The 72,089-nt window shown below is 37.1% G+C and overlaps 1 protein-coding gene and 1 pseudogene across 1 annotated transcript; both read right to left on the bottom strand.

The window, feature by feature from the left end:
* Positions 1 to 30,007: 30,007 nt before the first annotated feature.
* Positions 30,008 to 53,841, bottom strand: LOC101595990 (annotated as a pseudogene).
* A 934-nt stretch (positions 53,842 to 54,775) lies between these two features.
* LOC101596277 (palmitoyltransferase ZDHHC3-like) lies at positions 54,776 to 55,633 on the bottom strand. Its single transcript, XM_045161273.1, is given in 2 exon segments — positions 54,776 to 55,443; positions 55,446 to 55,633. Coding segments are annotated over 2 exon segments (735 nt in total). The 5' UTR covers positions 55,513 to 55,633.
* Between the last annotated feature and the right edge of the window lie 16,456 nt (positions 55,634 to 72,089).

Raw genomic sequence — 72,089 nt, 5'->3', positions numbered from 1 at the left:
GAGAATACAGTCAATTTGGTACCATTGTTAGGCTCATCCATGTCCTACACCCTCCCCTGGTCCCTCCCTGTTGAGGTATATGGGTCATGTATTTTGGAGTTAGCCCACAGCTGTGGGTTGAGGAAATGTTTCTGCATATCATGATCCAACATGTAACTCTGACTTTCTTTCCACCCTCTCTTCTGCAAAATTTCCCTGAGCCATGTTGGGTTCATTTTTGGTCTGCTTCGGTGATGAGGTGTTGGGGACCTCTGGGACTCTGACACTCTGAAATGGTAGGAGTTGATTTTTCTCTGTGTTGATCTCCTTCCCCCTTGCGCTGGTACCCGGTTCACCAGATAAGGGAGCACCCTTGCTTGTTTTGCCAATTTTTCTTAGTTTCATCCGGGGCCCTTTTGAGGTGTGATTGGGTGGCTCTCACCCTTAGGATATACACCTATCTGAAAAAGAGAAGCAGATTATCCAAAGGAGAGTAAGTTAGCACCAGACAAATGAGATAACCTTTACTTTTCTATAGAGAATTTAATAGGTGTAGGCCCTCTTGTAGCCCACGATTGGTGGTAGGTTGATAATTCAGAGCAGGCTCATGTTTGGATATGGTTGTGACTTATTTCCCAGCTCCAGCTATGGGTCCTGTACCACTGAGGGGATCAGTTAGCCAAATCAAGAGCAGTTGGTCTTTCATCATGGCTGTGTGCCATTATTGCACTTGTGTGAGCATCACAACAGGTTATTTGCTGCTACGTAGGTTAGACCATGAGTTGCTTGGACAGATATTGCTCATTTTCCCCCTGTCACCCATAAAGTACCTTATGGCACTAGACGCACTGACTGTCTGGGAACTGACTGACTATCTTCTAGCTTCCAGCCATCACATTCCATTTTACGTGTCAACCACATAAGGTGTCTTCAGCAGCAGGGTCTTACCACTAACCTTTGGTAGGTCATCAAGTACTCTGACAGAAATCTATCTTTATTTTAGGAAACCTTGTAGGTCTCTCTGATCAAAATCTCATTGTGGATGATAGCCACATGCTGGTACTGGGAACCACAGGTCAGTTCCCACTAAGAAAAGGAAGAAAAGATAAATAATATAAAAGAGTTAGAGAGGAGAGAGAGAAAGAGGAAGACAGAGGGAGAGAGAACAGCTGTAGAAGATTAAGGGCAGTTGTCAACATAAACTTTGCAGTGTCTTGTCACTCAGGTGTTCCCTGTAAGGGCCTGGTGAAGGTTCAGCCATTTGGTCTGCCTTTTAGGATGTAGAATTTTATGGTACCATTGCCATTTGGGTCTAGATTTGTGTTTCTCACCCCCTCAATTTCCTTCCCCTCCCTTCACACCCATCCTATTGTCTAGTCCATGAGATGCTTGCTGGGTATGTAAGGCATCTTGGGTAGATTCAGGTTAGGTGCTGTAGATGAATGAGACTATGTGACATTTTTTTTTTTTTTTCTGTAATTGGGTAAGTTCACTGAGAATGATCTGTTCCAGGTTCAACCATTTTTCCTCAAATTTCATTGTGTCACTTTTTCTTACAGCTGTATAGAATGACATTGTGTAGATATACCACATCTTCGTTATTCATTCTTCTAGTGATGGACATCTGGGTTGATTCCAGCTCTTAGCTATTATGGATTGAGCCACTACAAACATGGTTAAGCAAATCTCTCAAGTCTGTGGTTTGAAGGTTTTAGGGTACATGCCCAGAAGAGAATAACTGGTCCTGTTGGTATTTCTGTAGTCATATTTTTCAGGAGTCTCCATATTGCTTTCCAAAGTGGTTGTACCATACCAATTTCCTCTAGCTCAGGCTGACCTGGGATTCACTATGCTGTCTCAGAGTGGCCTCAAACTCACAATGATCCTCCTACTTCTGCCTCCCGAGAGCTGGGATTAAAGGAGTGCACCACCACACCCTGCTTTATTTCTTTTTCTTTCTTTTTTTAAATTTTGAACTATCGTTTTAATTTTATTTATTTATTTATTTACTTTATTATTATTATTATTTTATTTTTTCACAATTTTTAAAAATATTTTCCATGATTATAAAAATATCCCATGGTAATACCCTCCATTTCCCCCATTTTCCCCTTTGAAATTCCATTCTCCATCATATACCCTCCCCATCTCAGTCAGTCTCTCTTTTAATTTGATGTCATCATCTTTTCCTCCTCTTATGATGGTATTGTGTAGGTGGTGCCAGGCACTATGAGGTCAGGCCATTTTATGTCTGAAAGGAGCACATTGTAAGGAGTCCTTCCTTTCCTTTGGCTGTTACATTCTTTCCGCCAACTCTTCCTCAATATAACCTGAGCCTTGGAAGGTGTGAGCGAGATGTTACTTGGTACTCTAGTCACTTCTTTCCAGCACCATGATACCTTCTGAGTCATCCCAAGGACCCTGCCATCTGAAAAGAGAAGATTCTCTACCCAAAGTAAGAGTTGCATTAATATAAGGGTATGAATATTAAGGGAAGTACTTACTGGGCAGTTTGATAAGCATAGTATATACACTTATCCATACATCAGCAGATGTTACACCCCCAGGGCTCATGACTACCCCTGTATTTAAGTTTTCAGTTTCAGGGATATAGTCCCTCCCATGGAGCTTTCTGATAGCTGATCTACATGGAGGAGTGTACAGCTCAGATCCAGCAGGATTTCTCAGTGGCCATGCAGCTCAAGTATGTGGAGTCTTCAGCAATAGGGCCTAACTAAAGATGATTGGGCTTCTGTAGGAGAAGGGAAAAAAACAAAACAAAACTCAATAGCAGAGTCCAGTAGCAATATACATGGTTGAACACGTACCTCTAATGAAATGAGATGAGTCCCTAGGATATATGCCTAAGAGTGCAATAGCTGGGTCATATGGTAGATCAATCTTTAGCTGTTTTAGGAACCTCCACACTGATTTCCACAATGGCTGCACCAGATTGCATTTCCACCAGCAGTGTAGAAGTCTTCCTCTTTTTCCACATCATTGCCAGCATTTATGATCATGTGCTTTCATGGTGGTATCCAAACTGACAGGAGTGAGATGGAATCTCAATGTAGTTTTAATCTGCATTTCCATGATGACTAGGGATGTAGAACACTTTTGAGATGCTTATACACCATCCCTATTCCTTCTTTTGAGAACTCTCTATTTAACTCTATAGCCCATTTTTAATTGGCTTGTTCAATTTCTTATTATCTGATTTTTGAGTTCTTTGTATATCCTAGACATTAATCCTCTCTCAGATGTATAGCTGGTGAATATTTTTTTTTTCCATTCTGTAGATTGCCTCTTTTCTTTATTCACAGTGTCATTTGCAATACAAAATCTTTGTAATTTCATGAGGTCCAAGTGGTTAATCTGTGGTTTTGTTTCCTTAGCAATTGGGGTTGGATTGAGAAAGTCTTTGCCAAGACCAATATGTTGAAGGATTTTCCCTACGTTTTCCTCTAGCACTTTCAGAGTTTCTGGTCTGAAGTTAAGGTATTTAACCTATGTGGACATAATTTTTTGTGCATAGAGAGAGAAATCTATTTTCATCCTTCTAAAGATACATATGCAGTTTTCCCATAACACCATTTGCTGAAGAGGCTGTCTTTTCTCCAATGAGTATTTTTGGCATTTTTATCAAATATCAGGTGGCTATAGCTAACTGGACTTATATCTGGGTCCTCTATTCTGTTCCATTGATCTACATGTCTTATTTTGTGCCAGTACCATGCTGTTTTTGCTACTATGGCTCTGTAGTATAGGTTAAAATCAGGTATGGTGATACCATTAGCCTTATTTTGTTGCTCAGTATTGTTTTAGATGTTCAAGGTTTTTTCTATTTCCATGAAGAATGCCTTTGGAATTTTGAGGGGATTGCATTAAATGTGTAGATTGCTTTTGGTAAGTTTGTCATTTTCACAATATTGCTGTATCTATCCAGGAGGCAATTGATCTAAATTGTAATATTTATAAACTCCTGAATATAGTAGGGATCATCCATTTACACTAACACATTCTGCCCCTGGCCCTGAATAAATTCATAACCACCTACATTGTAAGTTGGGTTCAGTCCAACTTCAAAAGTTCCATACTCTTACCTGAGATTTAAGATAGTTTCTTACCTGTGAGTCCTATAAAATCAAAACAAGTTATATGTTTTCAAGACGTAATGCCATAGTGTAAACCTTTTACAACTCTTATAAGGCATAGCAATATAAACTTAATAACCACAAAGCACAGATTAAAGTTCTGCAGTTCAAGTCTGATATCATAGCCAGTGATTTACAGTCTCTAGATTTTCCAATTCCATCCCTCAACCTTGGCTGAGTAGCTAGGAATAACTTCCATTCCTAGCCAACAGCCAACATAGTAGACCTTGCACATTCCTGGTATATCTAAACATCCTGCGGTCTCCATTGCAAACCAAGGTTCATGTGGTAGTTTGAATAGATGGCTCCCAATAAATTCAGTGTTTTATTAGGTTGTAGTTTGCATCTGCAGCCACCTGGCTGGAAGCAGTGTCACTAGGCAGATCTTAAGGTGTGGTGGTGGGTTTAAGATTTCTATCTGAAGAGTACTGAGCTGGAGTTCCTGAAGTGTGCTATGTGGTATGGCTTGTTGTCTTGTGCTTCTCTCTCTCTGCCTGATCCTGAATTAGCAGGCCAGTTGGCCAGTTTCTTCTGCCATTATGGAACATCCCCTGGATCTGTAAGCTTCAATAAATATCCCTTCCTCCGTAACTGTGCCTGGTATGGAAGTTCATCTCAGTGAACCAGAAGCTATATGCTATAGTCCATCTTAAAATGACTTCACTGGCCTATTAGAGTAATCATGCCATGCCTCAGTTGCTGTGTCTTGTCAGTGGTTTCTGGTACCATGTTCACTTTATGACCCACTCCATGTATGTTTTGTGCTTCCAAAACTAATACCAGGGGATCATGATGCACCCATATTCTTAATTCAGGGAAGAAACAAATCGTGACCTTGAAGAGCAGGTTTCTTCTCCATTCAACTATTTTTTCCAAAAGAGTTTTAATGTCTATCACAGTCTTTCCTCGGACATCCTTTCCATTGTTTTGATGTAAAAGCAGTTTGGATCTCTTCCTTAAGATTGACCATATGTTTGACAATAGCAGCTTCAGTAACCTAAAACCAGTGTTGCTGAAAATTTTAAACTAGCTTGAAATTTTCAAACTTAAAATCTTAAATGTCTCAGTATAATATTGTTATTCAAGCAAATCCTTATAAATTCATTATCAATTGGACCTTCATTGAATTCTCTGTGTCTGAGCAGCAGAACACAGCCAGCCCTTATGCCAGTATCCCAGTTCCAACAAAGTCCTCTGCAGCCTTTCCTTCTCCTTACAACATTCATAAGCCATACCTTTAAATACAATTCTTTCTGCACTTAGCAGTTTCAAGCTCTCATCAGCATAGTCCATAATATTTAGTATATTGCTCCAAAGGACATCTTCATTTGCAAGTCCAAAATCCATGCCCATGTCTCCAAAACAAAAGTTCCAAAGGACCAAATTCCACATGGTCAGGTGCATCTCATCCATACCCCTCATTCTGGCACCAATTCTGTGGCAGTCAGCCTCAAGTAACTGGGATGAACCTCCAGATCAGGCACAGTTATGGAGGAAGACATTTCTTGAAGATAGATAAGTAGTTCCACAATGCAGAACAAGCTGGCCCATGACCACAGGCCAAATCAGAGAGAAAAATCAACACCATCACCAGCACACACAAGCACACTTCAGGAACTCAAAGCAGAATTAAAGCACTCTAGATATAATTAAACTGGAATTCAGATCCACCTTTGGACTGATCCCTAAGATCTACCCACAGTAATACCACTTCCAGCCAGCAAGAAAGTCTAAAATACAATCTTTAATAAACTCCTGAATATATTGAAGGACATTGATTCAAACTACCACAAGATCTATATTCATTCTTCTGTGAGAGGATGTTCAGTTTTGCCAGTATTATTTATTGAATAGGTTGTCATTTTTTTCCAGTGTATGTTTTTGCTGCCTTTGTAAAACAAATAAACAAATAAATGAATAAATAGGTGTCCATAGTTGAGTGTTTTTTTTTTGTTTTTTTTTTTTTTTTTTATAGGTGAACTAGTGCATCTCATCAGTCTATGTGTCTGTTTTGAGCCTTTACAATGCTGTCTTTGTCACTATAGCTTTATAATGTAATTTTAGGTCAGACATTGTGAAAATATATGCTGGGTTCTTTCTCCTTAGTATTGCATTGGCTATGTGCAGCCATTAGTGTTTCCACTTCAATTATTGAATTATTTCTTCTGGATATAAAGAGAGTGCCATTGGGACCCTAGTAAGAAAAAAAAAAACCTAAAATTTACTTTTTAAAAAAATTTTTTTTGTTTATTCTTATTTATTTGAGAGAGACAGACAGAGAGAGAAACAGGCAGAGAGAAAGAGAGAATGGACGCGCCGGGGCTTCCAGCCACTGCAAACGAACTCCAGATGTGTGCGCCCCCTTGTGCATCTGGCTAATGTGGGATCTGGGGAATCGAGCCTCGAACCAGGGTCCTTAAGCTTCACAGGCAAGCGCTTAACCGCTAAGCCATCTCTCCAGCCCTAAAATTTGCTTTTGATAATATAGCCATAATGTTAATTTTGCTAATCCAAGATCATAGAAGTTTCTCATCAGTCTATCTTCTGATATCTTATTTCCTTTTTGTCAGTGTCTTGCAGTTTTCTTTGTCAAGGTTTTTCAAAACCTTGGTGAAATTTATTCCTAGTTACTTTGTCTTTGAAGAGCTACTACTAATGAGATATTGATCCTAATTTTATTGTCTGGAAGTTCCTTGTTGGCATTTTGAAAGCTACTACTTATTGTATGCTGATATTTTTTATTCTACAGTTTTTCTGAAGATATCTAAGAGCTTTTTTGTTTGGTTCAGTGATGGGATCATTTACATATAGAATCATGTCATCCTCAAATAATGGCAATTTTATTTCTTTTTTTCCCTACATTTATCTCTGTTATATTTTTCTCTTTCTTATTGTTCTAGCTAAGATTTCAACTACTATACTGACTAACAATGCAGATATTGGACACACTTGGCGGATTAAGAATTTTAGAGTAAATATTGTCAGCTTTACCTATTTACTATGATGTTCAATTGCCTTTATTTTTTAAAATTTTTATTTATTTGAGAGAGAAAGAGGCAGAGATAGAGAATGGGTATATCAAGACCTATGGCTCTTGAAAATGAACACTAGATGCATGTACTATCTTGTACATCTGGCTGATATGAGTCCTGGGGAAATGAACCTGGATCTTTTGGCTTTTCAGGCAAGTGCCTTGACTGCTAAACAATATATCCAGCAATGCCTTTATTATTGGAAGTATGTTATATCTATTAAGTTGTGTTCATTTTTTAAAATTTTTATTTTTTTTCTTTTTTTATTAATTAGTTTTGTATTCAGCAAATACAGTCAGTTTGGTACCATGATTAAGTTCTTCCGTGACCTACCCCCTCCCCATTGGTCCCTCCTTGTTGAGGTATATGGCTCATGCATTATGGAGTTAGCCCACAGTTATGGGTAAGATAAATGTCTCTGCATATCATGACCCAACATGTGGCTCTGACATTCTTTCTGCCCCCTCTTCCGCAAAATTTCCCTGAGCCATGTTGGGTTCATTTTTGGTCTGCTTCAGTGATGAGGTGTTGGAGGCATCTGAAGCTCTGGCTCTCTGATTTGGTAGGAGTTGATTTTTTTCTCTGTGTTGGTCTCCTTCCCCATTTTTCTGGTATCTGGTTCATCAGGAAAACAGCACCCTTGCTTGCTTCACCAACTTTTCTTAGTTTCAGCCAGGGCCCTTTTAAGGTATGATGGGGTGGCTCTCTCCTTAGGGTATGCATCTATCTGAAAAAGAGAAGCAGATTCTCCAACAGAGACAAAGTTACAGAGAAAGAAATAAGGGACATAGTCCCATTTTCAATAGCAACAACAACAACAACAAATACCATGGAATAACGTTAACCAAGGAAGTGAAAGATTTATACAACAAAAGGTTGTGTTCATATTAATAATTTTTTTTAGGTTTTTCATCATAAAGACACACTGATCTTTGTCAAATACCTTTTCTGTGTCTATAGAGATGATCCCATAATTTTTGATTTTCAGTTTACTTATATAATTTTCATGTGCTATAATAATCTTAAATCCCTGAGATAAAGCCAACTTGATTATTGTTAGGTCAGGACAAAAATGGAGTCACAGCAGGAGGGACACAGAGACATAAGGAAGTGGATCATCCACATTCTTCAAGGAACCACCCAGCCATTATCCCTTCCTTGCCCAGCAGTACCCCCAGGTCTAGGTTTCCTGCCCCCTTATCTCTCAGGTCACCTGGTTACTGTTCTGTTGTCATACTCTGGCTATGTTAGATCTCCCCTAAAGAAACCTTTTTTTTTTTTTTTTTTTTTAACTTTCCCTTTCCTTACCTTTGGCCAACTAAAGAGCTTTATATAGCCCACTATCTGTAATCCCAAATTGCCTGCTCCATTTTGAGAGTCAGTCCTGGCAACTCATGCAGTTCCTGAATAAAAGTGTCTATCTTTGCCTCATAGTGGTCTCCGTAGTCTTGGTCACTCCTAAACCATACATCTGGTGTCCTGACTCAGATAGGGAGGCTTCTGACTACCCTCTGGGGTTGCTGGGTTTGCTTGGGTTTCCCCTGATGAGAATACCAAGCTGCTATTTGACCTTCTAAAGGCCTCAGACCATCTCTGTCTGATACAGGCTTTCACAGCCACCATGATTTGGCCTCACTCTTCTTCCCTTGTCCATCTCCTTCCTCCTTCTCAGTAAGTGTCACACTCTCTGTGGTTGGCTTTCTCTCAGGTTTCATTCCTCCTCATGGAAGCCATGCCAGCATGCCAGGCTATACCTCTCATCCCCAACCCCAGGTCTCCAGAAAGACATACTCTCAACAACTCGGGTCTTGCTCTCTGTTCTACTGTACCCTAAGGTTCATCTTTTGGATCAATTGCACCATTTGGGGGCATACCCTCTCACTCCCTCCTCTCCCTCTCCTTCCTGAGCTCTCATCTTCCACTGCCAGCCACTTTCATCTTCCACAGTCAGCAGCTTTCACCATTTCACCATTTCACCATTTCACCACCCTCACCCACTAACAGGCTAAAAAGCCAACAGCTGTGACCTGTAAGGCCTCTGACCATTGGGAGATGCAGGCCCTGTTCACGTTATCAGGCAAGGGGGTCATATTGGTGTTCTGTGTAAACCAAGTTTAAGCTCTGGTTTATTTTTCTCTCACCCTTGTTTTGTTATTTCCCTGTCTCCTTAAAAACTTAAAGCCTCTGTGACTCTTGGACAACATCTTATATTTCTCTGAAACTCTGCTTGACCCTGTCCATAAGCTGGACAATGTGGCCAAAAGGCCTGAGAATGATACTTTTGATTTCCAAACAAATTCTCACTGATTTAAAAAAAGAGAGAGAAAGAGAAAGAAACTTCTGACTATGTGCAGGCAAATGGCCTGAATGAAATACCCTATTTTTCACTCTGTATGCATGGTTTTCTCTCTGTTCTACCTGCTTTTCTCACCAGGTCCTTTTAGCCATCTTGCCCCAACCTCTCCAACTCCTCTAGGTCCTCCAGCTCTTTCAGCCTCTCCTGACATCCTGCCTGGTAACAAGATTTGATTTTAGTCTCCAGAGTTGTAAATAGAAAATAAATTTAAAATGGGAATGCATAAGTTCTGAATGAATGAATGAATGAATGAATGGATGGGAAATGGTTGTCTAGAGTTTATATGAAAAGTGCACTTGAAATGAATGTGTATGAATATGTACATGGCTCCCAGCCCTATGGGTATAGAATTATTTCTGTTCAGAGCAGTGCCATTTCATTGTTTGGATGTTTTCCACCAAGCCCACTGTACTACACAGCATAACCTTTTTTGCTGTTGAGTATCCTCCAGAAGGAACACTAAAAATAATTAATATCACAGAAAAATGCAACATTCTCCTACTCTTAAAGAGTTGTAAAATGGCAGGATCAAAAAGCTGCCTTATAGCCCTGAAAGAAGATCAAAACTCTACCTGGAATTTAGGGTTAAAAAATGGCTGTTCTTAGCTTCTCTGCCTTGCAGAGCCAGGGGGCTGAAAGCACAGGGAATCTCAGGATCCTGGCCCCATGATGATGATAGGAAAATGCCAAGTCACTGTAAACAGATGGATACTTCTTATAAGAAATCTACAACTCTTTTAGGTTTACTTTATCTATGTTTCTATGAAACCACTAACAGACAATAACCTCAAGATTTATATTTAAATTTAGAAGTACTCAATACTAAATTTTAAAAACAATTTTCTAAAATTTCTAATAATGTTTAAATCTGCTTTCATAATTTAAAATATATGTTTCAGGAAAGTTATAGGAAAAAAAGTTCCGAAATCTATATGTTTATTCTGGGTAAATAGTATAAGTCAAATCTGGTCTACTCTTTCAAAAAAGTTATTTCAAATGGACTACTGAAGAAAATAATGGTCATATTAAAAGTGTTTTGGTAAGGAAAGTAGAAGTTTCTGTTGGTAGTTATGAGATGAACTGACTGAAAAAGATAAACTGGAGAGAAAACTTTACATATTGTATGTTAAATGTTTGATTGTTACAGAGTGGTTTCATGTATTGTAAAGTAAAATTATGTAGATGCAGGTATGAGTAAAGAATGTAGAAGAAGAAATGAGTAAGCTTTAATCAAAGATTAAAGACAGAGTATTTAATCAGATTACAGACTTCTTGAGATATGAAATGACTGTTAGCCTAGGGCTTACATCAGACTAACAAAGTATGGTCCTGGCTGGTAGCAGGTTGGGATGGTATTCAGGTTGTAAAGTTAACTTTATCTCATTGATATTAATCTGGTCATAATAATGGTCATGAAAAACTGATTTAGAGAACCCAACCAAGTTATCTAGGTTCCTTTATTTGTCTACCTTTTAAATAAATCTTAAGGTTACAATTGACTCATTAATATTTAATTCTCTCCTAAACTTATTATATCTAAAACCCTGCCTCAAAAACAAAAACAAAAAAATCTCACAAAGGAATTATTTACTCAATTTCCTCTATCTTATAAGGTTAATATACCTCATTTGAAACATTAAACAGCATTTATCGCTCACTCAATTGAAAACTCTTTACTTCTTGGTGAACAGTAAAAGAAAATTCTAAACAAAGTTATGTTGTGATTTAAGATGTAATTCCTCAATTCCTCCAACAGTCAGTGTTAATACTTTAGATTCAACTTATGTCATTACAGAATAAGTTTACCAAAGCATGACAGACAGAATTATAGAGTTGATTAAGGCTCAAAAGTTAAAACTGTGTCATAAAATTTTTGTTCAGAGATTAAAAATATTTATTTTTGGCTCAGCAGTTAAAGGTGCTTATTTGCAAAGCCAGATGCATGTAATGGAGCATACATTTGGAAATTGTTTGCATTGGCAAGTGACGCTGGCATGCGCATGCCCTTACTTTTCCATCAGACCTGTCTCCTTCTTTCATTAATTCATGTCAGTTTAATCCAGTTCCTCTATTCTTTGTGCATATCAAATATAGCTAAATTTATTTCAGAAATTAACCTACAGATCGATGGACAACTTATTTAGCTTTTCAAAGTGCTAAAGCTCCTCATAAAATGTATATGTATCTATTATATAAAGGTTTCCCACTTCTGCTGAACTTTAAAAATTATATAATTTTTCATATATTCATACTTAAGCCAAAAATGCTACTACATAGTATAGACATTTTGTTTATTTTCAATTCTGTTAGCAGATCTTTTGTTCATTGTTTACTCTCTGTAGCCCCATGTGCCTTAAATATGTAAACTCTGCTTTTTGTTAATAACTTTTCCAGATAACATCACATTATAATTTGATTTGTACAAAGGCCACTTGAATGTCAATAAGCATGCATCACCATGCCTGGCTAAAACTTTGTAATTTTAAAATAGTTTTTGTCTTTTCGTGCTGGTTTTACTAGATGATTATCACTGAGATTATAATCTAAGTCTTAAAAAAGTGACTTATTGTGATTTTGTTCTTAAAAAAAACTAAAAAAGCTCCACATGTCTTAGAAAAATCCACTGTATGTAAACAAGGTTAACATAGTTTGTCTAAGCTTCGTGTAACAGTAATAAATATTTCTTTAGTTAAGCCTTAAAATGGTAAAAGGTACTTATTTAAGAAAATTACATTGCGTCTGTCATATTGTTTCTAATGGATGTTAAAATTGGGATTGCTTAATTCAACAATGACCAAATTTTATTTTATTCTTGAGTTATGTATAATCAGTCTCAGTCAAATTTTTAGTTAATTCTCTCATTTCTGGTTTCTTAAGTTAATTGCTTATGAGATATCAATACTTAATTTTCTTTTTTCTTTTTGGTTTTCAAGGTAGGGTCTCACTTTAGTTCAAGCTGACCTGGAATTCACTATGCAATCTGAGGATGGACTTTAATTCACAGTGATCCTCCTACCTCTGCATCCCAAGTGCTGGAATTAAAGGCATGAGCCACCATACCCAGCTTATGAGATATCAATACTTAAAACATGTTTCGTGCCCTAGAAAAATAACCTTAACTTGCTATCCTACTTCCAGTTTGGGGGAAAATTGGTACTTGCATTGATATACAGACTAGCCAATGATGTTTTACAACCTATTTGCCAAATTTTTATACTATCTTTTCTTTTCCCTAGCACACAATTTCTACATTAATTCAACTGCCTTAAAGATAAAATCTTGTTCTCAGGGCAACTAAAATGGTCCGACTATACTTATAACTGATAGATACTTAAAAGATAGAATGTGTATGCTTTCTATGTCCCAGATATACATTACACTGTCACCTAACAACTAAACTTAAATATGAATCAGAATGATTTTAAACTATTGTGTCATTCTCTAATCAGATCTACTTTGCTAACCAGATATGCTCTGTACCCTTTTTAACTAATCTGTTTTGAAAATCAGATATGTACAGTCTGAGTTATTAGTAACCATACGTAGAAGCCAAAATCAATTGGAAACATTGGAGTTAAAAGGATAACCAATAATTTGGTTCCTGTTCCAGGGTCAAAAGTCCACAGGATATGATGAGACACTTGAACTTCTAGCCTTTGTTAAGTTACCTGTCTTCTTTATCAGAGAGGATGTGGAAACCCAGAAATTAACTCCAATTCAGTGTATCCACAACAGGAGAGTCACACTGGCGGAAAATCTGTCCTCTAGGCTTCCCAAAGGATGGAGGGCCATTTGGTCAGCATGGCCTTGGCTTATCCTAGCAGATGACAATTCTGAGTCATAGAACTCCTCACAGGTCCCTGAAGGCCCTTCTACATCACCATTATTGACCTCCCAAAATATACAATTAATTCTGTCAGCCTATGTCATGAGCATGTAAGGACAGGCTCGCCTGTCCAGAGTGGATAAGTTAGAAATTAAGAGTGACGATTTGCAGAGACGTAATGATAGATAAACAGACATGTGTGCATTAAGATTGATAAGTCTTAAAGTGTATAAAAAGAGACCGAAGAACTGAAAGCGTCTCTCTCTCTCGCCACAATGACTGACTGAGACACGCAGCTCATTAGTCCAAGACTGAGAACAACATCAGTGAGCCAAATCTGGAATGCTCACCAACGCAAACTCCAGATCGTCCGTCCGTAAGTCAATCCAAAGACTTACGCCGGTGGATCAAGACCGCAGCTGATCCGGTCACCGGAGGCATCGCTACTGTGAAATCGAAAGTGAACGTTGCAGCTTGAACCTCGCTCGGAATCAGGTCGTATGATATTAGACCTAATCAAGATATTGTTATGTTAGGATGAGTATTTGGATTTATGTGTTTTTGGCTTTAGTTGCCTTTTGCATGATATGGTCTTGCTTGTGTGTTATAACAACATCAGTAAACTCTCTTGCAAACTTACCAGTGCCTCTTGGGCTTTCATCTGCGGAATCCTCTCTGTGCAGTGATAATCTAGAGAGTGCTCGCAACAGCCTGCGTGGTCTTAATCACCCAATGAGAAAGTTAACTACAAAATATAACAATATAAACAATGATTCAGAATAATAGATTGCCCTGTCTGATGCTAATTTACAACATTAGATTAACTTTAACTCAAATCTTCATTGTTTATATCACTACTGTATGATAATATTTTCAAAAGCAATAAAAAAAATTAGTGGAAGAGTATTGTAGTCAGTTCCGTTGCTGGGATAAACTTCCAAACAGACAAATTTATGGGAGGAAGGATTTATTTAAACTTACAGATCTAAGTGAAGTTCTATCATTGTTGGGAGAAGCTGGCTCCTATTCATAAATACAAATAGAGAGAGACACCACCACCAAAGCAGCCAGCACCTTAAGAAGCACACAACAGAGAGCAAAGCAGCAGAGGTCTTGAGAACACAGACTTCTCTGCAAACCCTTGGGCTAGAAATCCAGTGTGTCCTCACTTGCACTTCTTCCAGTTGGCTGGAAATACAAGTTCTAATAAAACAGTTGAGTCTACTGGGTGACATACATTCAAACTACTACAGGGAGGCATACAATGGAGAGAGAACTATGACTGTGTATATTTAATCATTTTCCTGTAGATCAGGTTGTATTGAAAAGGAACAGAAAACCACCATTAAGCTAGGTTTTATTTTTAATTTTCTTCTTTACATATCCATATATTTTTTTCAAGTAGTAATTATTTAAAACAATGGTTGTCCACTAAGTATAAGTTACTAAAGTATATATTGTATTCAAAATATATAATTGATGGAAAATTAATTTTGAGTTTTAATTTTCCTTTTATTTTTTATATATGTGCACCATGTTTTGTTTAACTTTGTAAAAGTATCAGCTATAAAGTATAGCACATACATAATAGTATTTTGATTGAACATTAGCAATTTGCCCTTGATTAGGTTAATGGAATTGTGCCTATGAGCTCACATGATGTCTTTGGTTTTCCATAATGATTGAAGCTACTCTGCAGCAAGATGATAGGAACGGTCTCTTTCCTTTGACTAGAGGAAAGGAAAATTTGTGTAATGTCAGACAGGAAATTAGCTATATTTTCTAACTCTTATTTAATAGAGCAACTGTTCGCAGCAAAATAGGGACATCTGTGTCCCTCTGTAGACTGTCTATTCCCAGAACATTGAACGAAACAGTGTGAATCCATGAATCCATACAAGTTCCCACTGGAGGTGATCAGTGAATGCATATACAAATTATAAAATATATAATATATCAGCAAAATCAACTGGAAAAAAGTAACTAGAATTATTCAGACAATATACAATAAAAGTGGTCTTGGATAAATTTCATGGAGGTGAAAATACTGGCAAATTATTATTTAGTTATTCAATGTATATCAGAACTAGAAAAACTATGCAAAGCTAAAAGACTCAGTTTTGATTCCCCATTAAAACACAAGTAATCCTGATGCTAAAGGTGGTACATACATCTAGAGTTCATTTGCAGTAGTTGGAAGTCTCTACTTCTTTTTATTATTATTATTATTTTATAACTTATTTATTTATTTTGCAAGCAAGTACTTTTTATTTTTAATATATTTTATTTTTTCCTAACTAGTTTTGTACTCAGTGAATACAGTCAAGTTGGTACCATTGTAAGGCTCATCCATTTACTACCCCCTCCCCTTGGCCCCTCCTTGTTGAAGTATTTGGGTCATGCATTGTGGAGGTAGCCCACAGTTATGGTAGAAGAAATGTCGCTGTTATTGACAACTTCCATGATTGTAAACAATATCCCATGGTAACTCCCTCCCTCCCCCTACTTTCCCTTTTGAAACTATACTCCCCTTCATATCCCCTCCCCTTCTCAATTGGTTGCTCTTTTATTTTGTCATCGTCTTTTCCTCCAATAATAATGTTCTTGTATAGGTAGTATCAGGGACTGTGAGGTCTTTGATGTCCAGGCCAATTTGTTTCTGGAGGACTACTTTGTAAGGAGTCCTACCCTCCTTTTGGCTCTTACATTCATTCTACCACCTCTTCCTCAATGGACCCTAGTCTTGGAAGATGTGATAGAGATATTTCAGTGCCGAGCACTCCTCTGCAACTTCTTCTCAGCACCATGCTCCCTTCAGAGTCATCCCAAGGTCACTGTCATGTAAAAAGAGAAGGTTCTCTAACCAAAATTGAGAGAAGCATAATATATGGATATGAACATTAAGAGAAGTGCTTATTGAGCATTTTGGTGAGCATAATATATATATTTAGCCAGACAGCAAAAGACATAACACCCCTAGGTCTCATGACTACACCTGTTGTAGGTTTTCAGTATCAGTTTCAGTATTCTCTCCCATGAAGCAGGCCTCCAACTGTCTTCTAATTTGACTGGAGGCCCTCTCTGCTTCTTTGCTGCTCTCATAAATAAATAAATAAAAATAAAATATTTAGAAAAAATATTTTCACAGGGAAATATTAACTGAAATAATCTTTCTCACTACTATGCTTCTACTATTCTCATTAATACTTGCCTCAAATTATCTTTGTTTTTAAAATGAGAAAATAATAATCAATGAGTGTACATTATTCATGATTAAAATTCAATATATTTATCATAATAAACTTTAATTATAAGTTTAACAACCTTTATAAATTTTTATTAAGTAGAGTTTCAAGAGCTGCATCAGTGAAGTAGCTATCTATAATACAGTATAATTAAATCAAAAGTCAATTAAGATTCATAAGTCTTCTCACTTCACAACTATGAATAATGTAAGTTTAAGTTATATATTCTGAAAAGAGCTTCTGTTCTGAATAACCTGCAAGTGTGAATTTTATTTAAAGAAACAAAGAGCTAACAGTTTTATATAGAAATAACAGCTGAGAAATATTACTGTCTGTGAATTGTGCATTCTTTGGTTAAAGTTTCTGCTCATTAACTGGAAAGTGCTCTTAGACTCTGATTCTAAAAAAATATGACAGGTAGAAATTCCAAACTCCTTCATTTATGCCACAATTTGAGATGCTAAAATGAAAAATAGCACTTAGAACAAGTTTTGTGTCATAACCCTTTTATGAGTACTTGTTAGGAGCCTATGAACATATGTGTGGATAATTCAGCTAGCTAAACCTATGCCTTCATAAATAAGCCTTACTAAGAAAATGAGGTAATACAAGAAAAATTTGCTGTATTGTAATCCTTATCTAGTTTTGTATCTATCTAGTTCTGCCTCAAAGGAACATTGAACAAGAAAAAAGGTCAAATGATGCAAAATCAAATTCAAAACAAGCAATATATCACAAATGTTTTCTCACAAATTGTTATCTGTCTATATCTATCTATCTGTCTATCTATGTATCTATCTATCATTATATGCCTATCTATTTGCAGTAGAAGTTGTTGAAGACATAAGGTTATGAACAAATAAGTATGTCTGAATGAGCAAAACAAAGTAAAAATTTTGGAAACTTTTTTTAATATTAAAAGAATTTATGAATATATGATTTCCTTTGTACTAAAAGCAAATGGGAAGTAAGAGATGTATGTTATACCATAAAAGAATAACTCAGGGTGGAGAGATGGCTTACTCATTAAGACGCTTGCCTGCAAAGCCTAAGTACTCATGTTCAACTCTTCAGATATCGGGTAAGTTAGACGTACAAGGCGACACAAGCATGCAATGTCTCACATGTGCACAAGGTGGAACACATGTCTGGAGTTCAATTGCAGGGGCTGGAGGCACAGGCCTGCCAACTCTCTCTCTCTCTCTCTCTCATTAAAAATACATAAAAAGAATAACTAAACTTTTATTGTGAAATAAATTTAGTTTCATTAGTTTTAAAAACTATGAAACTGTGATGATGTCATTGTACATGTTCCAGGTATTTTATGTAGTATGTAAACATTTAGTTTCACATGTGAGAACAGAGAATTGATGTGTTTTCTGGAGTCCTTCTTGCTAAGCAAGGCTGGACACTCTTGACATGATGCTTGGCTCAAAAACTTTTAATATCATCACATTTAGACAGAAGTGAGAGACCCATTGTTAAAATCTATATTAATGTTGATTTGTCCTTATTGTAACTAATCCTTTGTGATGCTTATTTTTCCGAAAATAAACAAAAAGTGGTAGGACATGAGAAATTTGACTCAATATGTAATGTGTGAAACTCTCCTCTAGTTCTTATCTTCTTTGTACAAAGGAAGGACTGTCAAGCAGCAGATTTTACTATCTGTATGTCCCTTATGCTTGCACTGACATAACATAAGTTTGAACACTCCATTAATACCTTGAGGAAACTATATGGTGAGAGTAGCTACTTGCTCCAGATTCTGAAGGTGAAGTCCAAACCAGACACTGTCAAAGAATTTTTGACAAAAGTTTGGGCCTTTTGCAATCCCAAACCTTGGTCAAGTCCACATGACTCTCAAACCATTTTGGCCCAGGCCGGAAGGGGAGAACTTCCCATTGGTAGCCTAACAAAGGAGTTACTCTGATAAATTTAAAGGGACAAGGCCATGATTGGAACACATGCAGATCTTCATTGACAAGGTCTGCTTCAGTGGGTAGAAACACTCCTACTATGCCTAATAGTTTTCTTGACCAGCCAGGAGACAACTTTGAGCATTTGCCTCCCTGAACTGCAACATAAGAGCCATTGAAACTGTTTTTCTCTGCAGCTAAAGAGATGGCTTAGCTGTTAAGGGGCTTGTCTGCAAAGCCAAAGTGATCTAGGTTTGATTCCCCAGGACCCATGTAAATGAGATGTACAAAGTGATACATATGTCTGGTGTTCATTTGCAGTGGCTGGATGTCCTGACACACCCATTCTCTCCCTCTTTTTGCCTCTTTTACTTTCTCTCCAATAAGTAAGTAAGTAAATAAATAAATAAATAAATAAATAAATAAGTTGTTTTATTTTAGAAAAAAAAAAGTCATTCTCCAGTGGTCATTTCTTGTCAACTTTTAGTAGGTCATGCAGAGGCAGTAACAGGAAAGAGGTAGTGGCCATGGAAGCAATATGCCAAGGAGAAGACAGTATAGCACCACAAGGCTGAATTGCAGAGGTGAAGACACAGCCAGATGCTTGGCAGATGAAGAGACCCAACCATAGAGAACCACCAAACGGCAAGGAGCAAGGGCATCATGCAGATGGCTGGGCCTAGGCAGGAGCCTCCCCAAGGGCCATGACTTTGACATCAGGAAAGTCTGAGCCCCCAGAATGAAAGAAGAAAAAAAGTTATGACAGCCCCAAGTTTCATCAGAAAGGAAGCAGTTGAACCTGAGAAATAGCCTTAAGGAAAAAGGGTCTTATGCACCTAGGCTAGGAGCTAAAGTGCGGATTGTGAAGGCTGAGCCATTCTTACTCCTGGGAATATGCAGAAGCTTCAATACTTTGTCAACATAGGCTGAGTTTCTGTTGAGAAGGCCAACACCAAACGGTTCCACTGCTACTAAATGTCAATAAATGAAAAGTCCCACTAAAGACTAGCATTGGAAGAGCTCTTCACCTCTCTAGACACTCTATTCCAATAGATCAAATGTGCCCATGCCAGCTGATTCATCACAAATTTACTGTTGGTAAACATCAAAAAAGAAAATGTGGTTTCTTGGCAAATCTTGACTTGAGAGAGTAGAGTTCCTCTTGAGGAAGACTATAAGACTGGTAGGTTGAGCTGAAGTTTCATTCCAAACTGTCAGCTGATCCCTACATGGCCATTCTAACTAGGTGTAGTTGAAAATACTAAGGAGGCAAGATTTCACTGAGGCTCTGGAAGAACAAGGATGGCCTTACCATATGGATGGTGATAACATAGAAAGCAGTTAACAGTCAGAATAGCAACAGCGCACCAAGGACAAATTGGGTGGCTCACTAAAAAGTAATGAGCTCAAGTAACAAAACTGTGTTGACATGTGCACTTTTGTGATGTTCCTGCATGATGTCAAAGCCATGTGAGGGGATTTTCCACCCACAGTGGAGCTCTTCGCAAACTGAATAAATGTGAAGGGACAATGAACAACAGAGGAACACAACACAAAGTAGAGGATAACATGCACCAGCGAGAGAATTAGAGCCACCATCGACAGCCTCCCCTCCCATACTGCCAGTGCCCAGCTCCAGCGAACACAGCAGCAGTCCAATGATCCAGCCAACCTACTTGAGCCCACAGTGCACCAAAGAGGGACCCAAGCAGGAGCACAGCATAACTGAGACCATTACAAAAGGTAATTGGGATTACACCAGGTCAGTACCTGCCTAATAGACCTGGTATATAGCCCTGAGCTAGAAGTGCTAATTGCACCTTCCATATCAGGATAAATTATATGTTAAATCTGATGGATGGCCAGATTTGCCATTCTTAAATAAGCTATATTTTGGGCTTGTTATTTTTTGCTTCTCTAATTAAAGTGGCTTTCTTTCTTCTTCTGTAATACATTAGGGAAGGGTTTTACTTGGTCACAAGCTGACTTGGAACCCTCGACAGACCAGAAATCTTAACCTCCTTGTTGATAGAGGATCTGGTTGTCATAATACCTACCTTGCATAAATACTCTGTGCTGTTTTTCATTGAAAGTGTATATTGTTTAGTTAAATTTTAGAATCTATCTGTATTTTGTTCCACTCAGCCTACTTGAATAGTCTTATAGGAGGCAAACCCAACACCAACAGTCAGATACTCTGAGAGTCTTGAGAGCCACACCTAGCACCTTAAGCTCCTACCCTGAAGATATATAACATCAGATTGATTGATATGTCTAAAAATACCCAGCTAAGTAGAAATACAAGCATTAAATAAATCCAACATGCAATCTCTCTATCAAACTTTTCATCCCTCATGTTCTAATGCAGAAGATATGGCAGAAAAAATGTAAGAGCCAAAGGAAGGATAGGACTCCTTACAATGTGTTCGCTCAAGACACAAAATGGCCTGGATATCCATGACCTCGCAGTGCCTGACACTACCTACAGAAGAGCATCATAAGAGGAGAAAAAGATCATGATATCAAAAAAAAAAGAGACTGATTGAGATGGAGAGGGGATATAATGGAGAATGGGGTTTCAAAGGGGAAAGTGGGGAGAGAGGGACGGTATTACCATGGGATATTTTTTATATTCATGGAAGTTGTTAATAAATTTTGAAAAACATAAAAATAAAATATATACAAGAAAAAATGAACAAAATATCTCCAATTTCATGAAAGACAAAAATTTAGTGATTTAAGAATTACATTGAGCCCAAAGCATGGCATTAAATCATTAAAAACCACGTTTATGAAAAATTAAAATAGCTATCCTAAGAACAGCAAAAGAGAAGTATATTTTCCAAAGGAAATAATTAAAATTAAATGAATTTTCATAAATTTTAAAACTCAGAGTAAACAATACATTTTTCCAATACTAATATGCAAGATCTGGACATCCAAAATCCTAACATCAATGGAAATATGGCTTTGAATAAAAGATAATGGGTATATTATCAGGTGAAAGAAAAATAATTTTTAATACAAGATTGAAAAGGTTGACAACATTCTAAAGAGAAATAAAATAAATTATTATGAAAATGAGATGAGAAAAATTATAGAAAATGAAATAAAAGAGATTTCAATACAATTAACTTATCTTTTTCAGTTTTCTAAGCTATTTTTGACTGTTAAAGTAGAAATTACAATGTAATCAGGTATAATTCTAAATTATAAAAAGGAAATAGTTACAGAAATATTATATAATGTAGGGTTTTGACAATTCACTCAAAAACTAAATTACAGAACCCAGGAGACTTTTTAGATGTCATTTATATATTTATTTACTTATTTTCAAGCACTGTGTATGTTTGTGTGTGTGTGAGAGAGAATGACAGAATGGGAGAACCACGGCCCCTGCTGGTGCACCTGGCTTTACATGGGTCCTAGTAACTTTACCCTAGGCCAACAGGCTTTGCAATCGAATGCCTTTAACCACTAACCCATCTCATACTCCCAAATAGATTTTTAAGGTATATGTATATTAGCTATGGAAATCAATAAAATACCCAGAACAGAAATAACAGATAACAAATTATAATTGTAAAATAAAGGTAAAGAATGAAATTTAGTTACTCAGAAACAAACAACCTAATATGATGCTCACATGAGTTCAATAGTGGCACACAGCCATGGCGGGTAACCTACTGCTCTTGTATTGGCTAAAAGATCAACTCAGTGAATAGAAAACCATATCTGGAACTGGGAAACAAGTCAAAATCACATCCAGGTAGTGATTTTGCTTTTCAATGTCAAGCTCCCACTAATCTTGGGCATAAGAGGGTCTACACCCTTTAAATTCTCTCTAAATTAATAATGGCTATTCCATTTAACTGGTTCTGATTTCACTTTCCATTGGAAATTCTATTTCTCTTTTTCTAATTGCAGTGGGACCTGAGGAGATAAATGACCTAGCACACTTCACCCCAGCTGTTAGAGACAAGCCCTGAGCAACTTCTGACCTCTCTTCATCCCCCCACCCTGCCACACCTAACTGATTCCATCCCCCCACCCCGCCACACCTAACTGATTAATATCCTGCTTGGCAACTGCAGAGACGTGAGAACTGTACCGTGACTTCTCGGAATAACTGCAAACTGTCCTAGGCCAAAGGCCAAGAAGATTCTGTAACTTCCCACCACCTGCCTCCTCCAGCCCCTCCCTCACCCAAAACCCTAACCCTAACCCTAACCCTTTAAAAGGCCGCTCCAGCTCAATAAAATTGGACTCTTGACAAGTGTACATTTGCTTGAGTCTCTTTCTCTCGCCCATCTTATTTCAGGTTAGGGTCCTCCTCGCCCTCATGAATAACTAGGTCCCACAGGACGGGACACCCAGCCCCAGCTGAAACCACAGAGGAATTGGGGAAATGAGCAAGATGCTGCTCTCTGGGTGAACCTCATATCAGCACAAGGGTAAAGGACACAGACATTGAGGATACTCAAAACCTACCAAAGGAGAGATCCAGAGGTTCCTAACAGCCCATCACTGAAGTAGACTTATAATGCACCCAACATGTCTCAGGGAATTTTGTGTAAGAGGAGGAGGAAAAATTGTTAGAACCACTAGTTGAGACATTATGCACAGAGATATTACCTCTCCTCCATAACTGACTGCTGCCCACACAATGCATGAACCACAATACCCATGGAGTATTACCTGCATCCCCAATGAGGAGGGCCACTTCAGAAAAAAAGCAGTGATGAGGGAAAGGATGGTACAACATGTCTTGTTTACATACTAAGTATGTCCATATCTAATAAGAATAAATTTAAAAAATAATGCAACATATAAATGTAACATTTTGTAACATTAACCATAACAAGTTTTGGAAGTACTATACATTTAGTTATGCAAATATGTCTCCTCCTTCAATATGTCATTATTTTCAACCAAACTTCTCTGTATTGCTATCATTAGCTGTCTCACCAGAAATATGTTTCACTTCCAGTCAGCTGTAAAGGTGAAGGTGTTAGCATGCTTTCAAAATGTTAATTTTCACTTATAGGCACAAATTTTATCAATTTTATCAATGGCAACAAGTATTTTCTTGAAGTGACAGACTGCTTATTTTTATGAGCATATTTATCAAGTAGCCTATCCTAAAAGTAAAGTTTAATACTTATTGTTTTCAAGTAATTGTGGTGTTTCTTTGGGGGAATAAATAGCTAGCTAGTTTCACTTGCAGCTCAATCACATAACTAATTATTGAACTATATATGAGAGTGACAATCAATGTCTCAGAACTGATACATACATATTTTCAGTACTGAGATACCATAAACTATTTACCCAAGAAAGTGGAGAAACAACCCCTAAAAATGAAGAGTATCCCAATGCAAACAATAAAAAGTGTCAAGAGTGCTGGAAAATTGGCTGAGCAGTTAAGATGCTTACCTGCAAAGCCTAAGGACCCAGGTTCAATTCCCCAGTACCCATATAAGCCAGATGTACAAGGTGGCACATGAAACTTGAGTTTGTTTGCAGTGGCTATAAGCCCTGGTGCGCCCATTCTCTCCCTCTTTCTCCCTCTCTCTCTCTCTCTCTTCCTCCCTCCCTCTCTCCTTCTTTCTGTCTGTCTCTCAAATAATTGTTGAAAACATATTTCAAAAATTTAGGTTTAAAAAATATCAAGAGTATGGGTGTAATGACATTTTTGAGAGTTGAATTAGCATTATAATTTTGTACTGGAACTTAGGTGAAAACATGCTAATAGGTGATAAGTTGTTTCCACTTCTTCAGAACATTTTCCTTCATCAGTAATACCTATATTAGCCTAAGGAAGTTTGTGATCTGGAGTTCTATATTTTAGTAAGGAATATAGTGTTGTTAAATTATTACAATGAACATCAATGGGAAGTAGTTAGACATAATTGTGTTAATGCATTTGCTACCAATGCAGGTTATTTAACTTGTTCATGTTAACTACATAATCCACAGTGGTTCACATTTTATATATAATGGAGTATTAATGTTAGGCTTACTCAGTTTATATTATACAGACAAATAACTAGAGATATTTGAATAGTAACTCATCAAAAAATTACTAATATTATATTATTAATATAGTTTTATGTATATGTAAATATATAATAATTATATATGCATATGTATACAAATATGTATGTGAGTATATTGAGATAGAGTCTGCCTGTGTAGTCCAGGCTGATTTCTAAAATTCCATACTCTTTTTCTTTCGAAGTAGGGTTACACTGTATCTCAGGCTGTCCTGGAATTAACTATGTAGTCTCAGGGTGGCCCAAACTCATGGAGATTCTCCTACCTCTGCCTCCCAGGTACTGGGATTAAAGGTGTGCACCACCACTCCCAGCTAAATTCCATCCTCTTATTTTAATCCTACTGCTTTGGTCTTACAAGTGCTTGAAGTACAGGCATTTATCAGGATATAGCCTAATTCTTATCTATGAAAGTATATTAAATATATTTGAATCTATAAAATAATTGAATAATATAACATGAAATATTACATTATTAGCATATTATGTATTCATACATATTAATATTATATTACATAATATATATTTATTATATAGAATGATTTACATAGAAGTACTTTGTATTTCTTTAAGGAAGTTTGGGCATCTACAATAACTTTTTAAGGAATGACATTATTCCTAGTATTAAATGTCTTGCCCTAAAGGAATATCATCTCTAATTTGAATAAATATTCATTATTTAATATTAAATGGAAAATTAAGTTAATTTGAAGCACATATTTTAAGCGTGCCATGTGTCATTATTAAATATGTATTTCATTTATGTATTTATTGAGGAATAAAATAAAATATTTAGGAAAAGAGTTCACAATGAAGTAAATTAAGTTGCAAACTAGGAAAGAACAAAAATAAAACCTTTAGGAAAGTAACTGAAGGAACAATAAATCCTGAAGAGTATCATGGAAGAGTGCATTGGACTTGAAGCATGATGTGACCAAAGTTGGAATTCTTAGAAAATACACATTTGGGAGAGATAGAAATAACTTGTAAGAAGATATTTTACGTGAACGGCCACCAAGAGACCTTCTTATGTCCTCCAACTTGTGACACATGGATACTTTGTTCTCCCCAAAAGTAGGTTATGAAGTGCATTATGGCAAATATTATCTGCAGAGCAACTTAATCTTGATTTTGAAAAAATGCATATGATAGAAGTGAAAACCAGAGACATCTCTGGAAGAGCTGGTGATAACAACATAAGAAACATGGTGTGTAACAGTGGATCCTACAGAAATGGTGTAATAAGCACAGCAGATGCTTTCATTCCTTCCTCCTTATAAAAACACTACATTAGAGGAAGTCTAGTTCTCTGTGCCAACAGAGACATGCTCTTACTGAGAAATGAAACAATTTGCCCCAACTCCTCATCATTATTGACTCAAGAAAAAAAAAAGAATAGGGCCTTAAATAAGCAAAGCAGTTGAAAATTAAAAAAAAAAAAAGTAGAAGGAAATGTGAAATACAAGTTAAAGAAAAAAATGTGCAGGAGACAATATAATGCTAAGTGCAAAGTTAGAGAAATATTTATTAATTATACATATTAATAAAACTATATGAGGAAAACATACTGGGAACATAAACATATGATATGACATGAATTATGAAAGCTTTCAATTTTTAAATTAAGATAAATTCATGACAAAATCAAGTATAACTTCAAATTGCTAATTGCAGAATGGAATTGAATTACATGTTATGAGAGGAATTGAGAACAGTAAAGACAATAAAATAATAAAATGATTATAATAATTCACTGAAAATGAGACAATATTCTACTAAACTTTAGGAAGAAAAAGGAAAGGGAACACAAAGTAGGAGACAGGAAAACAGTATCATGGGAAAATGAGGTTTAATATCTTAAAAAATATATATAAGAATATTGACAGAATGAATATATGCTTCCTCATATTTAAAAACTGATCATTATTATGGAACTATTAGCTATAAACTTCAACTATGAGAATTCTGCTATACTCATAGTCAAAAACTTGTATTTGAGACTAGAATTCAGGGTCCGTGGATACAGCTTTCATCACTACTCTACCTGGAGTACTTAAGTTTGATGCCCAGACCCTCACATAAAACCCCACAAGCTATGGCAGGCTTCTTGATTACAGCACATTGAAGCTGATGCTGGAATTGGGATGGGACACAAAAACAGAATTTTCCAGAAGATTTCTCCAAGTACAGTAAAAAGAAAAATGAAAAGGGAGAGCCAAAATCTTTAGCAAGAAACCCTGCCTCAAATAAAGTACATAGGATGGACTGACCCCAAAGTTGTCCTCTGACATCGGGCTGTGGCATGAGTAGGCACACACATGAACACAATGCACACACAATAAACTTGTGCGATTCAGACTTCAAAAACACTCAACTTACAGTGAATAATAGAAAATTACTTACAAATAGAAGACCATGGCAAGAAACTTCTTGATTGCAATGTTGATATAACAGTGGATCGACCCTTCAGGGAAACTTGATGTTTGAATTAAGGGTGTCAAATACAACATTAATTTTCCCAAAAATATTAACAACAAAGGTGATTTTTACTTTATACTAGATGTGAAGAAACACTGATAAATATTCAAAGATTCAAGAGAAAATATAGGAACTGTAGAGGGGAAGGCTTCGCTGGGGCAGTCCCTCCCAGCATGTCCTAGGGAAGGAGATCTGCTGCCTGCATTGGATATGGGTCTTTTATCTCTAAGAAGAAGCTAGACTTTGTTAGGTGTCCACGCTGAAGTCCAAAACTGGGCGGGCCATGAGCCTTCATCACAACCTAATGGCAAATTATACAACCATGTAGGGACCAAAGTTGGCAGATACTTTCTATTCTGTACTGGAATACAGAAATATGATTGGATAAGGGGAAATGCCTCAATGCACTGTATGTAATCTGCTTATGTTATCTAAAAAGAATCACGGCATGCTACTCTCTATTCTATATCAATATTTCATTTTGTTTTCATAAATTGCAAACGACTTCAGCAACTTCACATGTAGAGTGCATATTGAGTGTCACATTAATTTTTGACATAAGACACTGACAAAAGACAGAGATAATTCTACCAAAATACTGAATTGGATCATTCTGGATTCATGATTATGATTCCCTTTGTACTAGGGGATAAGAACTGCAAGTAGCTTACATGTGCCTCTGTTAAAAACTGTCACAGAACCCTTATTTACAACTTCAGATGTGCCAAAATTGGCAGTGTGATGGCCATTCCTCTAAATTAGAGTTTTGAGTAATTGTCAATTATCTATGAATGGATAGTTACCTTATTCAAGGTAAAGTAGGAAAATTAGCCACCATATTTTCAGACATCACAGAGCAAAATATAATAATATTTCCTTTAGTAAAAGCTGAGGGAATAGGAAAATTGTTAAAGACAACCATAAGACAAATATGCAAAGTTCATTTTATTTAAATAATATCTCAAGATAGAAAAGAGCAGAAATGTTTAATAGAAGTCCTTAATGAAGGAATTTCATCTCTCATTCCCTGTGTACTCAAAATTACTTTGTGGTCATCCAGTAAACTGAATCTTTACAAGTTGGCATTTTTAAGTGCATAACAGATATTTTCTAAAAAATAATAGTCTCTTGCCCTCTACTTTATTCAGCTAGCAAGCTTCAGTTTTATTTGAGCCAAAAAACATTGCTCTATTTATTTTAGGTTTTACATTTTAGTGTCCATTCCCTCTAGTTATTTTTTTGTTAATCTTTTCTTTGCAACTCTGGTATTTTTAAAATTTTGTTTATTTATTTACAAGAAGAGACAGAAAAGTGACAGAGAGAGAAAGGACACACCAGGGCCTATAGCCATTGCAAATGAACTCCAGATGCATGTGTCACTTGTGCATCTGGCTTATGTGGGTTCTGGGGAACTGAACCTGGGTCCATTGCCATCACAGGCAAGCCCCTTAACCACCAAGCCACCTCTCCAGCTCTACTCGGAATATTTTGTTCTTCCAAACGATACCAGAATGACTGTGCAAAATTCAAATTTATTCATCATCATTTTAAACTGAATGAATTTAAATTTGTATGAAATTATATAGGAAGTTAAAATAGTTATAATATCATTTAGTCAATAACATAATATCCTATGTACTTCTTTTTTATCAAATATTCTTTAATTTCACAGACAACAATATGAAACAAGCACAACGGTTTTGCAGTACAGTTTCAAGGTGTATGCAAATTAGAATACAGAGTTTAACACTTGTGTAACTGACATTTTGAACTTTAGATTTCCATATAAAACTTACAATTTCAAATATTAGCCAATCTGATAACTTTCTCATAATATCAAAAGGATGAGATGCAGATTTTCACTAAACAAACTACATAAAATATTTAAAATAATCATTGAAACTCAAAATTAGAATTTATAAAGATTAGCTATAAAAATATATTGGCAAGTCACTCTTCTTATAAAGGTACCATTTGCTACATTACAAAATAGTCTCTAACATAAAACTCCCTCAAATAACTGCTCTATCTCAGAACCTGACAGCCCTTACATGAAGTTGATTATAAAATTCTCTTGGAAAGCTTTGGTATGCATTTTCAGGTTTTATAAAAAGTATTTTCAGAGCTTTTGTAAACACTTCATTCTATTAAAACACAAAAGTAATGGGTATCCAACAGCATTTAGGATACAGAATCACAAAAACGAAATCAGTATGTATTTGTAAAAATCACCTTTGCCAAAGTAGGCAAAAAAAAAAAAAAAAACTATTTAAAAGTATCAAACTTTAAAACAGTTCTTTTTCTGTTTTTCTGATAAAAAAAAAAAAAAAAATGCTACAAAATCATCCCACTTCATTCATGTACCTTGCAAGCCTTTTAGGAATAGACCTTAGAAACAGTTAACCAATTCTTAAAAATCCTCTCCAATTCAACAAACTTACTTTTAAAAACTCATCTAAAAAACTTCACAATATGACAGGTATACACAATCAGACCACATAATTTATATATTTAGTAATGTATCAAGTTTTCTTTTACATTTGTAATTGAGAATTTCTTGGTAGAAATAAAATACACATATAACCACATACAACTGAAAAAGGCCAATCCCAAGAAACAGTAAGGAATGCGTACATACAGGGTAAATTGATTTACAAATTCAATTTACTAAATTTCACCTTATGTGCCATTTTTGGATTGACTTAGAAAACTTGAACTGCTGAAGTTCACTTCTGGCTTCTTGAGGATGTTTCTTGTTCGCAAAGCCCCCAGTTGTGCTGGTAGCTTCTTACGGCCATTTGCCGCTTCATCCTGTGACCAGGGCTCTTGCATAAAGACATTTATTTACCTTTGCATTGCAAAAGCGTAAATAAGAATTAGCTTCACTTTTATAAAACTCCACTAAAAAGAAATCCATCTAATTTTTGGGTCAGTTCACAAAAATATTTTCTTTTTAAAAAAATCAAACACTTTTATGAGAATAAAGATCCTTCAAAGTTTTAAACTCTTCTATGAGAGTTTTATTTTGATTTTCCAGGATTGCAACTCGATTTTCCAGGCATTTGACATACACTTTCTTCTTTCTTCGACATTCTAGAGCAGCTTCTCTGTTTTCATCAATCCTATTTCTCTTTTCAATTGGGGGTCATCTGTCTTAGTTGCCTGAGAGGTAAGAGTGACAGGCAACGTCATCAGCACAGCTTGTGGCAGCCAAGTGGCTGATGGTATGTCTGCACATCTCCTGATGCAGTTTGCACAACCACACTTGTGCTGGGCACAAGTATTTGCTGTCCATCAGAGGTCTGTGCATACTGGAGAATCGTACCTTGCTGAGGATTGCCTGAATTTGTCATGGTTAAGGTCTGTAGTCCCTGTACTCCGTCTGTGCCTTCACTGGCCAACTGCAAGGCTCCATTTGGGGCAATGGCAATGTCCTGTCCGCTGCTGGTCTGGTAGATGGGAGTTGGAACAGACATAGAAGTAACAGCTGAAACTCCAGGATTTTCCATGTCTCCTTTTCTGCTTCCTGTTTCTTCAGAAGAGAGGTCTTTCAAATTTTTTCTGTAAGAAGGGCGCCGTGCTAGGATCCCGTGAGCTTCCTGTGAGGATCCTATCCTGTCGGATGAGTCCTGAGACTCCTCACTTTCTGATAAAGATGAAACCTGTGGCCGTCGCGGGGGCGGACACGGTCCACTCCCCCTCCCAGGTGGATCCGAATTCACTTCCCAGGGCCCCTCTCGCGGCGCGGGGAGGGCCGCGTCTCTGTCTCGGATCGGGATCGGGATGGGGATGGGGCGGGGACGCGCAGGACACTTGAGAGCTCGCTGTCCTGCCTGCCGCTCCTCCGCCGTCCTGTCCCGGGAGCCTGCGGCCTGATCGACACCAGGCTGGAGCAAGGGGGGGGGGGACCGAGTGCAAGTGTGCGTGGGGCTATGTACTTCTTAATGTGTTTGATTATGTCCTTGATTGGCTGGTACACCTGTGAAAGTGTGTAATAATAAGAGTTCATGTCTTCAGGACTTTCCTGAGAAAAAATGTTGGCAGAAAGTGATTTTTAAATACTTCATTTTTCTTCAGATTTTGAAAACAATTATGAATTTCATAGGTCTATTTATGGTTGTATTTGAATAATATTGTTAATCCTATAGATTGTTTTCTTTATATAATTTTTAAAGAAATTTATTGGGCTGGGAGATGGCTTAGCAGTCAAAGCACTTGCCTGCAAAGCATGACCATGGTTTGATTCCTCAGGATCTATGTAAGTCAGACATACAAAGTGGCACATGTGTCTGGTGCTTACTTCCAGTGGCTGGAGGCCCTGGCTTTCCCCTTCATTCTTTTTGGTTTCCTTTCACTCTCTTTCTCTCCCCCTCTTTTTATATTAAATAGATAAATAAAAAATTTTAAAAAATAAAATAAAGAATTTTTTTGGTTGTACTAAAGATCTTAGTTAGTACTTTAAACTTTTGTCGATTTATCGGAGATGCTAATTTGTAAAATATCATTAAATAATTGCTACAAGTCTTGACTATGGGTACTTACAAATGAAAAGACTCTTTGTAATGCTTATTATAACCATTAACAAGTGAATTAAGTATGGCCTATGGTAGATAAAATTGTTTGAGGAAGAGCATGGCTCCCACTTATTGAATCTGGGAGTTTGACTAATAACAATCAACTTCCTATTTAGATAAGATGACATGTATCACATTGCATTAAATTTGTATCAAATGGAATTCTGATTTAGAAAGAATATTTTCTTTTAATATTTAATCCCACTGTTTTTAAGGTATCTTTAAGCATGCACAATTTATTTTATTACCATGTGGCTGGCAATCAAATTCAGGTTGTATTTTTTTGCCATGAAACTGTATCTACTTTTATTAATAATATATGCTTCTTTCAGATAATATGTTTGAAGTGCTTAAAGGAATAGAAAATAGTTCTTAATACTATTTTAAATATGCTAGATCCCCATTAAAAACATAGCTCATATGTAAGAACAAATGTATTTGTGGCACTTTTAGAAAGATTTTTTTTCATATATTTAAGCTTTCATGTGCACTTATTTAGATTGACGTACACCTAGACTCTCCATGATCTCTCCTTTACACTCATGTATTCACTGGTTACATAATGGGCATAGTGGGGCTCACCATTTTTTATTGGTTTCAATATTTCAGTGTATCTAATAAAGTTGTATGTCTGAAGTGCTTTGATGTTCAATGTGGCATAAGATATTTTTTCAGAGAAAATGGAGAAAATGGACACATGGAGTCTAAGAAGAAGCCAAGGTGAAAGACTATGTGACACCCCCTGAGACTTCTCTGCTGAGAAAAATATCTAGAAACAATTAATATCTGTTCAATGTATTTATTCAGGTATCAATTATAAGATGCAACAATCTTTAAATTACCCAGACAGAAACAACCAATTCAGAAGAAACATTTATACCATAGAGGATTAAAAATCCTAACTTGGGCTGGAGAGATGGCTTAGCGGTGAAGCCCTTGACTGTGAAGCCTAAGGACCCCAGTTCGAGGCTTGATTCCCCAGTACTCACGTTAGCCAGATGCACACGGGGGCGCATGTGTCTGGAGTTTGATTGCAGTGGCTGGAGGCCCTGGCTCACCCATTCTCTCTCTACCTCTCTCTGCCTCTTTCTCTCTCTGTCGCTCTCAAATAAATAAATAAAAATGATTTAAATATTTTTAAAAATCCCAACTTTCCACTACTTAATTTATTCTTATGATTTAGAATATACATTCTGTTGCAGTCAGATTTGCATTGCTGGTATTAAACACCCGACTAAGAGCAGCTTGTGGGAAGAAAGGGTTTATTTTGGGCTTATAGACTTGAGGGGACATTCCATGATGGCAGGAGAAATTGATGGCATGAGCACAGGGTGGACCTCACTTCTTGGCCAATATCAGGTGGACCACAGCAACAGGAGAGTGTGACAAACACTGGCAAGAAGAAGCTGGCTATAATACCCATAAGCCCAACCCCCACAATACTCTGCCTCCAGGAGGCATTAATTCCCAAATTGTCATCATCTGGGGGACCTAGCATTCAGAACACCTAAGTTTATGGGGGACACCTGAATCAAACCACAAAACGTTTAAAAAAAGAGTGGTTGTGCCAAGTGTGGTGGCACACACCTTTAATCCCAGGTGAGGATTACTATGAGTTAGAGGTTAGCCTGGAACTACAGAGTGAGTTCTGAGTTAGTTTGGGCTAGAGTGAGACCCTGTTTTGGAAAAACAAAACAAGCCGGGTGTGGTGGTGCACGTCTTTAATCCCAGCACTTGGGAGGCCAAGGTAGGAGGATTGCCATGAGTTTGAGGCCACCCTGAAACTACACTGAATTCCAGGTCAGCCAAAGATAAAGGGAGACCCTACCTTGAAAAATCAAAACAAACAAAAAAGGGTTGCTAAGAAAGTTTCTCCCCCTTTTTGGTAAATGAGGTCCTGGAGTGATTCTATAGGCCACAAAGGTCAGAAGAATCCATAATATACTGTCACATGGTAGTTAAGACATAGAGTTTGGCTGTAAACAAGATTTTTAAAAAGTTACAGGTTGTTGGGTGTGGTGTCTCATGCCTTTAATCCCAGCATTCAGGAGGCTGAGATAGGAGGAGTTCTTTGATTTCGAGGCCAGTCTGAGACTACAGAGTGAATTCTAGGTCAGCCTGGATTAGGGCCTGCCTCAAAAAAACAAAAGAAAAAAAAAAAAGTTACAAGTTTACAGCTGGGAAAGGAGTAAATTTAAATTCAAAGATCAGCTAGGCATGGTGGTAAACACCTTTAATCCCAGCACATAGTAGGTAGATGTGGAACGATCACTATGAGTTCAAGGCCAGCCTGGGACCACAGAGTTAGTTCCATGTCAGCCTGGGCTAGAGTGAAACCCTATTCAAAAACAAAAAGGAAAACTGAAAGATCAGGGCAGGAGGGATGGCTTACTAGTTAAGGCTTTTGCTTGCAAAGCTAAAGGACCCAGGTTAGATTCCCTAGGACCCATGTAAGCCATATGCATAAGGGGGCACAAGCATCTGGAGTTCGTTTGCAGTGGCTGAAAGCCCTGATGCACCGATTCTCTCTCTGTCTCTCTCTCTCTCTTTCTCTATCAAAATAAACAAATAAAAATATTTTAAAAAACTGAGATGGAATCCCAATGTAGTTTTAATCTGCATTTCCCTGATGACTAGGGACGTAGAACATTTTTTTAGATGCTTATACACCATCTGTATTTCTTCCTTTGAGAACTCTCTATTTAGCTCCATAGCCCATTTTTCAATTGGCTTGTTTGATTTCTTATTATTTAACTTTTTGATTTCTTTGTATATCCTAGATATTAATTTCAGAATGTAAGAGCCAAAGGAAGGGTTGGACTCCTTACAACATGCTCCCTCCAGACATAAAATGGCCTCGATATCCATGATCTCATAGTGCCTGACACTACCTCACAAGACCATCATAAGAGGAGGGAAAGACCAGGACATCAAAATAAAAGAGATACTTACTGAGATGGGGAGGGGAATGATGGAGAATGGAATTTCAAAGGGGAAAATGGGGGGGGAGGGTATTACCATGGGATATTTTTTATAATCATGGAAAATGTTTTTTAAAAAATTGAGAAAAAATAAAATAAGATAAAAAAATCCCAACTTTCCACTACTTAATTTATTCTTATGGTTTAATAATAGAAAAATCAAATAAAATTTGACACATGAAGTGAATAGAAAATATGTAAAGTATGCAGTGTAATATCTGTAATTATTTTCTTTTTGAGACCAGGTATCATACTGTTGCTTGAGGTTACTAATTACACAAACCTGACTTGAAATTCAAGAAAAAGTCCATCTTATTGTCCTGAGTACTGGCATCACAAGAGTATGCTACCACAACCTACTTACTGTAACATGTTCAGCCTTTCAAAAATATTAAGAAAATGGGCTAGAGATATAGCTTAGCAGCTTGCAAAGCCAAACACAGGTTAAATTCCCAGAACCTATGTGAGCCAGATGCACAAGTTGGCACATGAATCTAGAATTGGTTTGCAACAGCTGGATTCCCTGGTGCACTAATATTCTCTCTCACACATGCACACATGCCCACTCTCTCTTTATTCTTGCCAATAAATAAATATATTAAAATATCAAGAATATTAACCCATATAATGAATTATTTTATAACTCTCTACATTTGATGGTGTGTGAAATATGCCATTCACCTTTGTGGGAAAAAACATGGTCATTCAAATAGTGGTGTCATCCTTGTGAGAAGATGTGTATAAGCCATTATGGAGGCTAGTAGTTTATTACCTTAAAAAAGTCTTAAATATATCTATTATGTCCAATTGTCCTTCATAGGGTCCTGGCCTCATGAAATGACTTTGCTTATCCTGAAATATTTCATTGTTACAGATATGTTTTAGAATTTATGAACATAAACTTGATAAAACATGCATGTACAATAAATCAGGAATAAAATAGAATAATTCACTCATTTGGGTTAATTATATCAGAGGGTTCAATCAATGGTCATGTGGCTTCACAGTTTCTTGGCCAGACTGAGGTAGAATATTTTGGAAGGGAGTATGTGTTCAAAGTTATAAATAAATAATAAGAATAAAGAGGAGGAAAGAGAAGATAGTCAAAAAGAAAACTGAAGAGAAGAAAGAGAGGAAGGGGCACCAAGTCATATATACCCTTTCACTGCTCAATGCTGCAAGGGCACTATGCACCAGTGGATTCCATCCACTGAAGACAGCAGTCTTTGTGAACCAATCACCCACCCAACGCTCCACCTCAGGACCATTGCCATGTCAGGATCAAGTCTTCAACATTATGAAATCACAAGCTAACCAAAATTCTACTGCATGCATTAGGAAACATTGCAGATTCTAAACAGACAAGGAGAAAATGTTTATTTTCTTCTGTGTCCTACTCTTTGCTGTCAAATAACTTAAAATAAATACATGTTAATTTGCCATCTCCCTAAAATGTTATCTTTAAATACTTTTGTTCCCTGGATAATTATGTTTTGTACTTGATTTGATCATAAAATTTCTTCATACACAATTTTAAAATAAAGACTTATATCAATCAGTATTTGTGCTGGTGTGCTAAAGAAAATGTTTTATTTAGATTTCATTATATTTTTGCTTGTTTGTGTGCATGTGCGTGTAACACTGCATGTGTGTTGTGTGTGTGTACATGCACATGTGAGTGCACTGTGGTGTGTGTGGTATAAACATGCTTATGTGTCCTTGTGACACCCTGTGAGCTTGCTTGTAACAGGTTGCACCTGCACCTCTCAGTGTCGAGCCAAACACTGCCCAGTTCAATTACTTTCCTGCCCAACCTGATTTTAAGCCATAGTCTCTTACTCATACTGGAGCTTGCTGTTTTTCACCAGCATGGGAAATTCCCTGGTATCTTTGCTCCCATTTGCTGGACTGGGGTTATAGGCACATGTGAGCATTCCCAGCTATTTATGTGGGATCTAGTTTCAAACCCCTGATTTCACACCCTTAAAGGCTCTCATGCTGTCTAGGAAAGCAAAGAACTAAGCCATCTCTGAAGTCTTTAACTTTAGAAATTTTTGTTTCTTTGCTTTTTTTTTTGACATAGGATTTTGTTCTAGCCCATGCTGACCTGGAATTCACTATGTAGTCTCAGGGTGGTCTCAAACTCATGGATATCCTACTACTTCCACCATCCAAGTGCTGAGATTGAAGGCATGCATTGCCACCATGCCTGGCAATTTTGGAATTTTGATGGTTGGTGTTAACACATGATTATGCCTCAAACACTGTGCCACATGCACACAAACAAGCAAAAATATAATAAAATATAAATAAAACATTTTCTTTAGCACACCAGCACAAATGCTGATTGATATAAGTCTTTATTTTAAAATTGTATATGAAGAAATTTTATGATCAAATTCATTGGATGCTGAGTCCAGCACCCAGACTCTCAATTCTTATGTTAAGTCTATGTGAGTGAAATAAGTATAGAAGAAAATAATACTATGTAAAATCACACAATATCCTTAGAGTGTATGTGAAGAAATCACATGTGGATATTCTATTCATGCTTTAGTAGCAAGGGATATAATTGGAAGGGCAATTTAATATTTATCAAATAGTGACAATGCTTTCATTTACAAGAATATTTTCTTTTTTGACATCAGCATACTAATTCCACATTTAAGCAACATGGAGATATCTATCTATCTAACTATACATACATACATATATATAATGTGTATATATATATATATATATATATATATATATATATATATATATATATACACACACACACACACACACACACACACACATGATTACTAATCCTGACTACTGCTTGCTGCTCATTCTCCTCAGTATCAGAGTATGGTAATCATGGGCTCATGACTCTCACTTAACAGTCATTTGATCTTCTACTAGTAATCATTCTCTGGGAGTCCTTCCTTGCCCACATTGATCTATGAAGATACCAGTTTGCTTCACGTGCCTCTGATATGGATCAGGGAGTAAAATTATTATTCCCTAGTCAAGATGATTGTTTAAGAATTACTATGTGACAGAGTGTCCCCACACTGCTGTTTGGTCACTTCAACTACACTGAGTCATGTCAGTCAACATCTAACACTTGGGGGATTTCACTCTCAACTCAACTTAGGCCTATGTTTAAATACTTATCAAATGAACAAACAAACCAAAGTCAAGTTTTTCTCATAGTATGCTAGGTTATTATTTTAGGTTAAGATTAGGACAAGGAAGAGGTAGGCCTACTTGTTTGCTGCTCTATTTTCAGGATGTCACCTTATTGATTAATTAAGTAACAAGGTTGAAAGGAGAGAAGGACTTGATATCATGTGGAAGAATGCATGCAGAGAACATTGCATGCCAGGATGGAGGATCATACAGGATCATATACTTTGGGGAATATTTAATCTTTGAAATTGTGTTACCTGAGAAATATTTTTATTTTAGCTTCTTGTGGGAAATGAGCTTCCTAGGTACCTAAAAGCAAAATTTTCAGTAGATGCAAATACTGTTTAAAGGAGCTCCCAATTTTATTTGGTGAGGTTTCACTGTTTTTGTAGATGCTAATTTGCCATAATTTCCAAGCTTGGATCCTTTTCATCTTGGCAAAGGTAAGACAGTGCTGGCTCCAATGACAGGAAACAATACAATTCGTCCATGCTGATCCTGGAGTTAAGATAACGTAAATTTTCTTCCAAAGCTGTGAGAGGAGCCAAGATCAATTTCTGCAGCAATAGAGTGCAAAAGTAAAGAGAACTGAAGGGAACCATTGACTTTAAAGATAATATGATATGATGTAGAAAAAAATACACAAGCATATATATGATTTTTAATTTGGCAGTTGTTATCAAAATTGTACTACTTAAAAACTACCATAATCCAGGCTGTAGAGATCCCTCAACAGTTAAGGCATTTGCCTGGAAATCCTAATATCAGGGGCTCAATTACCCATTACCCAAGTAAATCCAGATGAACAAGTTGGTACATTCATCTGGAGTTCATTTGAGGTGAACAGAAGACCTGACATATCCATTCTCGCTCCCTCACCCCTTTTGGTCTCAAATAAATGAATAAAAATAAAATATAATTTAAAAACTACCAAAATCCAAATATGGCTTAGAAACTCCCATTAATTTTAGTAACTTACAGAAAAATCATTTGATGTTCAGTAATATGTAGGTTATGTCTAATTTATCAATCAGTTTTCAGTTTGAAATTGCATTACTTATCTTTGATTAAATAAGCACAATTATGGAAAATATCACAAATGGAACATTTGCTGAACAGAAATAAATTGAATTTGACACAACTTTATTTCATGGACTCATCAGTTTTGATTTACCTAATGCATGAATTAAACATATCACTCCTGAATTCACAGAATATAAAATGAAGAATGAATTTGTAGCTAAGGTTTTGTGAGTTCTTTTTTGCCTATTTATTTTTTCACATTAGTGTTTCAATCTATCCCAGACTAACCTGGAACTCTGTAGCTCCAGGCTGTCCTTAAATTACAATGATCTTCCTTCCTCTGCCTCCCAAATCCTGGGATTAAAGGCTTGTGCCACCACTATGCCCAGTGATGTTGAGGATTCTTGACATTTGTTTGGAAAAGTAAAATATACTTTGCATATGAAGTGCTTGATCTTATCTATGAAGTCCTTGCATTTTCTACTCTGTATCCTAATCTTCTCCCAGCCAGTAGCTGACCTTCAAGTCTGAGGTAAAGTCATTTAAAAGACTGTCAAGAGTGCAGGCTGGAAAACCAAAGGATGTGAAGCCAAATAGGAAAGAGATAATTTCTTATTTCATCTTCTCAAAAAGATTCCTAGTGCCCTTTCTTTTTTGTGTTTTTACTCTTTTTTCTTTTTTTATTCATTACTTTTGTACTCAGTGAATACAGTCAAGTTGGTACCATTGTTAGCCTCTTCCCTGTCCTCCCTCTTCTCCCTGGCCCCTCCTTTTTGAGGTATATGTGTCATGCATTATGGAGTTAACCCTCAGTTATGGGTAGGAGGAAATGTCTCTGTGTATCATGACCCAACATGTGGCTCTGACATTCTTTCCACTCCCTCTTCCACAAATTTCCCTGAGCCATATTGGGTTCATTTTAGGTCGGCTTCAGTGATGAGGTCTTGGGAGCCTCTGTGTCTCTGGATATCTGGTTTGATTGTTCTCTGTGTCTGTCTCCTTCATCTTTGGGCTGGTATGAGGTTCACCAAGAAAATAGCACCCTTGCTTGTTGTGCCAATTATTCTTAGATTCAGGTGGGGCCCTTTTGAGGTATGATGGGATGGTTCTGTCCTTAGGATCTGCATCTATCTGAAAAAGAGAAGCAGATTCTCCAACAGAGAGTAAGACTAGCACCAGAAAAATGGGATAATCCTTATTTTTTTAGAGAGAATTTAATATGAGTAGGACCTCTTGGAGCCCACAATTGGTGATAGCTTGATAATGGAAAGCAGGATCATTTTTGGATCTGGTTCTGACTTGTTTTCCAGCTCCAGCTATGGGTTCTGTTCCACTGAATGGACCAGTTAGCCAAATAAAGAACAGTTGATATCCCACAATGGCTGTGTGCCTCTATTGCACTTGTATGAGCATCACAACAGGTTATTTGCTGCTAAGTAGGTTAGACCATGAGTTGTTTGGACAGATATTAGTCATTTCCCCCAGTCACCCATGTAGCAACTTCGGGCACTAGACACACTGACTGTCTGGTGCTGACTCTTTTCCAGTTTCCAGCAATGTCACTCCATATTACGTGTCAACTGCATATGGTGTCTTCAGCAATAGGGTCTTACCACTAACATTTGGCAGGTTATCAAATAATCTGACAGAAATTTGTCATTCTTTTAGGAAACCCTGCATGTCTCTCTGATAAAAAGTTCACTGGGAATGATAGCCACCTGCTGGTACTGGGAGTTACAGGTCAGTGCTCATGAAGAGAAGGAAGAAACAGATAAGTAATATAAAAGAGTTAGATAGAATGGGGGGGGGGGCTGTAGAAGATTAAGGTCAGTCTTTATCATACCCTCTCCAGTGGCTTGTGACTCAGGTGTTCCCTATAAGGTCCTGGTGAAGGTTTAACCATTTGGTCTGCACTTTAGGGTATAGAATTTTATGATACCATTGATGTTTGGGTCCAGATTTGTGTCTCCCACCTGCTCCCTCGCCCTCTGCACCCTCCTCACTCACCCCATTGTCCAGTCCTCAAGATGCTTGCTAGGTATGTTGGCATCTTGCATAGATTCAGGTTATGTGCTGTAGATGAGTGAGAATATGCTGTGATTATCTTTCTGTGAGTGGGTAAGTTCACTGAGAATGATCTGTTCCAGGTTCAAACATTTTTCTTCAAATTTCATTGTGTAGGTTTTTTTTTTTTCTTATTGCTGTATAGAATTCCTTTGTGTAGACATACCACATCTTAGTTATCCATTCGTCTCATCATGAACATCTGGGTTGATTCTAGCTCTTAGCTATTATGAATTGAGCTGCTATAAACACAGCTACTACTGGAAGAAAATATAGGAGGAACTTTACATGATAAAGGAATGGGAAAAAACTTCCTGAACAAAACCCCAGTAGCACAGGATTTTAAACAATCACTCAGCCAATGGGATCACATGAAACTGAGGAGTTTCTTCACATCAAACATACAATAAGCAACGCCAATAGATTACCCACAGACTGGGAGAAAATATTTGCTGAATATCCAATTGACAAAGGCCTAATCTCTAGAATCTACAAAGAACTGAAAAACCTAAACAATAAAAAGTCAAACAACCCACTCACAAAATAGGGCAAAAAGCTGGGCAGTTGCTCACAGAGGAAGAAATACAAATGGCAAACATACACCTTAGAAAATGTTCATATCCCTAATCATCAGGGAAAAGCAAATTAAAACAACTATGAGATTCCACCTTACCCCAGTAAGGACAGCAAACATCAAAAAATTAAATGAAATTCAATGCTGGTGAGGATGTGGAGAAATAGGAACCCTCATTCACCGTTAGTGGGAATGTAAGATGGTGCGACCACTTTGGAAAACAATATGGAGACTCCTATAAAGCTGACTATAAAGTTTCCAACAGACACAGTTAATTCCTTACTAGACATGTGCCCTAAAACCATCAAGCCTCAGTCCAAAAAGATTTGCTCAACCATGTTTATAGTGCTATTTCTTGATCAGAAAAAAAAAAAAATTGTCAACTGAGTTTTTAAGACATTATATAAATTGTGATTAAAACTAATTCTGTTTTTATTTTTTATTTATTTATTTTTGTATTTTTGATGTAGGGTCTCACTCTAGCCTAGGCAGACCTGGGATTAACTATGTATTCTCATGGTGGCCTTAAACTCATGGTGATCCTCCTATCTCTGCCTCCCAAGTGGTGAAACTAAAGGCATGCAACACCGCACCTGGCTCTAATTGTGTTTTCTTTCTTTCTTTTTTTTAAATTTATAATTTATTTATTTTTTATTAATTAGTTTTGTATTCTGCAAATACAGTCAGTTTGGTACCATTATAGGGCTCATCCATGACTTACCCCCTCCCCTTGGCCCCTCCTTGTTGAGGTATATGGGTCATGCATTGTGGAGTTACCCACAGTTATGGGTAAGATAAATGTCTCTGCATATCATGACCCAACATGTGGCTCTGACATTCTTTCTGCCCCCTCTTCCAAAAAATTTCCCTGAGCCATGTTGGGTTCATTTTTAGTCTGCTTCAGTGATGAGGTGTTGGGGGCCTCTGAAGCTCTGGCTCTTTGATTTGGTAGGAGTTGATTTTTCTCTGTGTTGGTCTCCTTCCCCGTTTTTCTGGTATCCAGCTCATCAGGAAAACAGCACCCGTGCTTGTTTTGCCAATTTTTCTTAATTTCATCTGGGGCCCTTTTGAGGTATGACAGGGTGGCTCTCTCCTTAGGGTCTACATCTATCTGAAAAAAGAGAAGCATATTCTCCAATGGAGAGTAAGTTAGAAGCAGAACAAATGAGATAACCCTTACTTTTTTTTATATATAGAATTTAATAGGTGTAGGCCCTCTTGTTGCCCATGATTGATGATAGCTTGATAATGGACAGTGGGCTTATTTTTGGATGTGGTTCTGACTTGTTTCCCAGCTCCAGCTATGGGTCTTGTACCACTGAGGGGATCAGTTAGCCAAATCCAGAGCAGTTGGTTCCCCACCATGGCTGTGTGCCAATATTGCATTTGTAGGTCTCTCTGATCTAAAGCTCATTGTGGATGGTAGCCACATGCTGGTACTGGGAGTTACAGGCCAGTGGAAACTAACCAAAGGAGGAAAAGATAACTAATATACAAGAGCTAATGAGAAGAGACAGAGAGACAGAGAGAGAGAGAGAGTTAGGGAGGGAAGATATAAAAGATTAAGGTTAGTGTTCATCATACCCTCTCAGTGCCTTGTGGTTCAGGGTTCCCTGTCAGGGCCTGGTGAAGGTTCGGCCATTAGGTCTGCCATTTAGGAAGTAGAATTTTATGGTACCATTGCCATTTGGGTCTAGATTTGTGTTTCTCATCCCTCCATTGCCATCCCCTCACTCCACACCCATCCTATTGTTTAGTCCATGAGATGTTTGCTGGGTATGTAAAGCATCTTGGGTGGATTGAGGTTAGGTGCTTTAGATGAGTGAGACTATGTGGTGATTTTTTTTCTTAGACTGGGTAAGTTCACTGAGAATGATCTGTTTCAGGTCCAACCATTTTTCCACAAATTTCATTGTGTCATTATTCTTACTGATATACAGAATTCTTTTGTGTGGATATACCACATCTTAATTATCCATTCTTTTAGTGATGGCCATCTGGGTTGATTTCAGCTCTTATTTATTATGAATTGAGCCACTACAAACATGGCTGAGCAAATCTCTCAAGTGTCTGTGGTTTGAAGGTTTTAGGGTAGATGTCCAGTATGGTAATAACTGGGTCTGTTGGTATCTCTATAGTCAGGTTTTACAAGAGTCTCCATATTGTTTTCCAAAGTGGTTGTACCTTCCTACATTCCCACCAACAGTGGATGAGTGTTCCTAATTCTCCACATCCTCGCCAACATTTATGTTCACTTGATTTTTTGATTCTTGCTATCTTTATTGGGGTAAGGTGGATAGTTGTTTTAATTTGCATTTCTCTGATGATTAGGATAATGAACACTATCTTGTTTGTTTGCAATTTATATTTCTTCCTCTGTGAACTAGGTTCATAAAAGGTGTGGAGTAACTTTCCCTGTTATCCAATTGTGTGGCACAGTTTAAGGAAGATTGGTTTGAGTTCTTCCATGAAGGTGATAAATTCAGCTGACAAGCCATCTTGTCCTGGACCCTTCTTTTTGGGGAGGTTTTTTATTACTTTTTCAATCTCCGTGAGTGTGATGGGTTCATTGAGGTGATGAATCTGCTCTGAGTTTAGCTTTGATACATGGTATGCATCCAGGAATTTATCTATCTCCTCCACATTATCCAGTTTTGTGGCGTAGAGGTTTTTGAAATAAGTCCTGATGATTCTCCCATTTTCACTTACGTCTGTTGTTATCTCTCCTTTTTCATTTTGAATTTTGTTAATTTGAAGTTTCTCCTTTTTTATCTTGATCAAATTGGCTAGTGGTTTGGCAATCTTGTTTATTTTTTTAAAGAACCAGCTCTTTGTTTTTGTCAATTGTCTTAATTGTTTCCTTGGTTTCCAATTCATTAATTTCTGCTCTGTTTGTAATTATTTCTTTCCTTCTGTAGCTCTTTGGGTTGGATTGTTCTTGTTTTTCCAGTGCCTTTAGGTGTATAGTTAGGTTATTGATTTGGGATCTTTCTGTCTTTTTTATGAAGGCATTGAGTGCTATGAATTTTCCCCTGAGGACCACCTTCATTGTGTCCCATAAGTTATGGTATGATGTGTTCTCATTGTCATTCAAGCCCATAAATTTTGCAATTTCATGTTTTATTTCATCCGCTATCCATTTATTGTTTAAAAGTGTGATATTCAGTTTCCAGGTGCCATTGGGAATCTTGGTGGGTCTTTTGTTATTGATTTCTAGCAATATAGCATTGTGATCTGATATAAGGCAGGGAATTATGTTATTTTCCACCCTTTCACCCTGAAGAAGTGTCTGTCTTTATTGGTGAGGTGGGTTTCTTGAAAACAACAGATTCAGGGGTCTAATTTTTTGATCCATTCTATTAGCTTATATCTCTTTTTTTAATTTTTTTTCTGTTTATTTTTTTATTATTTATTTATTTGAGAGAGACAGGCAGAGAGAGAGACAGATAGAGAGAGAGAATGGGCATGCCAGGGCCTCCAGCCACTGCAAATGAACTCCAGATGCATGTGCCCCCTTGCGCATCTGGCTAATGTGGGTCCTGGGTAATCGAGCCTCAAACCAGGGTCCTTAGGCTTCACAGGCAAGTGCTTAACTGCTAAGCCATCTCTCCAGCCCTAGCTTATATCTCTTGATGGGTGAATTAAGGCCATTAATATTTAGGGTAATGCCTGTGAGATTTGAGTTGATCCCTGCCATATTGTGATGGTAAATATGGGTTGGTGTTTTCATGGACTTTGAAGTTTTTTGTGCCTACTCTGAGTTTGGTTATTGTGATCTGCTTCTTGTAGGCATTTGAGTTTGGTTATTTGTTTCTTCTCTGTGGAGAATTTCATGAAATACTCTCTGTAGGTTTGGTTTTGTGTTCATATAAATTGTAAAGCTGAGATTTGTCATGGAAAGTTTTTCTTTCATCATCTATTATGAAGGATTCTTTTGCTGGGTAGACAAGTTTGTGTTGGAAGCTATAGGTTCTTAGACTTTGCATTGTTTCATTCCATGCCCTTCTAGCTTTCAGGTTTTCCATTGAGAAGTCTGGAGTAATTTTGATGGTGTTACCTCTGAAAATGGTGTGCTGCTTTTTCTTAGCTGCTTTTAGGATTTTCTCTTTGGTGTCAATGTTTAGAGTCTTAGTGACAATATGTCTTGGAGAGTTTCTCCTTTGGTCCAGTCTGTTTAGAGTTCTATTGGCTTTTTGTATCTTGATGGATCTTTCTTTTAAGAGACTGGGGTAGTTTTCTTCAATTATTTTGTTAAATAAGTTCTCCATACCTTTGGTCTGAATTTCTTGTCCTTCTGGTATTCCAATGACCCTGATATTAGGACCTTTATGTGTGTTCCACCATTCCCTCATGTTTTGTTCACAGGACTTTTGAGCTTACTTAAATTTTTGAACTCTAGAACTGTTTCTTCCATCTTGTCTTCCAGATCAGAATTTGTATTCTCTACTTTGCTGACTCTATTCTTGAGAGCTTCTAGAGATATTTGGACTTGTTTAATTAAGTTTGCATTTTCTACTACTTTTCTATGTATAATTTCCATCCCTCTGTCAAGCTCCCTTTTCACATCATTTTCTGATTTTCTTGATGATTCTTGGAATTCATTCTTCCATTTCTTTCTGTCTTCATTTAGCATGGCCAGCTAATTTTTGAGGTCTTCTTTTTTTTTTTTTTTTCACTTTCCCTCAAATTATTTAACTCTCTTTGAACTCCTTCCAATTTCTTATCTATTAGCTCTATTTTAGTGATGGCAGCATGTACACAATTATTGGTTCTTTGTTGCTTTCCTGCAAGTTTTACCAGTAGGTTGGTCAGGGTTGTACTGCTCATAGCTTCAATTTGATGTTCTGATCCTAATGACTCTTCTATGTTTTGGTTAGATATATTCATTGTCACAGTATGTGATCTAACTGGATTTTCTTGCATTTGATTTGTCATGTAATTTCTTTTGCACTGTGGTCTGCTCATGATGGTTTATGGGCATATGGGTGGGTGGATCAGCCTGGGATCAAGCACAATGGGAATCTGAGGCAGCCTGGAGCATCTGCCAAGCAGCCTGGGCTTTGGCTCTCACTTGCCAAAGCCGCCTGATCTAATGCCTGGCAGGGGTGCCAAAGTTGTGTGAATTCTCAAGCTATACACCAAAGCTGCCTGTGTTTGAGCTAGGAGAGACACTGAGGCACAAATCACTGAAGCAACCCAAACTTGTCCTGGGAACACTGAGATTTGGAAGCAGTCTGTGTTCCCCAGCCACAGGACAATGGCAGCTGGCCAGTGCACAGACAGGTAGTGGATGGCACCTGACCTGAAGCAAGCGAGGGACACCGTCTGAGCTTGTGTGGCAGTTGCTGTTGGAATGGACTCATTGAAAGTATGGAGGCAGGAGCAGTAAGCGAGCGAGTGGGTGGAACAGTCTAAGCTTCCACACACAGGGTTTGATCTGTACGCGGTTGTGCTATGGAAATGGTGAGTACTTGTGGGAGAGGTGGCCTACCCGCTCCTGAGGGAATCAGTGATTCCCTGTTATTGCCAGGACTCACTGAACATTCAGTGGCCAGAGTAGTAAGAGGTCAATGGGCAGAGCAGTCTAATCTTCCACACACAGAGATTGATCAGTGTTTGGCAGCACTGTGCATAAGTCGGCTATTAGGGGGGAAGGGGTTGGCTACGCACCCATGAGGGGATTAGCAAATCCCTGTTTCCCCCCTCTGTAATCTCCCACTGACTATTGGAGATTTCTCTCCCCTAAAAGTCCCAGTGAACCCTAATGTCTTGCCTTTCTTTCCCCAGGACTTGCAGCACAGCTAAGCTAGGCAGTCAACATCTTGGCAGGAAGTGTGTTTTCTATACAAAAGTTTATCAAGATTTTTAAAGGACTGTTAGACTATGAAATCATCTTTTCCATTTAACTGGAAATGTATCTTCAGGACACCAATAATATTAGAAAATGATTACTACTGTTGCTGGTAATAAACACTAGTTATGTCAGATGTATGAGATAATTACAATGCTTCCTAGAAAATCCAATAAATCCCATAATTATTATTCCATAAGATCTATTTTCATGGAAGTTGGAACACAAATGTGCCATTTATTTTATCAGGAGAACTATATAAGTCTTTCAGACAGACTCAATCATATATTATGTCTAATTCTGAAGCTATTCTGTTTCCTTACATGAGTATTTTGTTTTCTACAAATGAATAGTTTACTATAAAGATATGGCAAACTGAAATAATTTTTACAATAAACCAAATTTGAGAATATACAGTTACATTTCAACACAGAAATCATCAAATTAAAATATATATTCTACAAATTTTCAAAACAAAACATTTTTGAAATATTTAACTCATTGATTCACATTCCTTGTTTTCATGCTTGCATACTTTGCCTTTTTTGTTAATTGATACTTTTTTACCTTCATGGTTATAAAGTAGTCTGCATGATTATGTATTATGTCTATCAATTAAATTAAATATTGTGGTCAGTGTAGATTTATTAGCTTTACTCCATAATTATTGTATGCATGCTTTCTTATTTTGTCCTTTGTGTTTTGGATTGCTTAATCAGAGTCCATTCACACTTTATATATGGCAACCCCAAATTGAAGTTTTCTGCTCCAGATAAGCTCTTTATGTTCCTTCACATAGTATGTATGAGATGGTTATTAGCTTTTGAAACTCTGTTTTCCACAGAGTCATTCTCATGGGTACTCCTTGACCTAATTCATGCTTTCTCTTCACATTGAATCTCCATTGTCTTCATTTGCAATGTTCCTATAAGAGTGCTAAATTCACTACTGGCACAATTAATCTTTCAGGCAAAGGTAAAAACCATTTATGCACAAAGTTGTTTGATGTAAATCAACAAACACATTATTAAACCACCTTCAAAAGTGTTCACATATATGGTGATGATAGACATGGAATGGTTGTCCAGTCACGAGGTAACATCAGGGGAAAGAATAGTTGCACTAAGGCTTCTGATTTGTTTTGACACCAATGCATAGTGTTTTCAGATTTACTCAATTTAAAGTACCTAATATTAGTGTTTTGTTTTTCTAAAATGACAGGTTTTCCCTTCCTGAATTTTTAATTATTTGTTAACAACTTCAAGTAGCTTTCAATAATTATTCTAATTACTAACTTTTGCCAAATAAGCCATTAGAGGATCACAGTGGCAGGTGCTTCATATATCATTTAGTAACCCTTCAAGAATTGGAGGTCATTTGAAATGCTGTACAAAAGAGACATGGAAGTTGTTTGTTGAGATACAACCTGATGTAAGAAGATATTCATCTTTTGGATCATTTTACATCAAACATTGATGCTATTCTTTATGAACTATATCAACTCAGCACACAACAACTCATTCCTGCCACCCCCATAAAAGCTGGATGTAGTCACATATATCAGCACACACAATTTAATTTCCAGTTTCTCATAATGTGGTCCCAACACTCCTTTTATTGATTTTCTTTCCCCTAGTATGCACATTCCTGACTTCATAACCTTAATCATGTTCTCATTCAAATTCTTTTTCTTCCAGAATGCTTCCTAAATGTCTTTCTCAAATGTCAGTGTCTAATCTTGTAAAAAATATTTGAAATTATTTTGTTTTATATTTTATTTTATTCAGTGCCATAGATATTTTCATAATTTATTTAATTATTCTATCCAATGGATATAGAATTTTAAAATTTCCTACTGAAAATAATTTTTAAAGACTTTAGTCATTTCATGAGTACTTTCTCTCTCACACATGATGTACTTGTTTTGCTTTTATTTATTTCTTTATATTTATTATTTTAGAGAGAGAGACAGAATAGGCATGCCAAGGCCTCCTGCCAATGTAAATGAACTCTAAATGCAATGGATCACCCTCATGCATCCAGCTTTACCTGGGTACTGGAGAAATCAAACTCAGATCAGCTTTACAAACAAATGACTTCAATCACTGTGCCATCTCTCCAAGCCCATGTTTTGCTTTTATTTACAGAACCATTAGGTAGTGAGGGTAATGATACTGATTCCTGTCTTATTTCTGTATTTTTGCATTTATTTGTGCTTAAATTTCCATAGTTGAAGATAACTTTCCAAACTTCCATATAGGATATATATTATTAATGCTGAGTAGTTCAAATATTTTACTTTGCTTATACTACCTAGTGTATCCTCACTTTGTTAATGGATTTTATTGATATAGGTATAGACATAGACAGCTAGAGATAGAGATCCAGTTAGATACAAATAGCTTAACTAAATATTCTCAGTTAATTTTACTATTTATTTTTGTTCTATGCTGCAGTTACTGAGTATAGTGCTGTAAGTGCTTTTGGTTGAAGTTTGAAGAATAGAGTGACTTAATTATAGCAACCATGTTTCTTTTACTGTTCTATATGTTGGTCTTCTACCTGACAATTCTGTTATCTCAAACTTTCTTGCCAACCCAGTATCTGGCTGTAGTTACAAATGTTAATGTTATAATATGGGCTTGATGCAAGTGCTGGTAAACTAAGCTGAGGGATTCATGCTTGCCCAGAAGTACATTATCTGGTGAGCCATTTTACAAGTCTATCAACTACTGTTCTTTTCTTTCTCTCTCTCTCTCTCTCTCTCTCTTTTCTGTCTTTCTTTTTTTTTTTTTTTTTTTTTGTTTTTTTAAGGTAAGATTTCACTCTAGTCCAGGCTAAAATGGAATTCACTATGCAGTCTCAGGGTGGCCTTAAACTCATGGCAATCCTCCTACCTCTGCCTCCTGAGTGCCATGATTAAAGGCATGTGCCACCATGCCCGGCTTCCAAGAATTTTTGAGCAGTTTAGTAACAAGAAATTTAATGGCCATTTGTAAAGATCCCTTCTCTGTCATGTGTCTCCTGAGGGTCGTAGAGTAGATGGCCAAGAAGCAAACTTTAAGAAATGTGCTTTGTTCCATTTTCTTACAGCATTTTGTGTACAGGTGAAAAAGTAGGAAGTTAATGGTTGAGAAGATGGCTCAGTGGGTAATGTGCTTGGCTGTATAAGCATGAGGATCTGTGTTTAAATTCCTGCCACCCCCATAAAAGCTGGATGTAGTCACATATATCTGTAATCTCAGGTTGAGCCAGAAGGATATCTGGAGTTTGATAATAATTTAGTCTATTCACATAGTTTACTCCAAGGTTTACTTGTGCGTGTGCATCTGACAAACACACATGTGTTCACACATTCACAGGAAAAGACAAGAAACAGAACAGAAAAATAGAGCAGTGTTTGGAAAATTATATATATATATATATATATATATATATATATATATATATATATACATACATACATGCATACAATATTTAATAGTAATATTTTAGAATTATAAATTAATTTACATTGAATTATCCAATTCTTCATGTGATTTTTGGAAAAAATAAAAAAAATGTTCAATTTGTGATTTTATGTATAAATGATTCACAGAAAAATAAGTTCTCTCTTTTTATTTATGTGTGTGTGTGTGTGTACATGTGTGTGTTCGGGCACACCAGGATCTTTTGCTGCTTTAAATAAATGCTGTTCCAACATTAGGAGAGTGGCTAGGAAATTAAACCTTAGCTTCCAGTAAGCTTTGCAATCAAGTACCTTTAATGCTAAGTCACCTCTCCAACCCCAAAATAAAGTTTCTGGAAGAGCTGGAGGCTGAAACTAAGATGCATACAGGTCAGACATCCTCCTGATGGTAACAGAGGGAACTTTAGATTTGGCTCTTGTTCACAATCAAGGACACCATTTTCTGTATCTTGAATCTTTAAAATTACTAACATGTTTTGTTAGTATATCCACAGCACTTATTTGTTAATTTGGTCTTTTTTTTTTTTTTTTTTTTTGATTGTGGGAACTAAAAGTAAAACTTACCAGTGAGCTACACTTTTAGGACACCATTCTTTGCTGGAGTTTCAGCAAATATCCTCTGATATATCTACTGATTTTGTGTGTGTGTGTGTGTGTGCATGTGAGTGTGTGCGTGTGTGTGCATACATACATGTTCTTAGTAACAAAGGCTACAGAAAGGTAATTGAAGAGACTACATATGCTTCCTAAGAGTTTGATTATAGGGTGAAGAGAGAAATAGATGGATGTAGGCTAATTTTCTAAGTTATAAAATTAAATGATTACAACAACTATTACTTAATCAGTTATGTAAAAATAATGAGTAAACATGAGATGGATATCATGTTTCAACCATGTGGAATCTGAATTCCCAACATATGTATGAAGTTGAATATATAAGCTATTTTACATGACAATTGAAAATTGAACACATATATGTGATGATCAGATTAAAGTAAGGAATAAGCCTTGGATATACCACAGAAGGAGAAAAAAAAAAACAGAATAAGATAGAAAAACAATAATTAACATTTTTGAGAAAAAGGCTGTCTATCCCATATTAGTCTTAAGAACTTGAAAATATACCTTGGAAGCATGACATTATATAAGCACACTTGAACAACATGTATATCTTTTCATTAAGAAAATAATTATTCAACTGTGAGGAAAAGGTTATCAGTAAGTAAATGATAATCTAAAGATACATGATATGACCATAGGGCTGTGGGGTAGGGTAGGAGACAGCAGAATGACTAGCACTGTTGAAGAAAGCCTCAGAAGAATGGATAAGGCAGCATCATTTTCAGTATCCAAGCAAATCACATGCACAGGGAAACCTGTACGGGACATTGTGGAGAGACAGCGAGAGCACAGGAGGAGTGTGGAGTCACTGTCCACAAACATATGTGGGACCACCACTGTGAACAAGAGTTGGGTTATATTCTGGAACATTTTTTCTTTTTGGTGATGTTTAAAATGATTTGTAGATCAACATTTTAAAGATTTAATAATTAGATTTAATAGCATTTGGTTTGGTACTATATACAATTTTCATACAATAACAGTAAAAAAAAAAAGGTTGGTTTATTTGTAATTTTGATTTATCACTGAAAGTTTGATTATCCTTGCAAAAATACAATAGCAAAATAAATGAAAGTCATATATTTGTGTGTATATATATATGTGTGTGTGTGTGTGTGTGTGTGTATAAATTTTTAACTACTTTTCCTAGTAACAGCTCTTATAATTAAGCACTGAATCTGTACAGCTTCATAATAGATCTCCTTACTTTTTTTGACCTTTTAGTCGAAATACTTTCCAGGGAAAGACCATCTTAATAAGTTCCTAAAAGTCAAAAGGAAATATAAAGGCTATTTTTGAGAACTGAAAAAGGCCAAAACACTTAAAATATTGCAACATTGTGCTTTTCTTCACACTATAAAATTGTCTTAAAATGGCAATTTCAGGATAAAGTCATTTTAAATTTGTTACCATGTATATTATATGGCAAGTTGCTTTTAAAAATCCTAAATAACTGCTTCCATATTAGTGTCTGGGAAACTTGAGAAAAATAAATTATTCCTGAAACTAGTTGTGACTGATTGCTAACAAATTGTAGGAAGAGAGAAGAGAAGAAAGAGAGACAGAGAGAAGTGGAAACTCATTGCTGTTGTTTGTGTGCCACTAGTAAAGAAGCACAGGAGGAAAATCTTTTTTTTGTTTTTTTTTTTTGTTTGTTTGTTTCATGTGTAGTCAGCAGGAACAGAAGCCCAGGTAGACAACACCTTGCCTGTCTTGATAGGACTAGATCCTATGCTGATCCATCCTTATCCAAGATGGCTACAAGCAACTCCTCAGCAAAAGCTTTGGGCTTCTTCCTCAGCTTAGCACACCTGTGGCCTGGTCCCTCCTGAGTCAGCTTTTAAAACCCACCAACCTCTCCCATACACACATTAGTCTGATGAGGAGGCGCATCCTATTGGCATGTTTGATCCACGGAGAGTCTAGGGGCCTGGGTCATTCTCTTCTTCAGTCCCCTCCATCCTCTGAATCTGCAGGAACACCATGGGTAAGTCACTCTGTGCCTCCCTCCCCCCCCCCCCCCGGAAGTTCTGTGTTACCTCTTAGTCTTTTCTGATCCCCATGTGAGTGTGAAGGAGAAAGGGATCTTGTGGCTTAGGTCTTATCTTTTGCCTTCCGTGTGTGTGTGTGTGTGTGTGTGTGTGTGAGAGAGAGAGAGAGAGAGAGAGAGAGAGAGAGAGAGAGAGAGAGAGAGAGAGAGATTCTTCAGGGGATTGTTTCCAAGAAATTTCGGTATGTGAAGGAGATTTTTCTTTCATCCCCCCATTCAAGAAGGAAAAGGGGGATAATTCCCTTCTGACATGAGTCCTTAAACTAGCCTTCCCTCTGGATCCGAATAATTTCTAGAATAAATCTCCTAATTCCTAATTTATTCCCAGAGTCAGTGTTTTTAATTCCTTACTAATGCAGGTAATAATCCAGACGTTGGAGTCCATGAGCTTAGGATCTTTAATCTTTAACATGTTTATGGAATTTAATCCTTCCCTGGACCCAAAATCCTGCCTCTCTAGGACAGTTTTGATAACTAATGCACAACTCTTTTTTTTAATAAAAATATTTTAATAAGTCAGGCGTGGTGGTGCACGCCTTTAATCCCAGCTTCAGTGAGGCTGAGGTAGGAGGATCACCCTGAGTTCAAGGCCAGTCTGAGACTACATAGTGAATTCCAGGTCAGCCTGGGCTAGAGTGAGACCTTACTTTGAAACCCCCCCAAAAAAAACAACAAAACAAACAAACAAACAAAAAAAACACAACCCAAAGAAAAAATTTAAATGTATTTGAAAGGAGAGAGAATGAGAGACTCTGAATAAACATGGGTCATGCCAGGGCCTCCTGCTACTGCAAACAAATTCCAGACAAATGTGCCACTTTGTGTATCTGGCTTTCTGTGGGTACTGGAAAATTAATCCCAGGTCATCAGGCTTTGCAGGCAAGCACCTTTAACCACTAAGCCACCTCTCCAGCCCTCAGTTGGTGTTTATACAAGAAGCAGTACTGGAAGTACATCTTTTCTCTGCCCAATGTTTTCCCAGATCTTCTGTAAAGTTTCATCCTCCCAGGCAGGAAAATCTTGCTATCAGAGGCACAGGGACACATTGAGTCCCAGGAATGACATTTCTCAGCTGTGTCAGGCTGAGCTGAGACTAGAGTTTGAGCAGGGTGTCTCCCAGCAGGGCTATCTTCTCGTGGCAGCATCCTCATCCATGTAATGAGCTCACAGAACAATCAGGCAGAACCTGGCTTGCCCATCAGAGTTCCTCAGCACTCAGGTAGATAACATTGTCAGCTATGAGTCTGGAAAGATGCAAATATTGCAAATAAATCTGATGCATAAAAAGGGCTTTTTTTTTTTTTTTTTTTTTTCTCCTCTGGGAGCACTCTTGGTTTTGTGTAGATTTAAAGGTGTCCTGAAGGCAGAGTTCTGGTGCTCAAGGTTGCAGGCATTTCAACACCCACCTTCGGTTCAAGATCAGAAGTGGCTGGTTCCCAAAAGCAGGTCCACACTTGTATTTCCGTCTTGTCCGTGCAGATGGCGTTCACCTGGGTCCCGAACATCACTGACGTGAAGATGAGGAAGAGCAGTGCCTCAAAGCACAGCAGGATGAGCAGGATGACCGTGGTAAGCTGAGAGAAAGAGCTGCATTTTGTCCAGTCTTCTTCAAAGCAATGCAGGAAGTGGAATCCCACCATGATGAGGGCGTGCAAGGAAATGAGAGCAATGTACACTGTAAACAGGACGAAGTACTTCTGGTTGTTCTCACCAACACAGTTGTTGACCCAGGGACAGTGGTGGTCCATCTTGCCAATGCACCGCTTGCAGACACTGCAGTGGTGGGCTCGATCAGGCTTGATGCTGCAGCACTTGGGGCTCTTGTACTCCACCTGCCTGGGCTTCAGCTGAAAGCTCTCGATGAACTCTTTAGTGGCATTTCCTTTGGGCACTGCCCCGGGGTCCGTCAGCATGGCCCGGCAGTGGGAGGCCAGGGCCAAGAAGGCCAGCAGGTTGAACACGATCCCATTGACGATGCTGTACACGTAGTCTTGGGATGGAATCAGCATGACTCTGCATAGAGAACCAGAAGCTAGGTGACAACAGCACAGTCAATGCCACAGCCATCCCGGATAAACCACATGGTTCCCGCACGGCCGGGGTAGGGAGGTGAGATGCACTTTTCTGGCTGGAGGTACTCTGGTTTCCGCTCAATATCTCAGAAGTGGTGGGCGGGGATAAGCATCATAAGCTATTTTGTCCATACTGGCATATCTGCCTCGGAGTTCTGGGATTAAAGGTGTGCGCCATCATGCCCGGTGTGACACCAAATTCTTGGAAGCACTTCAAAGTACTTTATGAGGATTGTTTCTCAAATGCCACCCCTATTCATATGCTCCCACCCATGGGTGCCTCTCAGAATGGCCGTGAAGCCAGAGGCAGCTCGCAGTCCCAGAGCCCGGGGGACCCCCTGATGTAGTCCCCAACCCGGGGTCCGGCCTCGAGCTGCGGCGACGTCTCGGGCACTATGCGCCCCGGCTCGTCCGACTCGGCCAGACAACCGGCGGCCCGCAGGAGAGGCCCATGGAGCTCCGGCGGTGACGGCCGCCGCGGCTGCGGACACACCTCTTTTTTGTTGTGCTTTAGTTGAAGCAAGCTATCAATACATTTCTGACACTCATCACTAAAAATTTATATATATATAGTTTAAAAAGGGAAAGTAAGAAAAATATTTATCAGTAAGACAAAAGATTTTCTTCTTGCATTTACATAAGTATTTTAAAGTTAAGAGAAACTCTTGCAGACTAGAATTTTATAGATTCAAGAGGAGTGTTTGAAAAGGATGGAAAAAAAGGAATTTGGGATTCAGGGTATCTGTTAGTACTTTATCCAAGATGCACTGACTCATTTTTATTTATCTTATATTGGATTTTGAGTTTATCTTTAATCAAAAAGAAGCAACAGTGAATAAATTTAGGTGGAAAAAAGAATATGAAAACTGTTAAAGTCTCAGAGTTTTCTACTCATCTCCCTCTCTTTCTTACCACCTGACCCAAATTCAAAAGGAGAGCTAGGCTACCTGTCTCCTTTTCTAAACATCAGCCCACACCTTCACAAGCCCACACCTTCTCCACTGGACAAATGACCCTTCCACAAGGATATGGGCTTAAAGTTCCAAATACTATTCTTTAATTCTAGCCCTTTTTCCAGAAGTGAGGGTCATGTTCTCTGTTCTCCATGTCTGATTGTTATGTCTCTCCTCAGCCTCCCATCTGCTTTCCTGTTTCCTCAAACACTGTTTGCTATCTCTCATGTGTATTCCCCCTTTCTCTCTCCATACTTCTAGTCTCACACTAGGCTCTCCTTCCAAATTTCTCCACTGTAAAAGGATGTCCCTTCTGGGCGGTCAGTGTAGCAACCCACCACTAATTCTCCTGGTTCATTGGCCCTATGCTTTTTCCTAAAACTTTAGCTCTGAACTATCAGTCCCAGAAGCCTGAGCACCTTAGTTAAGACCTGGTAGTAAGAACTGAGTTATCCCAACTCACTAGGTCTAAACATGAGCTGTAACACACAACTAAGGGTTCCACTTCCTAGGTGCACACACAAGCCCTGATAGGTGGCAGAGGGATTTCAATGAATAAATCACTTGCAATGCAAGTGTGAGAAATAGAGTTCAGATCTCCAGGAGCCATGTCAAGATGGTCACAGTAACATGTACCACTAGCCTAGTGCTCCTACTTCAAGATGGGAGCAGACATAGGAGAGTCCTTGGAAGACTGTGAGATAGCTAGCCTGGAATATGCAGCAGTAAGCCTACTGATTATCTTCTGCCCTACACATATGTGATATGGTATGTTCATCTTCTCTCTCCGTCTCTCTGTGAGGGTGTGTGTATCCCTCTCATGCTCTCTTACACACAAACACACACCCACACACAGACAGAAAGGTAAAAAATGAGAGTTATAATAAATAATTGGAGAGCTAGAAGTCCGATTACTGAAGCCTATATGAAAGTTTTAACGTTAGAGGGTGCCACTGCTGCCACTCCCCTCCCTTGTCTGCCAGCTGCTGGTGTCTCTCACCTCAGAAAAAAAAAAAAAAAAAAATGTTGAGGAGCTATTTCATTCTCAGAAGAGTTGTTCAAAGGGAGAACAGCAAAAGGGTCAGACAGAGCCCAAAGGAGAGGGGCAGATCTGAGGGAGAGCTGGAGCCAGGAGAAATGGCAGTGGCCACTTACTGCAGAAGAAAACATTAAAAAGAAAACAATATACATGGCTTGAATGGAACCCAATTTCAATGTGTGACTTGATAGGCTTTATACAATTTAAAAGGAAAAAAAAAAAGAATAAGGTTTTCCTATCAACTAATCTCCCTATGTACCTCATTATAAGAAAAAAAAAAAGTCTGTATTGTAAACCTGGTGCGGTGACTCATGCCTTTAGTCTAATCACTATGCCTTTAGTCTAATCACTAAGTGGGGGGAAGGGGAGGTAGGAGGATCACTATGAGTTTGAGGTCAACCTGGGCTACATAAAGGGGGAATTCTAGATTAGCCTGGGCTAGAGTGAGACCGTACCTCAAAACAAACAAACAAATCCCTTTTCTGTATATAGATAGATGATAGATAGATAGATAGATAGATAGATAGATAGATAGATAGATAATGTTAGAAAGTTGGAATTTATTTCTTATCCTTCCTGACAAATTCTAAAGATTAAAGCAAGCTAGTATGTGCTCCTTCCTCATGGGCATTTTTCAGTTCCAATCCCTAAGCTTTCAAACTGAGGGAGATGAGCCATTAGTTAATTCTTCAACATTACCTGTGAGAAATTGTCTACCCCACAGTTAAATAAGAAGGTGTAAAGCAAGTTGCTGTGTACTGTTCATTAGCTTGCCTAAGTCTGGGGAGGCAGCACACCTATGCAGATAACAATTTACCCAAAGCAGATTCATTATTTGCCAATAGTCAGCAAGGGACCACAGAAGCCCAGCATCCAGTGTGCACTGTGGTACCAAAGCTCAGAGAGCTCCCAAGAGCTGATGTAGATGCAGCTGCACATGCACCCTTGGACTTAAGATGAGGGCTACCAGAAATCAGCACATTTTAGGCTTTGTTTCTCAAACACATTGTCACTGCCTAGGCTAAGGCTCCCGGGGGCTGTTGTTTCAGTGCAGGTGAGGGATATATTGGCTAACCACGCTGGATCTTCACCTGTTGCAGTTCCAGCACAGTCTATATTGTTTTTGAGAATTACACACAAAAAAAAAGAGACAAATGGCTGAGATAAAAAGACTACTGGCAAACTATGCTGAGAAAGTAGTTTGCCAGGATATGAGAAGAAAGACAAAAAACAGAAAAAGGAAAGGGCAGCAGGGTGAATCATTGTCTTCAGATTAATTCTAAAATTTTTAAAACAAACTATATTATTACACAATTGATAGCTTTTTTTTCTCACAATTGATATCCTCAACACCTATTAATTTCTGACAACACAGTAAAACAGATAAAATGAGAGCAGCTACTAAGGATATTTTCCCAAAGAAAAGCATGTGTTTTCTGTGTTCTGTCTTTCAGTCATTTCATAATAATAATCACACAAGCACCTTACAGTACTGTACTTATAACACATGGATACTCCCTTACTGCCTTTATAAGACAAGAATTTAAAACTGTTGAACCAAAAAGAAAAAAAAAATAGAAACTATAGATATTTATATCTTATTCCTGTGGCAAATCAATTTTTGTGGATCAAATAAATGCAAAAACTAGTAAAAAGGAAACAATATAATAAAACAGTATATATTCTAGTAGATATTATAGAATGAATGCACTTTTTTCTTCAGTGTTTTGAGAAATTCATAGTTTGAAAGCGAGTAATGCTTTTCAGTTGAAATTTATAATAAATATTCAAATTATTTCATAGCACATAAATCAGTTTGTGGACTGAAGACATGGGCTGTTGTCTTATTTGCTAAAGAATATTTTTGCCTTTTGTGTTCTTTTAATGTGCATGTATGTGTTGGTGATATTTTTATATATGTATATGTTCTGTGTTATGTTTGTATATATGTGTGCAATGATATTTGTGTGTATACATGTGGGTGAGTATGGGTGCACATGCCTTGGCACACTGGAGGTCAAAGGACAACTTCTGGGCTGGTCCTTTCCTTCCATCTTGTTGTGAGGCACAGTTTCTTATTCTTCTTCTCATTGTTTGTTGCTATGTGTGTCACCACGCCAGTTGGTTATCCAGCCCCTGGCAAATTTTCTGTCTCCTTTGCACCTTATTGTTAGCATGCTGGCATTTCAGAAGGCCTCTGTCACTTTCAGCTTGTATATGGATGTTGAGGAAGCAAACTCCTGCTACTCTGGCTTGAATAAGTGTTTAATCTACTGAGCCATGTCTCCACACCTGAATTTTCTTTTTCAACAGCTGCCTGTCATTGGCCACATGGATAATGATAGACAACTTGTAGTCACCTATTAAACTTGGACATAGGTGTTTAATCTACCAGTCAAAATATCATTAAAATAATAAATATGAAAAAAATAATTAAATATAAACAAGTACATTCAAAATTAACACAGTTGATTTTCTTTTTACTTTTTAATTTTATACTTTTTCACTGAAGGTTATGCCATTTAACTAATTCACATTTAGCAGATGGTAATTATATTATCAAAACTCAAGTAATTATTTTTAAATATTATGCAGTAACTGACAATATATACAAAGGTAACATTCAAAATGGTAATTAGAAAAATAAGTACTTTATTCAACATATTTATATACCTCTATTCAATTGTGTATTTGTCTACTTTTATGATAGATTTTTAGACTTTATATTTTGTTCTATAGTTACAAGGTAGAATATTACTACATGAAGTATTATAAAATTAGACAAATATCAAAAACACCAAAATAAAGTTCAAACTTCAAAATGTTTGTATTGACTATTTTTACAACTAAATTTATTTTGTGAATCTATTTATTGTTAATTGCATATCCAAGTGAAATGACTCATAAATTTAGAGATAAGCTTTGGTAAAAATGTCAAAATAAAATCCATTTTGCTCTGTCAAAAAATTATATGGGTCATAATAGGGATGAGAGAGAGACAGTATGAGTCTCCAAACTGTCCAAGTATTAGAATGTATAATAGAATATGACAAAGAAGAACAATAACCGTTGATAAGGAAGCAAGTCATCCATGAAGATGGTCTTAGGGAATGAGTACATACTCCTTAATTCTAGTGTGTGTGTGTGTGTGTGTGTGTGTGTGTGTGTATGTGTATGTGTATGCAATATATATTATCTTGTTTTCACTTATTTGGGTCTGTCCTGTTCCCTACATATGTGTTGTTAAATTTCCAGATCACTCTGTGGAAATAGATGAAATTTAAGTCATTGTGGAGTAAAGAAAATAGCATGAGACATTCCCTGGTTTTGATAAGTACCCTGCTGAGGTGAAAGATTGAGATCTGGAGTGTTCAAAGTTGAAGTAATCACAATTATTTTAGGAATTTTAGAAATGGTAAAATTTCCTAGAAATACCATTAGGCATCAGATAAATGCTTAAATGCAATTTATCTCACTCTGAGAGTATCAAGATAATTGACACTCAATACTTGGTTTATATTGATGTCTCCTTGTGGGTAAGGTTTATGAATAAATAACTTATAATAACCCACTTTTTTAACTTTAAAGCTTGTATAGTAACTTACTTTAAAAATCATTCCTGGGCTGGAGAGATGGCTTAGTGTTTAAGACACTTGCTTGCAAAGCCTAAGGACCCATGTTGTGCTCTCCAAATCCCATGTAAGCCAGAAGCACAAAGATGAGGCAAGTGCAAAGTCACACATGCTCACTAGGTAGCACAAATGTCTGGAGTTCGATTGCAATAGCTGAGGCCCTGGGCAAATTTTCTCTCTCTCTCTCTCTTTTTTCTCTTTCTCTATCTCCTTTTCTCTCTCTCTTAAAAAAAAAGAAATCATTCCTTAACTGGGCATCTACCCTAAAGGCTCCACTCTTCACTACAGAGATACTTGCTCAACCATGTTTAAGTTTTTAATAAAAATGTCTTTATTTATTTCTTTATTTGAGAAAGAGAAACATAGAAAGAAAAAAAGAGTGAAATAGCATGCCACTACCTCTAGCCACTGCAAACAAACTCTAGATGCATTGTATCACCTTGTGCATTTGGCTTTTGTGGCTCCTAAGGAATCAAACCTGGGCCCGCTGGCTTTGCAGGCAAGCATCTTAACCACTAAGCCATCTTTCCAGCCCTCAGCCATGTTATAGATACTTAATCCACAATTGCTGAAAACTGGAATCAACCCATATGTCCATTATTTTGGTGAATGGATAATGAAGACGTGGTACTATACACAATGAAATTCTACATGGAAGCAAAGAAAAATGATATAATGAAATTTGTAGGAAAATGGATGAACTTGGAGAAGATCATACTAAGCAAACACACACAGCACAGAAATGCCACCACCACATGGTGTCCCTCATCTGTTCTTCCTAAATTGTAATAGTCTGAGTTGCTATCATACCCAACAAGTAACTTGAGGGCCACATAAGAGGGATGGAAACATGTGAGGAAAGGGAAACAGGAAGAGAGGAAATATAAACAAATTGAAATCCAAAATGAATTGGTACCATGGAAAGCTTCTGCCTATATAGCAGACAAAAAGTTATAACCCTCAATAGGAGCATGGAAGGATCATCTAGTAATATGGGCCTTGGAGAGATTGGAATGAAACCTAACCCTAAAATATCTGGTCTTGGATGGTAAACCTCAGTACCAGAAATGGGTTACAACTCATGTTGAGCTGTTGATCAGAGAGGCATATGAGGTCCTCAATAGAAGACAGGCTTCTGTCAAAGCACTTGATTACCCTCCTAAGGGGAAAGGTAAGGCTCTATTGCCGAAGACAACACATGCTGTTGAGAAAGAACATGGAGAGAGATCTCGCTGAATCTGGAAGGAAATTAGCTCATAAATGGTTATTCCATATGACACTGAAAACTGCCACATGAGATGTTGGGCAAAAATGGGCGACAATGCTGTGAGCGAGCAGGGGAACATGCTATATGCAAGAAATCATCTTTTCAAGATGTACACGTCTATGAGTAGCTACACCCACCCTAGGTGGGTATCCAGTGGCTTTCTGACTGGTGAAGATATCCACTCAGTGGAAAGGAAGCTATAGCTGGATCTGGGAATGAAGTCAGAATCCTATGGAGACCAAGATTATGGACTCCATTGAGAAGCTTCCACTAGTCTTTGGCCAAAATATAGGTTACACCCATCAAAATCTCTCTAAACTAAAAACGCTTATACTCTTTAAACTATCCTGATTTCACTCTCCACTGGAGAATCTATTTTTCTTTTTCAGAAAGTAGCAAGAACTGAGGACTACCAAAATCTATTAACAGGACAAGGATAGCTGACTCCATGTTGGCAGGTGAACTACCCCTAGCACAGCAGCTAGGGCCAGGTGAAACACAAAGGAATTGGCAACATGAGCAAGAATGATGCTTCCATAAAGACCCTGACAACCTGAGCAAGGGTGATGGAGACAGAAACTGAGAATACTCAAAATGCACCAATGCAGAAATCCAAGGCTGCTGAGAGCTCATCACTAAAGTAGGTTTGAAATATTCCCACTAGATTTCAGGTAATTTTGTAGAACAGAGGGTCGAATGAATGTAAGAGCCTCATGATGAGAAGGAATATCCAGTGGCATGGACAACCTCCCAATGACTGACTGCTGCTCTCACAACTCATAACCCACAACCCCATGGTGAAGACCAGCACTCCCACTAATGGGGCCCTCAGTGGAGTGGGGGAGGGAGAAGGGGAATGTTGGTACCAACACTTAACATATCCATACAAAATTTCAACTTAATAAAAAAAATAATACATTTAAGGTATAAAATTATTTTTCTCACTGTAGACAACAGAAGCTCTAAAAATTTTTCCCCATTTTTTAAACTACACATACAGTATAGTAAAAAAAAAAAACTGTCAGTACTTTGGCTAAATTCTTATTTACTATCATTATAGGTTGGGGAACTTTATGCAAAGCTATAATGGATGACCTAAGAAAAGGTAACAACTGAATGTAATTCACTGAACAAATTCTGTAGTCCATTGGGGAAATAGACCTCATACCATTCTAGTTGGGCACACTCTAAATCCCAGTACTTAGAAGGCAGAGGTAGGGGGAGTATGATGAGTTCGAGACTATCCTGAGTCTATATAGTGAATTCCAGGTCAGCCTGGGCTAGAATAAGATCCTACCTGAAAAACCAAGACAACAATAAAGAACTTGTAGAAATCTAAATAGTTAAGAAAGTCATATTACCACTATGAATTCATTTAGTCTTAATTTTGTTCCAAGACCTACAATTTTATAAATTCTTTCTCATTAATATCTCACATGGCCTTGGGAAATGCTGATTCATCCTACCAGAACTCCAACATGACTAAAATATGTAGACCTTATGACATATTGTATGAGTTTATCAGTTGAATATAAAAAGACAGTTACCTAAGGAATGAACAGTTGGCTATGCTGGAGTAGGATATTTTCTAAATTATCCATATGGAAAAGGAAATAATAAAAAAGTCACTTTGAGAGGAAAAAAAAACCATTGAATAAATGTTTAATTATTTTAGTTAATTACAGAATAGTTATCTCTCATCCTCCATTTTGCTTTTCATTGTTTCAGTTATCTGTCATCAACGTTGGTCTGAAATTATAGTCTATAATATATTTCAGAAGAGAAGTGAAACACATTTATATACCATTCATTATAGTATTCAATATAGCACATTATATCTTCCTATATTGTTGCTAGGGATAGTTGTTAACTACTTATTATACCAAATTTATTATTTTGTTTTATCCTAGGCATTTATATATAAGATAGAACATAGCATATAAAGTTCGTCACTGTTTGTGGCTTTAGGTATCCACTGCCTATTTGAGCAATCATATGCAGATAAACAGAAATATACTGGGTTCTGACAGGGAGGTACATCCATATATGAAATACGACTAAATATGATATGAAGATCTTTCTAGTAGATTCTCTACTTCCTGGAAGTAACTTTCATATTTTTATTTTGTTTTGTTTGATTTGGTTTGGTTTGGTTATTTTGAGGTAAAGTCTCACTCTAACCCATGCTGACCTGTAATTCACTACGTAGTTTCAGAGTGGCCTTGAACTCATGGCAATCCTTCTACCTCTGCCTCCCAAGTGCTAGGATTAAAGGTGTGTATCACCACACCTGGTTACTTTTGTATTCTTTGTGTGTGTGTGTGTGTGTTATGCATGTGATTCTCTGGACTCTGATCCCCCAGGACTGGGGAGATACACACACACACACACACACACACACACACACACACACACGCACACACACTATCTCAAATCAAACACAGGCCCTAGTATCCCACAGAGCTATATCTTCAACCCTAGTATATATCTCTAGTATATTTATTTTGCTGTTTGACTTGCTAACATGAGCTTAAAATGAATTTATGAGAGAACTAGAAAGATAGGGTAGGATTTTATATTGATTCTCAGTTTGTAACTCTGGAAAGAGATGCTGGATAGCACACACCCATATCAACTTTGCAGCAATGTAGCTCAGAATTATACTGTCCTCATGGGATACTTTGGCAGTGAGCTGACATGATTCAGCTCTCCTGTCCTTGTCCCCCTAATTCTAACTGCAGCATGGAAGTTAGTACTTGTTCCTAAGGCCTTCCAGAATGAAGATAGCAAAACTAGAGCCAGCAATAGGCAGGACAGCCACTGCAATCGGAGGAGAGTTTATTTTTCTTGTTTTTAATTTTGTTTTTATTTTAATTATTTCCATATTTATTTTTAAGGGTAGAGAGAATGAGAATGAGATAGGTGCTACAGAACCTCTTGCCCCGGCAAACAAACTCCAGATGCATGGGCCACTTTGTGTACCTGGCTTGGTATGGATAGTGAGGAATCGAACCCAGGACATGAGCCTTTATAAACAAGCACCTTTAACCACTGAGCAATCTCTCCAGCTCCTAGTTTCCCTTTTGATTTGGCTTCTTCATCTGATATCTCAGAATGAGTGAATTATTATTGAAATAACATCAGTTCCCTACAGTCCTGCATTCTGGTGGTCTACAGAATCTTTAAAGCAGTGCAGGGCAAGTGGTAAATGTGCAAGCCAAAGACACTGTGTAGGGTCAGGACCAAATCTCAATGACAGAGGACAAGGATCTAGAAAGAACCTCAAGAAATCGCCAATGTGGAAACTCGTAGAAGAAGAGCAAGAGCGTCAATGATGTGGGTCCCATCTTCAGGCCTTCATCAAGAACTAATGCGATCTTATGAGTAGATTCTATGAATCATCCCAATGTCTTTCTAGAGAATGAGAAAATTCGCAGAAAAAAATTGAATTGTCCAAGACATTTCCTGAAGATGCAATTCAAATTAGGAGACACTCAATTTTAAGGATATAAGTAAAGATTTATCCTTGTTAACTTTGCCTGACAGAAAGATTCTCTTGCCTTGAGGAGGAGTTCCAACACAAATTTGAGCAACATCTTGCAATACAGAGGTATTCTTGTATATTTAATCAGGTGATTTTCACCAATATAAACAACTTGAATTAAGAGATTTTTTTCAGTTTTCTCTCCCTTTTTTATATTCATGTTTTGAAATCTTCTATTTACCTCATAGGCTACAGGGATATTCCATTATCCCAGTTGGTTTCCACTGCATGAAGAAGTAGTTCTCCAAACAGTACAAAGAGTGATGCTATTTCTATCCAGTGTAGCTTAATTCACACACAAACATTTTCCAAGACTGCTACTATGATTTATGATATAATGCCAAAATAAGTATGGAACAAAAATGTGTATCAAGGATTAATTATGTGCTTCTGTATGAAGCTTCCTTTTTGAGATACGAAGAAATGCAAAATGAGGATTTTCTGAGTTTATGAAGTTGTAATATTAATTAACATAATTTTCAGTTACTCCCTTTTTCTTTTGCTATACTTCTCTTATTCAAATATAAAACTTGTTGGTAAAGTCTTCTTCCATATTTTCAGTAATCACGAGTGGGTTAATGTTCCAAGGGTACTTTCCTCATATTTTTAATGTTTTGTGTGTGGATTTGCAGACACTTGAAGTTTGAATTTCTCACTATAATACATCATGGAAAACTACTAAATAATTTTGCCTATTGATATAAGTATATTGAGATTGTTGTGGAATGAAGAATTTCTCCAACTTACAATGGATTTAAGTTCGTGATTTTTTTAAAAAAATATTTTTATTCATTTATTTACAGAGAGAGAGAAAGAGGGAGAGAATGGATGTATTAGGGCCTTCAGCCACTGCAAATGAACTCCAGATGTGTGCGCCACCTTGTGCATCTGGCTTATGTGTGTCCTAGGGAATTGAATCTGGTTCCTCTGGCTTTGCAGGCAAGTACCTTAACTGATAAGCCATCCATCCAGCCCTAACGTGGTGATTTGTGTTTTATTTTTACTAGTCAGTGGGGAAAGTCTTTTCAGATACACATGGGATAATTTGGGACAGAAAAGTTGTATGCATTTCATTCAGTAACTGGAGGTAAAAGATGTGCCACACATGCATAAATTCTTCTCATTCAAGCAAGTACAAAGAACATGATGAAAATATTAAGTTCTTATATAGCCAAAGTAAGTGAGCACAGCTGATCAAAGCAGGTCACACAAAGAAACAAATAAACAAACAGAAAGCAAGCAAAACTGTGGAGAAATAAGCATATCTCTGTGAGATGTAGGCATGTGATGAACAAGTCCAGCATGAACAAAGTGTTAAGTCCCTGTGTCCCATGGAGGCTTGGTGAGGGCAGAGTATTTGCTGGAAAAAAATACAATGAGAAACGAATTTAATTTAATTTTTAAAATATTTTATTTATTTCTTTATTCATTTGAGAGATAGGAGAAAGAGGGACGGAGGGAGAGAGGGAGAGAGAGAGAAAGAGAGAGAGAGAGTTTGCTTACTTGGGTATGTGGGAATCAAACCTGTGTCCTTAGGCTTCCAAGGCAAGTGCCTTAACTGCTAAGACATTTTTCCAGCCCCTAATTTAAATTTTTGAAAATTAAAGTACTAAATGGACATAGTATATAAGATTTCTATTCACAAATACTAGGATGCTTTTAGTATTTTAGCTAAATATTTACTTAAAGAATATATAGTAAGTTGAAGTTATCACATATCCTAGGTTATGAAATAAATCTTAAAATTTTCAAGGAAATCATATCAAAGTATATACACTGAACATAATGAGGGCCAAATAAAGACCTTAACTGTGTCTACAGATAATCCCTAAAAACCTATGAAAGTCTTACTTTACAGGGGAACAAATTACTTTGCAGATGTGACAAAGTTAAGGATTTTGAAATGGGAAAATTTTTCAGGATTATCTGTGTAGGTGTAATATCATCAAAAAAGATATTGTAAGGAAGCCAGAAAAGGTCAGCATCAGAGAAGGAAATGGTCTACTGTGTCAGATGATGAAGTTACAGTATTGATCCAAGAGGTCATGCCTCAAGGACCTTAGACAATCTCCAGGAAAGGAAAAGAAATGAACTGTGCTTAACACCCTGCAGAAGGACAGCACACAAACATGATTAAGCTCAGTGAATCTGGTTCCCTGCTTTTCAGCTACAGACTGCAAGCTCATAATCATGTAATCTTTCATGTTTCTAAATGTATGTAGCTTTGTCCAAAAATGCACATGCATAAAGGTGGCTATATTAATTTTGACTTAGGTAAAAAACAAATATATTTGAGGTTAATCATTTAATAAATGCTACAAAATAATTTCCCACTGTATGTCAACAAAGAATAAAAAATGTTATATATGCCTGATCTAAAAAGTAACTAAAATATATGATAGATGTAATAAAAATACAATTCTATAACATTTGTAAAAGAAAACATAGGAATAAATTTTCATTAGTTAGTAATAAGTGGCATGTGCCTATACCCCAAACAGAGTTTATAAAAGAAAAATTACAAACTACAAATTGTATAAACTAAAAAATATGTTATGTACAGTGTAGGCTTGGAGGGAAATAACAGGGTATAGAGTAGGAAAATATTTGAAAATTGCATATAATATTTTTGAAAATTTCACATCTTAGTAAATGACTTATATCAATTGTGTATGACGAATTAAAAAAAATGCAACTCAATTGAAAACAATCAACAAAAGACTTGACCATAAAGTTTACCAAAGAATACAGGATGGCATTAGGAAGATGAGAACGCTAAACAAAAGTAGATTTACCATGATTGACACTGAAAGGAACACAAGGGTTAGCCCTCAGAGAAACATAGATGGCCAAGCACATAGCACATGGTGGGATGCACACCTAGCATGCACATGGTCTTCATTTCATTTCTAGTACAGAAAATTAATCTTCATATGCATACATAAAACCATAATGACATATGTGCAGAGAGTAACTGCTCAGGAACTTATTCTCTTTGAGTATATATGGCACAATAGATAGAATATAACAATGTTATGGTAGCAACTTTGAATGCAGGGACAGCTGGAAGTATCCCACACTAATTGTAGGAATACAAAATGATATAGCTTCTGGCAGAGTTTTCCAGTTTTTTATATAGCTAATGGTATACTTAACATTTACTCAGAGATTCTATTCCTCACTATTTGCCTAAAGGTAAATGAAAATTCATATTTACACAAAAAAGTTGACATAAAAGATTTTGAGCACCCATTATCCACCATAATAGTAAAAGAAAAAAAAAAAACTACCTTTCCTTTAATGAGGAATTGAATGGACAAGTTGTAGCATATAATGGAATATTTCTAGAGAAATAAACTTAACTTTTGTGTGTGTGTGTGTGTGAGAGAGATGTAGCCTAGACTATCCTTAAGCTCATGATCCTTTTTCCTCCACCAAATTCTAAGATTTCAGGTGTGATCTGCCATCTTATTCCAGGAACAAATTCTTGTTAAATCTCATATATTGGGTGAATCTCAAAGACTGATAAAGTGTCAGATTACGAAAAGTTGCACAGTGAAAATTCTAACTATATTTGGATATTTTTGAAAGACAAAATTTCAGGTATGGATAATATGTATGTACTATATATACATATTAATATAATATATAATATATATTATGTATAATATATAATATATATTATATATCATATATACATATTACATTTATACTTTACATATATATATTACATTTGTACATTATATATATTACATTAAAATATATATATATTTATATTATATATATTATATATATAATATAGATATATATTGCAACAAAGGAAATAAATATATCTTCTAGAGGATTAAAATCTTTTTAGTACTTTGGCAAACCTATGTTGAAAACAAGATATTCAACTGTTAAAATTTTTACAATACTCAGGTGTGGTGGCTCATTTTGGACTCAGTCTGGGGTAGGATAAGAAGGATTACTGTGAAGTTGGAGCTAGCTTGGACTGCATAGTAAGTAGTGGATCAGAAAGGTTACTAGTAATTTCTGCCTCAAACAAGAAATATATTAAAAAGAACACATCCATGAAAATTTGGAGCATTTCTAACATCTCTTTGTAATTTAAATCTACTATTTCCTGCTAAATGATCATGCCAGCTAGGGGACACAAGCTGTAATTTTAAAAATACTGAATTTTCTGACTTATGTTGTTTAAGTCAGTTTCCAGTAGTTAAAATTCCCTTTGGTACTTTTCAAACCTTTTCAGAAGCATAACTATGTGTAATGTAGATCAAAGTAAATATCATAAAACATTTCAAAGAAGTTAGCTGATGTGAGCTACACACTGCCATGCAATAATTTAACTATCACTTGCTTGGTGTTATCTATATTGACCACTATCAAGTTTCAATGTATCAAAAATAAAATCTCCAGTACAGAGTTGGTTCCTCCACTGATAAGCACAGACTACAATGAAAAACCATTATAGAGAATATTGCTTGAAGAGAACCATACCTACTTAAGAAAACCTAAGAAAAGTTTCCTGATACTTTTCTGTTAAGGTGGCAAGTAGTTGAGATCGCTCTCACCAAACGATTTTACAGAATGTGCAGGTATTTTTGGCCAGGCCAAACTTGGAGTATGGAGGAGTAGTTCTGTGTGCCCTGATTTGGCATCATGAACCTGCTTTGGTGGCACACTGGAGTGTGATGGATGTCGATTTAGTTTTACAAGTACCAAGTGCAAACATGGAGCCTGTTGTATATTTTTGTGGGTTCTATTTTATATCAGGTGCTCTTCCAAGGAATAATGCACGTGAATCACTCACAGAAGGGATATGACTCACTCGAGCTGCAGTACAATGTGTCTTATTAGAAATTATTTGATGCTTAGAACAGTGTGATTGAGTTTGTATGGCATGTTCTGTTGTTGTGGGAAGCCCCTGCAACCCCTGTCACTTTTTTTGCGGGGGGAGTGCCAACTTTGGAGAATGCTCAGTAGTTCTTTCTAGTCAGGAAGCAACAGTTCTTCCACCAAAATTTAATCCAGCAACCAAATCATTAATCTCTCTTGGAATGGATGAATGAATGTGTGTTTGCACCTTTTGTTTCATGAAGTGAATGAGGATTGTACTTAAATTCATTAAAGTTGGTCATTTTAAAAGGAAAAAAAAAAAGAATATTGCTGAAATAGATATACTAAAATGTTACATTTATTGGAAGGGTTAAGAGAGTGTGTTTCATAAGTAACCTAATTATGTATCAACATAGCCCTAGTAATAAATAAGCATGCAACCAAAAACTTGAGACAAAGGGCTGGGGTGATGGCTTAGCAATTAAGGCACTTGCTTGCAAAGGCTAAGTACTGAGGATGAATTCCCCACTACCCACATAAGCCAGATGCACAAGGTATCACATGCATCTGGAGTTTGTTTATAGTGACTAGAGGACCTGATAACTTATTTTCTCTCTATATGCACCCTCTCTCTTTTTCTCTGTCTCTCTCAAATAAATGAATAAATAAATAATATAGTTTTAAAAATAGAGCATTTGGCAAATAGAACACTAAAGGCAATGGCAATACTACAAGGAATATGTAACATGAATTTCTTGTAGAACCATCTCAGCCATCTGATGTTAAATGAACTTTACTGAGTATTATAACTTGCAAATATACAGCATGCTGGGGAAGGGGCTATATCCATGGCTCAATGGGTAAAGTGCCTGCGCATAAGCATGAGTACCTGAGTTCAAATCACCTGCACCCACATAAAAACCTGGCATGGTGAGCATCTGTTATCTCAGGTGGTGGTAGTAGAATTCATGGTGTTGGCTAGCTTACTACTTTAGCTGAATCAGTGAGGTCTGTCATCAGTGAGAAGTTTTCTCAAAAATAAAGTTGATTACCATTGAAGAAGGCATCAGTGTCAACCTCTAGCCTCCACGTACCTGCACAATCATGCATGCCCACATGCACACAGCACATGTAAATTTGCATACACACACCGACAACAGACACATAGTCATGCAAAATATTCCTAGGATGTGTCACAATTTTTCAAGAAAAAAATTAGCAATATGTCATTTCACAGTGGATTTGTTTTACATATGATTCAAACTTAGTTATATAGCATATAGACAATCTATGTTTGATTGTTGTGGTATA

The sequence above is a fragment of the Jaculus jaculus genome, chromosome 11, assembly GCF_020740685.1.
Source record: "Jaculus jaculus isolate mJacJac1 chromosome 11, mJacJac1.mat.Y.cur, whole genome shotgun sequence".
Classification (NCBI taxonomy): Eukaryota; Metazoa; Chordata; class Mammalia; order Rodentia; family Dipodidae; genus Jaculus; species Jaculus jaculus.
Note: the sequence above shows the minus strand (reverse complement) of the source record. Positions and strands in the feature narration are given on the sequence as shown.